Source organism: Loxodonta africana, chromosome 5 (assembly GCF_030014295.1).
Source record: "Loxodonta africana isolate mLoxAfr1 chromosome 5, mLoxAfr1.hap2, whole genome shotgun sequence".
Classification (NCBI taxonomy): Eukaryota; Metazoa; Chordata; class Mammalia; order Proboscidea; family Elephantidae; genus Loxodonta; species Loxodonta africana.
In genome coordinates this window covers 77,612,797-77,684,885 of record NC_087346.1, presented here as the reverse complement: position 1 = coordinate 77,684,885, position 72,089 = coordinate 77,612,797, and the positions used below count along the sequence as shown (strand labels likewise).

General features: G+C 42.3%; 1 protein-coding gene across 1 annotated transcript; it reads left to right on the top strand.

The window, feature by feature from the left end:
• The first annotated feature begins 24,226 nt into the window (after positions 1 to 24,226).
• SHROOM3 (shroom family member 3) lies at positions 24,227 to 68,331 on the top strand. The gene is made up of 8 exons (XM_064285685.1): positions 24,227 to 25,163; positions 31,645 to 34,876; positions 41,732 to 41,808; positions 45,937 to 46,842; positions 47,924 to 48,433; positions 51,633 to 51,783; positions 64,941 to 65,213; positions 67,078 to 68,331. The coding sequence occupies exons 1-8, from the start codon at positions 25,105 to 25,107 to the stop codon at positions 67,444 to 67,446; spliced, it is 5,577 nt and encodes a 1,858-aa protein (XP_064141755.1). The 5' UTR covers positions 24,227 to 25,104; the 3' UTR covers positions 67,447 to 68,331.
• The last annotated feature ends 3,758 nt before the right edge of the window (positions 68,332 to 72,089 follow it).

The following is a 72,089-nucleotide window of genomic DNA, read 5'->3' as shown; positions in this document are numbered from 1 at the left end:
GCCTCCTTTTTAACAAGAGTCCACTGGGCTGTGGAAGCTGATCTAGTTTCAGTGCCAGAGTGCTCAATGTCAGAAAATAGCAGCTAAGAAGTTACTGCACTAGCCTGGGAGAAAAATGATCATGACCTAAAGGAAGGTGGTGGTGATGGGACAAGAAATGAGACAGATTAGAGATAAATTTAGGAGGCAGAATCAATAACAGATGAGGGTGAGGTAAGGGAGAGGAAAAGTTAAAGAGTGACGAATCAGTTTCTGCTGGGGGGATACTGGGGTATACTTGTAGGGTCTTTAGCCAGGGCAGGAAAGGCTGGAGGAGCAGAGACTGAGGAAGAGCAGGGGTTAAGAGTGTGAGCGTTGGAATCCCACAGAACTGGGGTTGAGCTTGAAACAATTGAAATATTTTACAAAGCAGTCCCTGAAATTTGAATGAAACAGATGAACACAGCTGTATATCCAGCAGGAGCCATAGCTACAAAGAGATTGTCTTTAAAAACCAGCTAGGGTTGTCCTCATCACATGGTCAAAGCTGGCTAACAGCACAATGTCTGTATGAAGGGACAAAGGGAGGGAGCGGATGGGCAAGCAATTTCCTTTTTAAAAGTCCTGACCTAGATGGCATATAAATCACTCTTGCTCATATCCTGTTGGCTGGAAGTTTACTCTATTTATACTCTTACACTCTAAGAATTTTATGTGTATGTGTCTTGCCTCCACAACAATATTGTAAGTGCCTATAACAGTCCACCTTATAGCTCTACAGAGGTCTCTCTCTGTAACCAAAGTGTTACCGATAGGGGAATGAACTTGGAAATCAGAGAGGTTCTCATCCCAATTATATTAAGATTGCAAATCCTGCTTGTTTTTTTCTTTTTATTTTGAAATAATTGTAGCCTCATAGGAAAGTTGCAAAAATAGTACAGCAATTTCCTGTACGCAATTTAGCCAGCTTTCCCTAATGCTAATCTATGTTATAACCCTAGCACAAATATCAGAACTAAGAAATTAGCATTAATATAATGCTACTAACTACAGGCTATAGCCTATAAACTAAAGACTTCGTTCCGTTTTCACCAATTTTTTCACTAACGCCCTTTTTCTGTTCCAGGATCCAGTCCAGGATCTTACATTGCATTTAATTTTCATGTCTCATTGGTCTCCTCCGATCTGTGATAGTTTCTCAGCCTTTCCTTGCCTTTTTTTGACCTTGACGCTTTTGAATACTGGTCAGTTATCTTGTAGAATATCTTTCAATTTGGAATTGCCTGGTGTTTTCTCATGATTAGACTGAGGTTGTGTATTTTTGGCAAGAATACACAGAGGTGATGTGTCCTTCCAGGTGTATCACATCAGGGGTTATATGATGTTGATGTATCTTGTTACTGGTGATGTTAACCTTGATCTACTTGGCTTGGGCGAAGTCTGCCAGGTTTCTCCACTATAAGGTTACTATTTGCTAAATAAATATATTAGGGTAGGTAACTTGGAGGCTTTGCAAATATCCTGTTTTTCTTCAAACTTTCTCCTACTAATTTTAGCATCCATCAGTGGATATTGCCTGCAGCAGTTATTATCGTGATATTCTAAAGATTATTTTGTGTTCATTCTTTCTACACTTATTAATTGGAATTTTTCTGTAATGAAGAGCTATCCCACTGGCCCCATTTATTTACTTGCTCAATTATATCAGTAAGGACTCCTTGGTATTTATTTTATTCTATGGATTATAATCTAATACTATTGTTGCTTATTTTGTTGCTTAAATTGTTCCAGCTTTGACCATTGGGAGCTTTTTTAAGCAAGCTCTAAGTACTGTTTTGAAATATGGAAAAGATCGAGGTGCTGATGGTCGCATTCTCCCATACAGAAAAGACCATGATGTGCTTATAACCTTCCTAGGAGTCTTTCAAGTGTTGAGAAGGGAGGTTAGTAGTGGACATTGAGCAAAACCAATCCCTGACATGTTACGGAAGCCTATACATTGATTTAGGAATTGGCAAGTGCTGGAGCCCTGGGTGGCATAGTGGTTAAGAGCTACGGCTGCTAACCAAAATGTCAGCAATTCGAATCCATCATTCACTCTTTGGAAACCCTATGGGGCTGTTCTACTCTGTCCTGTAGTGTCGATATAAGTTGGAGTTGAGTCGACGGCAGTGGGTTGGGTTGGGTTTGGTTTGGTTTTGGTTAAGTATAGAGAATAGCCAGGAAGGTTTTTCTCACTTATTTATAAGAAAAGAAAATAGAGAACAAAAGGAGAAACCTCCTTTTCCCAGGTGAATACAGGGACCAAGAAGCCCTGTTGGCACAGTGGTTGAGCTTTTGGCTGCTAACCATCCAGCGAGTCTGTGGGAGAAAGGCCATAAAGATTACAGCCAAGAAAACCCTATGAGGCAGTTCTACTCTGTCACACATGGGTCACTATGAGTCAGAGTTGACTCAACAACACCCAACAACAACATACAGGGACCAGCCAACCAAGTTAGAGAGAGCAGCTTTTCATGGCCCAAGGGTTAATATTCTCAAAGATCCAATCCCATTTTTCTTTTCCTGCTTAGAGCCCTGAATTCTCTCTTATCTGTCAACAGGAATTTTTATGTTCTAACTTATCTTGGCAGAAACTTCCCCCTAAAATCTATCAAGCCTTGGGCTAGGGTAGTTCAGTGAGTTGGTAAAGGAGACAGAATGTTCTAGCTTGAAACTGAAAATTTTCCAAACCAGTGCGTTCTTGCGTAAATTTCTTACCCCTTTCCCATCTTCCGCCACCAGTCACCACCGTCACTACAATAACTATTTGATCTAATTACCAAGCATTCACCCAAACATGGTGCTATGTCATGATAGGTTATCTTCACCCATACATATGATACGTAAGTCAAAACGAATGGGAAATAGAAGCTCATGGTTTGACTTATAATTCATCCTCATCAGAGCAGCAAGGTTAGTTCAGCTGGCACTCTGCCTTCCCTTGTGGCAGTGAGTTCTGTGCCTCTGATGCTGAATTGTTCTCAGGACGCTGTACCTTGAGAAGCCTCTAGGTTTACGTCCTTGTTAGACATTGAGCTGGAACTGCTGCTTCAATAGGCCACTGGTCCCTACTTAACTGAGACAAAATCATCACCGCCCACAAATAAAGCAAACGAGATACAACCAGTTAATTGTTTTATTTCCTCATTTGGGGTTAGATCCATGCCTCCCATACTGTGAAAAGCTTAAAACAATTAAAACACACTTTTTAAAATTTTTGTTTCATTTTGCCGTACTGCTTCTTTTATGTATTTATGTATTTTTATTGTGGCAAAAATATACAGAACAGAACGTTTGCCAATTCCACAGTTTTTACAGGTATCATTCGGTGATGTTGATTACAGTCTTCATGTTGAGCAAACACTTTCACCATCCTCTTCCTACTTATTCTGCAACCATTGACATAAACTCAGAATTAACTGCACTTTTGCAGATGGTGGCATTTTTACATGTGGAGGAGGGTGTCTGTTTGGCAGAGATCATTCAAAGGAACTTCCTGATTTCAGTTGGATGCATTTTATCAGCAGATGCTTTTCCTTAGTTCCTTCCTTCTCCTGCTCACAAAATAGAAAGTTGGTATTTCTAAGCAGCATGCCATTGTCCAAGATGCTGGTTCTTCTCAGGAAAAGTCATTAAGGATCACCTTCTCTCCTTCCCTCTTCTAGAGCAGGGATTGAATTTTAATTGGCCAATTTGCAGGGATGACTGGGAATGGGAGTCCCTCCCACTTGCACGGAGTTCAGCAAGTTCAGCGCAGTTCAGGCTGTCTAGCTGGAGGCTCAAGGAATTGTTCTGAAGTCTTTACCACCCTGGGAAAAGCAGAAAGAGGAGAAGTAGGGTGAAATGGCTTTTTATCCCACTCCTGAATATGACATCGGACTGGCCAGAGGGTTGCTATCTGGGATGTTTCTGTTTACCACAAGGTAAGCCCAGTGCTATGTGAGATTCAAACTCTTTCATTGTGGGATTCTCACCTGACAAGCCTTGAACAGGTGTCTTTTTATGTCATTTTTTTTGTATCAGTTTATAAAGGAAAATAACCACTTCTTACGGTTAAGCCTGTTACTCTAAATTGTCATGAAAATTCTCATTTGTGTACGTCACATGATTCAGTGTACTACTAGTATTTCTGTTTGGGAGTTTTCAATAATTTTCTCTCATATATGAATATAGTTGTCATATTTCTTATGATGTGTGTGCATATCTGATAGAATGGCGTTTTCTCCCGTTCACATTTGCAAATGCTTTGTGTTGTGTACTTCATGGTTTTGCTTCCTAGGCGATTTCAGCATAACTATCTATTTTTTTTCTATGTTTCTCACAGGGACGGGTTATGTGCCTTATGTATTAGTAGCCAAGTTCCTCTCTCTTTGCAGTGCTGATTTTTGTATAAAGAAACGGAACCTGTGAGGACATTCTCCATTTTAAAGGTCCTGTCCTCTCATTCAACTTTGAGATTACAGTCATTCCTGAAAAGAAATGTTGATTATTGAGATTGCCGACTGTACCTTATTTAACTCCATCACCGTTGAAGGTTTAAATCCATCATGATCTTTTTCCTTATTTACATAATCTGAATTTCGCATTTATCCTTTTGTTATATAATCTTAATTAGAAATTTTCGTTCAGAGTTACGCTTAATGCCAGTGTTTGCTGCTAGGGAGGCTTTTACTGACAAGAAAATTTGAGGTAGAAAAGGATCAGCTAGATGCCTGACAGTAATGGTAACCTTCTAGATCTCCAGCTGACTATTTTATTATTACTGGCATTTGTTTTTATTTTTATACCTTGTAAAAGGTAAAAGGTAAAAAAAGAAACTATGAACTGCCAATTTATATTATAAAATGCACTCATATATAAATAGAAGGAACACAGAGCTGGTTTTTCAAGTTTTATTTGGCATTCTTTCCTTTGGAAGTGAATAAGAGAGAGCATTCTTCTGAACCCTGTTATATTCTCCCTAACAGCATTAGGTTATGTGTGGGTGGTGGGGGTGGTTAAACTCCTCCCTGTTGTAACATTTATTATGGAAATGTTAGTAGGTAGTCACTGAGGAGCTGGAGCTAGCATTCTTAAAGCTTGCTATACTTTCAGCTGCTCTGCCTTAAGACCTTCACCGCCTTTTTCATTCAGGTTCCCATTGTATTTGGAAAATATATTTTAATGAACAATTCTTTTCTGGTATGCTTATTTTAAAAATATAGATCCTTCTTTTGACCATGATTTAAGGTCTCTACCTAAAATTTATGCTTTCTCTTTTGACCATGATTTAAGGTCTCTACCTAAAATTTATGCTTTCTGTCCTTTTCTTTGTTTTCTTGTTGCCTTTAGTTTCTAGATGAAGAGAAAGAGAGTGAAACAGAAGAGAAAAACAACCCAGTGCATCAGACTTACTGCAAAAGAGGACTCAGTTTCTTCAGTGTTGGAATTTTGGCAGGGGAGGGGGTTCGTTTTTGTTTAATGGAGTGATGTTTAGAAAAATCATTACCAAAAGGCAAGGCTTCTGCCTCACAAAAAAAACTCCTTTCTCCACATGTTTTTGATAAATGCAATTTGATTTCTTCTTTGGCGTTTTACAAGAAATAATTAGCTTGATTTTTAAATATCTTAGTTGGTATTGGATTCCTTTAAACCCTCCAAGGACAGTCTTCTGTGGATTTTGTATACTAACAGGAGTGTGTCCAACTATAGTGGTCTAGTACTCTTTATTCCCCTCTCCTCAGCCCTCCAGTTCACTGGGGTAGAAGGGAGGATATCACATACCTTGTGCTGTTCAGCTGCTGTTCCTGCCAACAGGGAAACTCCCTAGGCATCTTCTCCCAAAAAAAAAGCAGGTGGTGTAAATGATTAACTTGGCTCAGCTGTTAACCAAAAGGCTGGTGATTCAAGTCCACCCAGAAGTGCCTTGGAAGAAAGGTCTGGCAATCTACTTCTGAAAAATCAGCTATTGAAAACCCTATGGAGTACAGTTCTACTCCGATACACATGGGGTCACCAGGAGTCAGAATCCACTCAAGGGTAACTGTTTTTTTTAATTCAGGGGCGCATACAATATCTCTAGTTCTCTGCAACTATCTGAACCTTTCTGAGATCGATGAGAGCATGTTTGTGGGTGGAGTGTCTTTGGGTAACTGTGTGTGAAAGAGAACAACAAACCAGCATGGAAGTGAGTTGAAAAACAGAGATTATTTATGGATAATTAGAGTTTATGCTTTTTTATTTATACTGTACTATTCTATTTGAAAGGGGCCCTGGTGGCGCAATAGTTAAAGCCCTCAGCTGCTTCCCAGAAGGTTGACAGTTCAAACCCAACAGCTGCTCCAGGGGAGAAAGATGTGGCAGTCTGCTTCCGTAAAGATTTACAGCCTTGGAAACCCTATAGGGCAGTCCTACTCTGTCCTGTGGGGTCACTATGAGTCAGAATCAACTCTACTGCCGTGTGTTTGGTTTTTTTGGTTTTACTCTATTTAAGGGAGCCCTGGTGAAACAGTGGGCAAGTGCTCAGCTGTTAACCAGAAGGTTGGCAGTTCGAACCCACTAGCTGCTCTATGGGAGAGAGATGTGGCAGCTTGCTTCTATAAAGGTTACAGGCTTGGAAACCTTATGGAGCAGTTCTCCTCTGAAGAAGGGTTACTGTGAGTCAGAATCAACTCAATGGCAATGGGTTTTTTTTTTTTTATTCTACTGCAGTTGTGTTTGAAAGTCAATAAAGAGCAAAGATGAATGTGGTTATAGACTATATATGTTACAGTGTTTATGTCAAATTCTGCCATGATTTCTATGAGAGCACTGAATATGGGAAGAAGGGTTGCAGATTCTAATTTCTCTCTATGTGCCAGAGTTAGGGATAGGATGGAAGGGGGAATATTCACCCACCGATGACGGAGTGGGGAGCCCTGGTGGTATAGTGGTTAAGAGCTTGGGGTGCTAACCAAAAAGTTAGTAGTTTGAATCCACCAGCCACTCCTTGGAAACCCGATGGGGCAGTTCTACTCTGTCCTATAGGGTTGCTATGAGTTGGAATCGACTCAGCAGCAGCGGGTTTGGTTTTCAGTTTTGATGACTGAGTGAAAAACACCCACCTCCATTATAGTCTCTCTCCTTTGTAGTAATGTATTTATATACTCTTCAATTTAAAAAGTGTTTTGAAATGGAGAGTGGGGAGGAGATGCAACTTGCAGTTAGGGGAATTTTGGAATAGGTGTTGGATAATGGGGCAAAGTACCTTAAAAGAAACGGTGTTTATAAAAATCTTCTATGCAAATTTCAAGCGTTAGAGTCTTACATCCGTATGTTAGCAGACTTCACTCTTACTTATAATTCAGTTATCGAAGCCAAAAGTCCCCAGGGCATATTATCAGGATGTGACATTTAAAAAGAACTGCTCTTTCCAGAAAGGACTGTGTGTTACTATGGGTTTATATTACCAAATGCATACCTTTCTACACACTGAACCACTTTTTAAAGACACAGAATTTTTTCCCCCTTTTTTAATTGTGCTTTAAGTGAAAGTTTACAAAATTCAAGTCAGTTTCTCATACAAAAAATTACACACATATTGTTTTGTGACCCTAGTTGCTCTCTCCCTATAATGTAACAGCATACTCCTCCTCTCCACCCTGTATTTCCCGTGTCCATTCAATCCAGCTCCTGTCCCCCTCTGCCTTCTCATCTTGCCTCCGGACAGGAGCTACCCACATAGTCTCAGGTATCTACCTGAACTAAGAAGCACATTCCTCACCAGTCTCATAGTCCAGTCTAATCGTTGTGTGAAGACTTGGCTTCAGGAATGGTTTTAGTTTTAGGTTAACAGAGAGTCCGGGGACCATGTCTTCTGGGGTCCCTCCAATCTCAGACCATTAAGTCTGGTCTTTTTACTAGAATTTGAGCTCTCCACCCCACTTTTCTCCTGCTCCATCAGGGATTCTCTGTCATATTCCCTGTCAGGATAGTCATAGGTGGTAACTGGGCGCCATCTAGTTCTTCTGGTCTCAGCCTGATGGAGTTTCTGGTTTATGTGGTCTTTTCTTTCTCTTGGGCTCATATTTTCCTTGTGTTTTTGGTGTTCTTCATTCTCCTTTGCTCCAGGTATTTTCAGACCAACTGATATATCTTAGGTGGGCACTTGCTAGCTGTTAAGACCCCAGATTCCACTCACCAAAGTGGGATGCAGAACATTTTATTAATATACTTTTTATGCCAGTTGACCTAAAAAAGACACAGAATATTACTGAGGCTACTTTAAAAGCCTTGGAAAAGTTTGCCTTTTAGGTTTTTTTTTTTTTTAACCAAAAAAGCAGGGTGTTAATGAGTATTCCTCCAATCCTGATTGCCCATTCTTCTTCGTATAATCCAGCTTCTTGGATTATTTGTTCAGCATACAGATTGAATAACTATGGTGAAAGGATACAACCATCACGCACACCATTCTTGCTTTTAAACCACACAGCATCTCCGTGTTCTGTTTGAATGACTGCTTCCTGATGTATGTACAGGCTCTCATGAGCACAATTAAGTGTTCTGGAATTCCCATTCTTCGCAATGTTATCCATAATTTGTTATGATCTACACAGTCGAATGCCTTTGCATAGTCAATAAAACACAGGTAAACATCTTTCTGGTGTCTCTGCTTTCAGCCAGGATCCATCTGACATCAGCAATGATGTTCCTCATTCCATGACCTCTTCTGAATCTGGCTTTAATTTCTGGCAGCTCCTTATTGATGCACTGCAGCAACTACTTTCGAATGATCTTCAGCAAAATTTTACTTGTGTGTGCTGTTAAATGATATTGTTTGGTAATTTCCGCATTTGGTTGGATCACCTTTCTTTGGAATGGGCACAGATAATGGATCTCTTCTCATCGGTCGGCCAGGTAGCTGTCTTCTAAATTTCTTGACATAGATGAATAAGTGCTTCCAGCGCTGCATCCGTTTGTTGAAACATCTCAGTTGGTGTCCCATCAATATCCTGGAGCTGTGTTTTTCTTCAGTGCAGCTTGGACTGCTTATTTCAGTACCATTGGTTCTTGATCATGTGCCACCTCCTGAAATGGTTGGATGTCAACCAGTTCTTTTTGGTACAGTGACTGTGTATTCCTTCTATCTTCTTTTGATACTTCCTGTGTCGTTTAAAATTTTCCCTGTAGAATCCTTCAGTATTGCAACTTGAGGCTTGAATTTTTTTTCTTCAGTTCTTTTAGCTTGAGAAATGCTGAGCATGTTCCTTTCTTTTGGTTTTCTAACTCCACGTCTTCGCATATTTCATTATAATACTTTACTTTGTCGTCCTGAGCTGCCCTTTGAACTCTTCCATACAGCTCTTTTACTTCATTTTTTCCTTTCACTTTAGCTACTGTGCATTCAAGAGCAACTTTCAAAGTCTCCTCTGACATACATTTTGGTTTCTCTTTCTTTCCTGTCTTTTTAATGACTTCTTGTTTTCTTTGTGTATGATGTTCTTGATGTCATTCCACAACTTGTCTGGTTTTCAGTCATTAGCGTTCAGTGTGTCAAATCTATCGTTGAGATAGATGGTCTCTCAACTCAGGCAGAATACACTCAAGGTCATACTTCGGCTTTCAGTGGACTCATTCTAATTTTCTTCAGCTTTAAGTTGAACTTGGATGTGAGCAATTGATGGTCTGTTCCACAGTTGGCCCTTGGCCTTGTTCTGACTGATGATATTGACCTTTTTCATCATCTCTTCTCACAGATGTAGTTGATCTGATTCCTGTGTATTCCGTCTGGCAAGGTCCACATGTACAGTCGCCGTTTATGTTGTTGAAAAAGGTATTTGCAATGACGAAGTCATTGGTCTTGCAAAATTCTATCATGCGATCTCTGGCATCATTTCTATCACCAAAGACCGTGTTTTCCAACTACTGTTCCTTCTCCTTTGTTTACAACTTTTACATTCCAACCGTCAGTAATTATCAGTGCATCTTAATTGCATGTTTGATCAGTTCTAGATTGCAGAAGTTAGAAAAAATGTTCAATTTCCTCATCTTTGGCATTAGTAGTTGGTACATAAACTTGAATAATAGTTGGATTAACTGGTGTTCCTTGTAGGCATGTGGATGTTATCCTATCACTGACAGCACTGTATTTCAGGATAGATCTTGAAATGTTCTTCTGGGCAATGAATGCAACACCATTCAAAAGAATACCTGAAGTAAATATGGGGAAAATACTAAGATTTGAAAAACGTTGATGATGAGTTCATGTTTTTTATTTTAATCTGAATACATTTATATATGTTTGAATAATACCGTAATTTTAAAAATAGATGAGAAAAATTCTGATGCATACTGCAACATGAATGAACCTTGAAAACATGCTAAGTGAAATAAACCAGAAACAAAAGGACAAATATTGTATTATCCCACTAATATAAAATATCCAGAATAGGCAAGAATGTAGAGACAGCACCCCTCACTGGAACTAGGGAGAAGGGGAAACGGGGAGTTACTGCTTAATGAGTACAGAGTTTCTATTTGGGGTGATGAAAAGGTTTTGGGAAAAGATAGTGATGTTTGTTGCCAAAAAAAAAAAAAAAAAGATGATAAAGAAAAACAGGGAATAAAATAGAAACAACACACAAAACCTTGAGAAACAACACTTTCATCCCTTGCTGAGCACATAACGTTTAATAAGTATATCATGAAGACCCTCAACTCATTTCCTTGAAATGTTAATTCAAATAGGCCTAATTTGCACAGTACACTGATATATTGTTTTTTCCTTTTCCTTTTTTAGTTTCATGACAATTCAGGTTAGGCTAGAACCTTGTAATGATGGACTTCTCGTATGGTTTTGTGCACGCACGTGAGTAATGGAGGGGTAGATGGATTAGTAAGTGAATGAGGAAACTAGAAACTAGAAAACCTAGGGGTCTTGGTAGCAGCACTGAAAGTGACCCACTCCACACCGACCTGCCTCTCACTTGCCACCCCTCCTCAGGGAGGCAAATACCTGCCATGATCAGTGTCACCAGGGCCTTAAAACGCTGGGAACTAAGAGCTAGCTGCCTTGCTCTGCTACCCATTTCCTGCATGTGTGTGTTTGTGCTTGATTTCCTGGAGAATGGGACAGATGGATGCAGACCAACCCAGCATGGGCGACATCTAAGCCATGTCCAAGATTGGCCAAAGTAAAGGCACTCCTGGCCTCCCAGCAGGATAGGAATTTGAGCAGTGGTTCCAATCCTTTAGCTCTGGGCTCCTGGTCTATGCCTTTTTTTCCTTGTTGCTTTTTAAAATTTTGTAACTATTTTAAGAAATCCATTTTTTCAGACCAACCCTTTTATTAAACTTTGACTTGTTCTTCCTGATTTTTTTTTTTTAAGTTAAAACAAGCAAAACACTGGGTCTTATTTTCCCTCTCTTGATCTATGAGCGTCTCCACCCCCGCAAACCCCCCCACCCCCCCACCCCCCACCCCATACTCCTGTCTGCCTTTGCAGTTGATAATTTCACCCTTTTTCTTGACTGGAAGTATCTGTGTCCAGTGTCTGGGAAATGGTGTTTTATCTGTGTCTCAGAATGAGAAACTGACCGTCATTCCACCAGGTGCTGGAAGCTGGTTAGCCTTGAGGCATGGCCTTCTAGGGCCACAGTTTAGGGATATGTATTTAATTTCAGGGTCCTCAGAAACCCCTCTCTTGGCTGTCATGGACAACTTCTTTCTTGGGCTTGGCGCCAGACCTGGACTGTTTCCTCAGAGGTGGGAGCCCACTCCTCTGGCGAGAATGCCTGCTGAGTCTGGGAGCAAGCTGGGGCTTTTCCTCTGGCTAGACCTGGGCTACCTTGAGGCTTGAAGACTTCTGGCTTTCCTGTGACATGAACCATGGTGGCCTTGCCTCTACCAGCTCTTAAGAAGCCTACTCCCTCTGCTCAGCCCAATCCCCATTTGGCCTACCTCTTCTGGGCCACAGCCCGCTTAGGAATCAACTGTGGGCTCAGGAGGAGGCTGTGAGTCAGGCCAGAGCTTACTCCAAGCCTGAGAAGAAAGTCCTATTACTGGTGGAGGCTCTTCTTCCAAATCCTGGAGCCAGCCCTGCTAGCCAAAGGATCATCTTTGCCCTTTGGTAACCATTGGTTTCTTTCTCTGAAATGTCTTGTAATAGGTGATAATGTTGTTGACTCAAATTTCCATGAAAAAGAAAAACAAAAAAAGAAACTACCTCTTAAGTGCCATCCTGGTTGATTCCTTTCTAAGCAACCTTGTGGAAAAGAATACTGTAGCTCCTTCTCTGTTCACATGTTCCTACCGGGAAAGAAACCTCGCCTGCCCTGGGGTGGTGTTGTTTTTGTCTGTTACCATCCCAGGCCTGCTATAGGGGCTTGTGGCTGCATTGTAGTGTCTGGGCTGTGTCTGGGGAGTCCTTCCCTCATGCCTGGCTAGGGAATAGCTACCACCTTGTAGAGGCTTCCATTTCTATCCTGCTTTCTGAGGCATAGGGAGCATCGCTCCCACAAATACCAGCTTCAGGGGCTCTGTTGGCACATGCACCCATGAGCCTGCCCCTGGCTACTCCAGACCCACCTCCACCCACAGTCTTGTGCAGGAATCAGTAAACCAGATGTGTCTGAGCCCTTGTCCCCAAAGGGCAGCCCCCCGGCTACCAGCCAGCGTGGCTCTATAAACCCTGCATGACCAAGTGATGGTTGGGGGCTCTGCAGGCTACCCAGGGTCTCTGCTACCTTCCATCCTGCCAGCTGGTGAGGAACAGCCCTGTTCTGTGAATTGACTACATGTGGAAATGTAACCAATTAGTGTGAAATGCATGTTTAGCAAGTGTTAGGTACTGTATTTGAACCATAATGTGGATCCTCCTACAAAAAAGATAATAAACTAATGAATATGTAAGTTCACAAATTCTGCATTAACTTTTATTTAACCTAGCCCTTGAGCTTTGCAGTCTGAGCAATTTAAAGGAGACATTTGTTCAGTACTAAACCAAAAACCAAACCCATTGCCTTAGAGTCGATTCCGACTCATAGCAACCCTATAGGACAGAGTAGAACTGCCCCATAGGGTTTCCATGGAGGGACTGGTGGATTCCCGCTGCTCACCTTTTGGTTAGCAGCCGAGCTCTTAACCACTGCACCACCAGAGCTCCTTGTTACAATAGTACTCAACCAAATTCCCCTTGCTTTTTTTTTTTTTCTCTTTTCTTAATGGCATTATATAGGTAATAAACCATCGGCCATTCTGACAATCTTCACATGTACAGTTCAGTGACATTAAATATGTTCATCATGTTGAATTTCACTTATATTTGATGATAACTTTTATTCATTGGTGTTGACAGTCTGAGTACAATTGTCTATTCTTATACATTTGACTCATGGCTAATTGATAACTGGCATGGTTTTATAAAGCTAGTGTACCCAGAAAAGCCCATGCAAAAGTCTCAGTCATGACAGAATCAACAACAACAAAATTAACTCTAGCTCTTAAAAGTTTTCATTTTCAAAGTTGTGGTTGTCACCTTCACCATCTATCCAAAGCCTACCAATCTCTCAAGGTCATCTAGAGTCCCAACTCTGCTGCCAAGCCCTTTGGCTCACTTTAAAAACATGAGCTTTTTGGTGCTTATATGGCAAATGCCTCCAAAACCTAGGAGGCCCGATATGATCTGATGACTGCTCATACCATCTGCCCTTCACTCATGAGGCACCAGCCACGCTCCCTTCTGCTCCTTGAACACCTCATCCTGCCTAAAGATCTTTATTTAGTGTTCCTTTTTGGTACAAAATACTCTTCTTTTAGCTTTTTCTTGAAATGGTTGATTCTTTCTCATCATTCAGGTCTGTTTGAATGTCATCTTCTCAAAGAGTCTTTGCTGACCACTCTACCTAAAGCAGGGCCCTCAGTCACTCTCTCACACTACCCTGTTTTAGTTCCTTCAGGACCCTTGTGGTATAGTATACAGAGGTATCTTTGTTTAGTGCTTACTTGTGTAATGTCTGTCTCCCTGCTCTGCCTGTCCCACCTTCAGTGTAACCCTCTTATAGCTCAGAAATGAAGAGCACAGGCTCTAGAGACAGATGCCTGAGTTTACATATATCAGATCTGCCACCCACTAGTTTTGTGACTATGGACTAATTGCCTAGTTTCTCTCATTTTACTCATTTTCCTTAGGGATCATATTTGGTGGTGCAAGTGGTTTGCCCTCAACTGCTAACATAAGTTTGCCATTTGAACCCAGCTAGCAGTATCGTGGGTGGGAAGCCCTGGTGGTGTAGTGGTTAAGTGCTACGGCTGCTAACCAAAGGTTCTGCAGTTCAAATCCGCCAGGCACTCCTTGGAAACTATGGGGCAGTTCTACTCTGTCCTATAGGGTCGCTATGAGTCGGAATCGACTCGACAGCACTGGGTTTGGTTTTTTTTTTTTTTTTTAGCAGTATCATAGAAGAAAAGGCTCGGCAATCTGCTTCCATTAAGATTACAGCCAATGGATGAACCCCAAAACTATTACCCTATTTAAACTACAAGGTTTAAAGATATAATCTTTAAACCTTAAACCAAAAATGTTCACTGAAGTCTTCTTAAAACCAAACAATAGTTTAGCTTAAGGAGTAAAGAATCTCTGCCTTGAGCATTATGCTCTTCTAAGATCTTCTATATGGGATCAGATTCACAACAAAGCAACTCAAAAGATAGGAAACTTAAGGGGGAGTGAATTTATGTTAATGGGGAGGAACAACTCAGAAAAGAAGGGTGAGAATTGTTGCACAACTCAAAGAATGTAATCAATGTTACTGAATTGTACGTGTAGAAACTGTTAAATCAACGTATGTTCTACTGTGTATATTCTCAGCAACAAAATTGTTAAAAAAAAAAGATTATAGCCAAGAAAACCCTATGGAGCAGTTCTGCTCGGTAACACATGGGGTCACCGTGAGTCGGAATCAACTCAGTGGCAACCAACAACAACATCATAAAGGTAGTATAAAGGTTGATGAGAAAATTTATATCAATGCCTGGAATGGTGCTTGGCATCATTAGGTACTCAAATATGTATATGTGTGTGTGTATATATATATACACAGACACACGTACATATACATATATATGGAAACCCTGGTGGTGTAGCGGTTAAGTGCTACAGCTGCTAAACAAGAGGTTGGTAGTTCGAATCTACCAGGCGCTCCTTGGAAACTCTATCAGGCAGCTCTACTCTGTCCTATAGGGTCGCTGTGAGTCAGAATCGACTTGACGGCGGTGGGTTTGGTTTTTGTGGTTTTATATATATATTTTTTCCCCTGGAGGAAATGAATAATACTCTACTTCTGTTTATTACTTTACCTTGCATCTAAGCCTCCCCAACAAGATTATTAACTCCAGTCCATCTCTCATCTCCCCTAGCTCCAACGATAGTTTAGTAAGGTTGAAGGCACATAGTAGATGATCAGCAAATATTGCTTGAAATACCTGAATTGCTTATTATAGATTTTCTCAGAAACATGCTTTGCATTCCTGCATTTGTGTTAGGGCAAATCATCTCAGAAGGACATTGTGTCACTTGCTAGTTCCAGTTTCATCGGCCTACTCATCCCACACAGCTAAGCTTCCTTGTTTGTGGTTAAGAATGCAACAAAAGGGCTTTGTTTGAATTACACCCACGCACAAAACTTAGTTAGCTCAGCTTTAAATCACCTTCTGACTCTTATTGATATGATGTAATGTGCTTTAGGAAAATATTTCCTTATCTTCTTAAAGATCAAAGTGATCCCATAATGCAAAAGCAGGCTGTGCTCTTCAGGAATGCTTCTTAAATTATTTGCATCATTGAAAAGGTCAATAAACAGCTGTTTGACTTTGGTTATTTTAAAATACAGTGAGATATATTTTTCAAAATGAGGAGCTATTTTAGAAATAATTTTAAAAATAGGTAATACATGTACATAGTACAAAATTAAAAAGTTACAAAAGGAAATATAGTGAAAAATAAGTTCTCCACCCCAGAAGTAGTCCCTGTTTCTAGTTTCCTCCAGAATATTCTTAACATTAATAAACATACATGTGATTATGTTTTCCCCCACACACTGTCACATATTGTACACAGTTATGCATCCTATTATTGTCACTTAGTATATTTTAGAGATATTTCCGCATCAATATGTATAAAGCTGCCCATTCTTATTAACAACCACACATTGTCGTAGTTGGACCCCGTTGAGTCGATTCCGACTCGTAGCGGCCCCATGTGACAGACTAGGACTGCCTCATAGGGTTTTCTTGGCTGTAATTTTTAAGGAAGCAAATTGCCAGGTTTTTTCTTAGAGAGCCACTGGTTGTTTGAACTGCCAACCTTTGGTCAGCACCTAGCTCTTAATTGTCGCACCACCAAACCATTGCCTATGAGTCGATTCTGACTCATAGCGACTCTATAAAAAAACACCAAATCCAGTGCCGTCGAGTCGATTCCGACTCATAGCGACCCTATAGGACAGAGTAGAACTGCCCCGTAGAGTTTCCAAGGAGCTCCTGGCGGGTTTGAACTGCTGACCCTTTAGGACAGTAGAACTGCCCCATAGGGTTTCCAAAGAGTGGCTGGTGGATTTGAACTGCCAGACTCTTAACCACAGCCAAACTCTTAACCACTACACTACCAGGGCTCCACAGTAGCCACATAGTGTTCCATTATTTGGATGTACTACAGCTGACTTAACTAGTCTGCTACTGAGGGACATTTAGATTGTTTTACAATCTTCTGATAGATAGTTATTATTATTATTTTTTGATTTTGCTAGATGTTGCCAAACTGTTCTTCATTCACCTTGTATGGATTTACACTCCCAGTGTGATATGAGAATTAGTGGGTTATTTTTGGTCATCTTTCTTATTTTTTCCCTCTTTTCATCACTTAATCCCTATACGTACAGCATGGAAGAATCTCACAAAAATAGAGAGTTAACCTTTGAAGGCTTCTCCCAACATATGTTCTGTGCCCAAAAGAAAGTTGGTCTTTTTTTTATAAGGCCTTTTAATTTGTTTGTTTGTTTCAAAATCACTCTGTTGTTCTTAAACTAGTAGACCTATGATGACACCTGATACCCCAAACAAGGCAAGGAATTAGTTGTCTCTCCAATCTCCAATGCAAAAGCTCCCCAAGTTGGGTTTCCTATCCTGGTACTGCAAGTCTTGGGCTTACTTTCAAATATACTTATTTTTCATTTTGTAACCCCAGAATGTAAGCTTCTTGAGGGCAGAGACCATATCCTAGCCATTAATTCTCTTAAATATCCTTTGTGATTCAGTAGTAGAATTCTTGCCTTTCGTGTGTGAGATCTGGGTTTGGTTCTGGCCAGCACGCTTCATGAGCAGCCACCATCCATCTGCAATGACAGATAAAAGCCCTTCATCTTGAGAGTGATTCTCCACAAGATCCTAGAAAAGGTAATAATAGGAAATTGTTAATATTATACTTAATACACTCTGAACGTGGGGAGAGTGGTGGTTAGTGGTAGAATTCTCTCCTTTCATTCAGGAGACCAGGTTCAGTTACCTGCCAGTACACCTCATGTGCAGCCACCACTCTTCCTTCAGTGGAGGCTTACATGTTGCTATAATGCTGAACAGGTTTCAGAGGAGCTTCCAGACTAAGGTGGACTGGGAAGAAAGGCCTGGCCATCTACTTTTGAAAATCAGCCAGTGAAAACTCTGATCACACATGGTCACACATGATCCCCAACCAACCATGGGGATGGCACAGGACTGGGTGGCATTTTGTTTTGTTGTTCCTGAGGTCACCATGAGTCAAGGGCCGGCTCCGTGGCAGGTAACAGCAACAGTCCTCATTTACCACTTCCCTTGAGCCCTCAACTCACTACATCAACCTCACTTTTACCTCCTCCTCTTGCAGGCTTCGTAATGAAAATAGAGGACTTTGGGAGTTGTTCAATTTTCATCCCACCCACGCTTCTCATTGACATTTTACCTCCTTTCTTCTCATCTCAGTGGAATTACTTTTATTCCTTCCTAAATTATACCTTCTACCTAAGCTGTGGAATCCTACGAGGAATTGACTTCCTCGTAAATTTTGCATTTCTTTAGGCAGATCTGCAAAAGACCTCTTTAAAGTTGAAAAGCAAAGATATCACCTTGAAGACTAAGGTGCACCTGACCCAAGCCATTTTGTTTTCAGTCACCTCATATGCATGTGAAAGCTGGACTATAAATAAGGAAGATCGAAGAAAAATTGACACCTTTGAATTGTGGTGTTGGTGAAGAGTATTGAATATACCGTGGACTGCCAAAAGAACAAACAAATCTGTCTTGGAAGAAGTACAGCCAGAATGCTCTTTAGAAGCAAGGATAGCCAGACTACGTCCCACATACTTTGGACACTTATCAGGAGGGATCAGTCCCTGGAGAAGGACAACATGCTTGGTAAAGTAGAGGGTCAGTGAAAAAGAGGAAAACCCTCAACAAGATAGATTGATACATTGGCTGTAACAGTGGGCTCAAGCATAACAATGATTGTGAGGATGGCGCAGGACCGGCAGTGTTTCATTCTGTTGTGCATAGGGTTGCTATGAGTTGGGCAGCATGAACTTAAGGACTGTCATCCTCTTTCCCTGTATCTTGATCTGTGTGTGTACCTAAGCTTACTGTCTTCATGTAAACTTGACCAAACTTCTCATTGTTTAAAACAAAAGCAGTAAGAACAAGACTTTTTTACTCCCTAGTCCCTTCTAGCCTACTAACTACTACCCTCTTTCTCCTTTTTAGAGTCAAGTTTTTGAAAGAATTATCTGTCCTTAATGTCGCCATTTTATCTCCCATCCACCTCTTACCCCACCATTGTCAGCTTCTACCCTATCATTCCGTTGCCCGGACTTACTAGTTACCAAATCCAGTGGACATGTATCTACTGTCATCAGAATAACCTGTCTGTTGGAATGGTTGGAAGTTTCTTCCTATTTCTTCACCTCCTTAAGATTTTGTGAAACTACCATACTCTCCTAGTTTTTCTCCTGCTTCTCTGGAAGCTCCTTGGGCTTTTCCCAGAGTCCTCCTCTCTTAAATTGTGATAGCTCTCAGAGACCCTTCCTTAATTAAGACTTTGTCTCCCTGTGTATTCTCCCAGAGCAGCTCACCTTCTCTCAAAGGTCATGTGTTTTCTGACTCCCACATTTCTATCTCCAGCCCACACTTCAGTCCTCCAGACGCTCCTGCCCACGTATACTTCCTCTGAAAATCCCACAGGCACCTGACATTTGCAATGCTCCAGAATGAGCCATTAACTTCCTACTCTATTTCCTTACCCACCCCTCCACCCCCCTGGCCCTTAACTCCATCTAATAGTTCTTAGTACAAGTTAAGAATACTACCATTCTAGTTCAAGCTGGAAATGCGAAGGCCATCCTTCCTCCTTGACTCTTCTCTCTTCTTTACCAGCTACATCCAAGTGGTCCCTAATCCTGGGGATTGTGCCTCCTCAGTGGCTCTAAGATCTGTCATCTTTTCAACTTCCCTGCCATACTGCCTTAGTGCCAGGCCCCCCTCATCTCTTATACTGGCCAATACAAGAGCCTCCAATCTTGTCTCAAATCTATTCTCCTGGCTGCTATTGGCAGTATCTTCCTGAAACTCAGGGACGTAGCACTCCCTGGCTAAGGTTCTTTGGTGGCTTCCAGTTTCACAGAATACTGTCCAAACTCTTTAGCGTTGCACACCATGAGGCCTTTTGAGATGTGGCCCCTGCTACCTCTTGACTTTCATCTAACTGCTTTTCCCTATACTCATCATCTCCAGCAACTTGGAGTTGGTCGTACCATGTTCTTGCTCATTTTTTTGTCATGCTATTCCTCTGCCTGCTTGTCTTTCCATTTCCCATCCCCTTCCCTCTGGAGGAAGTTTTCATGATTTAGTTAAAAGTGAAGTCTTTCTGATTTACCCCGGTGGTGTTAGTGACTCCCTCCTCTGTGTTCCCCTCGTACAGATCTCTATTGTGGAACCCATCACGTATTTTAGCAGTTTACTTGACTGTCTCTTCTACTATACTGTGAATTACCTGGGGCTAGTGATCGTATCTCATTCCTCTTTGTATTCTCAGTGCGAGCGTAGTGGCCGGCATGTAAAAAGTCTTTATAAATGTCCCGTGAATGAATAGGAAGGAAACCAAAGAGAAGTCTGGATAAGCTTACATTTAAAATGAAGTCTTGCAATTGTTTTCGAAGCACAAAGAGGAATTTTCTTTACTTAACTTGGATGAAACAACGCTTTTTTCTTTTGATTCATTGTTCTGTGCACCCAACCCAGTGCCGTCAAGTGTTCTGTGCACAGCCTCCTTTTATACTTCAAAGTCTGATTCAGAATTTTCAACAAGGTGTCTGATCATTCATGTGGAGGTGTGTCAACTGATATAAGTCCTGTAGCTATATTATACTTCAGGGAACCTCCTATGTCCTTTGGGATTTCAGACTAGAGGACTTCTCTGGAGCCCCTGAAGTTATTGTTAAATATCATCTCACACCTTATCTCCAGGACAGAAAGAGGAACCTCTTTTTATAGAGTCTATGAAATTTATGAGGGCCTGTCCATTTCCCAGTCCCTGGGTGGCACAACCACTTAAATGCTTGGCTACTAACCAAAAGGTTGGTGGTTTGAACACACCAGAGGCACCTCATAAGAAAGGTCGGTGATCTGCTTCTGAAAGGTCACAGCTGTGAAAACCCTATAGAATACAGTTCTGCTTTGCAACTTGGGTTCACAGTGAGTTGGAATCGGTGCAAAGGCAACTGGTTTGGCTTGGTCCGTTTCTCTCAAGCAGGAAAAGCGTCTCAGCACTAGTCTTTAGCTAGGTATGGTCAAATACCATTGGGGGCTGAAGCTCCTAAAAAGCCATCCTCAGCTTTCCAGTGGTGCTGGGCTAAGTTCACTCTTCACTGGCATCCATCAGCTCCTCAGAGCTAATGCCTAGACTCAGGGCTAACATCCTACTATTGAGAAAAGGTCATACCAAATCCCCTTACTCTGTAGCAAAATGCGGGGGCAGGGAGATGTACAGTTCTTTCTCCGTATGTATTTTGGGTCCATAATGATATGTATATGAAATGTCTCCGGGTGCTTCTTGCAAAAGAGACTTTGTTTTTCCATTAAGGTCTGGTCTTTCAGTGTTTGATGAACCAGTAACGTTTATTAAGTAGCTGAAGTCATATGTAACTGGATTTGAACTGTGACTCTGGGACTTAACCAGCTATGAGATTTGGGGCTTGGGATCCTAGGAAGAATTTTTTTTTTCTCTTTTTGGTGAAAAAATACACAATTAAGTGTTCTGGAATTTCCATTCTTTGCAATGTTGTGCATAATTTGTTATGATCCACACAGTTGAATGAAACAAAACATACACCCATTCAACAATTCCTTCATGTATAATTCAGTAGCATTGGTTACATTCTTCACATTGTATGACCATTCTTGCCATCTGTTCCCAAATTATTTCACAACCATTAACTCACTGCCCCCTGAACTTTTCACCTATGCTTTAGAGTTACTGTTGTCAGTTTGATCTCCTATAGATAATTCTTTAAAATACCCAAATGATTTCAGGGGATAGTTTTGGCTCAAGGTTTAAAGATTATTCAGGGCAATAGATTCAGGGATTCTTCCAATATCAATGTGTACAGGAAACTGGATTCCATAAGAATTTCAAATTCTGTTCCACATTTTCCCCCTTTTGATCAGGATCCAGCTATTAAATCCTTGATCAAAATATTTAGTAACTGTAGCTGGGTGGCATCCAGTTCTTCTGGTCTCATGGCAAAGGAGGCAGCAGTTCATGGAGGTAGTTAGACCTGCAGTCCGCTTCCTCCAGTGATTCCTAGGAAGAACTTCGAATCAGTGGAGGGAAGCAGGTGATAAAGCAGGAATATAAGACAGCGAAGAATTGATGTTCAAGGCGGGTAGCCTAGCTTTGTGGAACTGGTTAAAGAGGCAGTAACTTACTTTCTGGGGAGCTGGGTATCTGAGGTCAGAGTGCACCCAGCAGCAAGAGTGTCTGTTAAGATGCTAAACCCTTAACCTAAGGCCCTCTAATTTCTTCTGAGAAAAGAGTTGATTCAACTTGGGGCGGGCATATGGGACCTGTTATGAGGGTTAGAGAGCCATAGGGGCAAAGAACCAAGCAAGCTGTAGTACTATTCATGGGCTGTAATCATGAGACTTGGAGCTGGGTCATCAGTGGTAAAGAAAATAATCTATATGAGTGTGCTTTGTAAATTTAAAAGGTTGAAATATATATTAGCTTCTGTTGTTGATCTCTTGATATTATGTCTACTTCCTCTCTCAAGCCCAAGGCTGTGCTATTACTTCCTTTAGTTCTTCGTTTCCAGGTGGGTGAGATCTATTCCTCCTTAGCCCTGTGCTTATCCTCTGACTTCAGGTCACAGCCACTGCCCTGCCCCACCAGCCTGGCCAGGGCCCTCCTGGACTATGACCACAGTAAGTTTCAGACCAGCTTCTCCATAATTATTGACTCTCAATACCTGAGGAGCTCAGAGCTGGGTGACTCCTCATCATCAATAATTCCTGTCCCTTTCCCTCTCCTGGCATTCACTCAGCATCTAGCATCTTTCTCTCCTTTTCTGTCCTTCCTTTTAGATACCTCTAATGGGCTTGTCTCCCTAGCCACTCTACTCTTTAGCAATTTATTAATAATAAATAAATGACAATAATAATAAACATTTATTGAATTCTTACTATGTACCGGCTACACCATGTCATTTTTAATCTCCCAAAAGCCCTATGAACAGGCTCTGTCGTAACTTGTCCTTTACAGATAAGGGAACTCAGGTGATTCAGAAACAAGCTAACCTAAAATCCCAAAACTTAAATACCAGTGGTATCAGGATTAGAACTCAGGTTTGTCTGACCTCAGAGCTGACACCCTTGGCCATATTCCACCTTCTCTTTATCCCCAGCGTTTTACCAAAAGAGATCTTAATGTTACTCACTTTCTCCGACCTATCTAGCAACCTAGGCATTGGTTCGCTGGCCTGTAGGTCCCTTCAATAAGTATTTATTGTCTGACTTCTAAAAATCTGCACGTACTTACTTCTCCTTGCTTCACACAAGACCATTTTCCTATCAACATCACCTCTCTTCCAAAAAAAAAAACCCAAACCCACTGCCACCGAGTCGATTTAGTCGAAATCTATGTATTTGTTGGAAATCATCCTCTGTCTTTGGAAGCCATTCAGTGTCTCTCCTATGCATTGTTTAAAGTTATTTCAGATTAAAATGAAGTTAATCCAGCCTTTTTTATTAATCTCTTCATTTCTTGGAGCCTTGGTGGAGCAGTGGCTAAGAGCTCAGCTGCTAACCGAAAGGTCAGCAATTTGAATCCACCAGCCGCTCCTTGGAAACCCTATGGAGCCATCCTACTCTGTCCCATAGGGTGGCTGTGAGCCAGAATTGACTCGATTGTAACTGGTTTGGTATTTTGGGTTTTTTCTTCATATCTTAAATGAGCAGACGAAAGCTTTAGGAGGAGAAATGACTTACACAGGGTCATACATCAAGCCAATAACAGTCAGGGCAAGAACCCAGGTCTCCTGACACCTGGTCTAGTATTACTCTGCTATACTAACACTCTGAAAATTTTATTGACATTCCAAACCAAAACCTGTTGCCATCGAGTCAATTCCAACTCTTAGCAACCCCATAAGACAGAGTAGAACTGCCCCACAGGGTTTCCAAGGAGTGGCTTGTGGATTCGAACTCCCAACCTTTTGGTTAGCAGCTGAACGCTTAGCCACTGTGCCACTAGGACTCCTTATTGACATTAGAGGGATGGTTTTTCATCTATAGTACAAAAGCTAATTTATTTCTTCATAGAGAAGGGATAAGCGTATGTTTAGCCACAGAACAAAGTACAATGAGTTGGAATAACTTAACGGCATTTATCTTCACCATACCAAAACGGATTCCTGGATCCCACAAAAGTGCTTCCAAACTGCAGAAAAATTCCCCTATAATCTTAACAGTTCAAGAATTTCCAGCATGAAATGCCTCATAGTTCACCTCACTCTTTTGCCAGAAATAAAGCACAGCAACTGTCCCCTGTCTGTGACCTTCTATAGTAGTGTGATCCTTCTATCAGATTTGTCTTCAGTATTGCAGTCTGCAGGCACACTCACTCTTTCCCTTTGCCTTTGTCAATTCTTTGTGTTGTAAGGGCAGGATGTTTAAAGTTGAAGTCTTGACTTGCAAAATGAGAAAACTATTTTGGGAAAGCGTCCTGTTTTCTAGACTGTGTAGCTTAGAACAGTGTTAACACTGAGGTAGCTGCTAATTTTTATGCCTCTTTTACCAAGAAATTAAAATAATATTATCATTTATTCAGCATCAGGGTATAACAGAGGATTTCAAAATCCCCTGAAAACTTTTTACCATGTATCTACACGAAGTCCCTTCAGAGGTGGGAAGGGATCATTGCTCCCATTTTTACATATGGATTAACAGAGGCGAAGAAAGATCAAAGCAACTTCCTATGCTTTAAATTAATAAAGTATAAAATGTTGACATTTAGGAAATCTAGGGGAAGGTTGGAGTCCTGATTGCACAGTGGTTAAGAGCTCAATTGCTAACCAAAAGTTCAGCAGTTTGAATTCACCACCTGTCCCTTGGAAACCCTATGGGGCAGTTCTGCCTGTCCTGTAGGGTCGCTATGAGTCAGAATTGACTTGATGGCAACGGGGCTTTTTTTTAGGTGAAGGTTACATGGGAATTCTCTATTAATTTTGCAACATTTTTTATGTAAGTTTGAAATTATTTCAAGATAAAAGGTAAAATAAAAATATTAACAAAGCAGAGAAAAGCGACGGTTAGTAAGACAGAAATCCAATAAAACCTACTCTCCAGCATTTACTTGATTGCTTTTCAATCTCTGAGGATACACTGGTTTCTGCTTCCAGATCCATAAATCACATCATTGAAGAGAGGTAGCTGTGAATGCTGCTAACGTCAGGGGGTTTCCTCTCCTGTGTCTCCCCAGGCGCAGTGAACCTGCAGGCCGACCTCACTCTTGGCATTCAACCAAATTAGGGGAGAACCAACTCGATGCCAGCATGATGCAAATATCCCAGGGCACGATTGGCACTCCTTGGCACCAAAGCTACCATTCCAGGTAAGTGGTTCCAGATGAGACTGGGGAGTTTGTTTCTTTCAAGTATCGTGTTCCCAGAAAAAACGCTATCTTCTCTGTTTTGAGAATGTTTTCTTTTGTAATAGTTTCTTAAATGATTTTTTAAATCTCTCTACCCTGCTATCTTCCTCATCCTCTTAAAGCTCCTAACGTGTACAAGTCATCTTCATATCCAGCATGAAGGGAGGCCAGAATTATTTTGAGCCCTGGCTGGTTATTTAAGATATTTGTGGGGTCCATCCATACTTTAAAAAATCACTGGATTGTATACTTTTAAGTGGTGAGTTTTAATGGTATTGAAATACATCTCAATTAAAAAAAAAAAAGGGGGGGTGGGATATAGCCAAAGCAGTGCTTAGAGAGAAATTTATAGCATTAAATGCTTAAATTAAAAAAAGAAGAAAGATTTAAAAGTCAGCAATCTAAGCCAGGGATTGGCAAACTTTCCTGTAAAGGGCCAGATAGTAAATAGCCTTTATGAGTCATATAGTTTCTAATACAACTATTAAGCTCTGCTGTTGTAGCAGGAAAACAGCCGTAGATGGTACGTAACCATATGAGCATGCCTGTGTTCCCATAAAACTTTATTTACAAAAAGAGATAGTAGATCAGATTTGGTCCTTGGGCTATGGTTTACCCTGCTTTAAACTTTTCTTCCAGCAGCCCCGTTGAACTCCATTGGAAAAAATCAATCAAAATGAGATTAAAAAAGTAATAATCAAGTCATTATTTTTTAATCGTAGTAAATATGTATGTAGCAGAACATCTGAGATTTCAGCAGTCTTCTCACGTGCAATGCAGTGACATTAATTATGTTCATCACGTTGTTCAAGTGTCACCCTTATCCGTTCCCACATTTTCCCATTACCCGTAAGAGAAGCTCAGTGTTCCTTCTTTCCCCCTCCTTCCCTCCTGCCCCTGGTATCCGCTAATAAACTTTGGTCTCTATACACTTGCCTATTCTAGATACTTCATGTAAGTGGGATCATACAGTGTTTATCCTTTTGTGACAGATTTACTTCATTGAGCATAATGTTTTCAGGGTTTGTCATGTTGTAGCATATATCAGGAATGACCAAGTTGTTTTTATCACAGAGACAGGGACTCTGCCCTTTTCAACCAGAGACTCTACTGCTGGGAAACATTACTTCCCAACTGAGTCAAGGACTTGGCAGGCAAGGCTCAATTACACAAAGCAACTCATTGGCCCAGGTTAGAGTTCTCTTGATGCTAAGGTGCTGGCCATCAAACCCTGCTGTCCTCTGTTTGGCAGTTTTAGTAATGTCATCTTCCCAGAGAGTTCTTCTGTCTGGCAGCACAGGTCCCTAGCAAGACACAGTGGTTACAATAAAGAGCATAAGCATGTGTGAGGAGAGGACACAGACATGGCACCAGACTCAGGACAGACTTCGGACTAAGGAATAGCTACATTCATCACCACTGTCACTTCCTTCACAGCCAACCACCTCCCCAGAATGAATATGCAAACAAGACTTGAGCAGCAGGAAGGCCTGGCTCTATGGAGAACTGAATGGAGTTCATGGTCCAAGCCTTTAATTACTCTCTGACAGCCCTTAGCCAAGGAGTTCAGCAGGGGATTTCTGAAGGCTGAAAGTTGTTTTCTTAGTGGGAGAGTGTGTGGTTCAAGAAAGAATTTAGTTAGTATCCTACTCTAAGCCTCATTATATCCAAACAGCCCCTTTTTCATAAAAATCCACTTAGGAAGTCCAAGAGGCCCAAAACTGACATCCCACCCTCCCACCCTCCACGAGATATATTAAAGAGAGAGCCAAGTCAGGACTCCCTTAGACTGACTTCAGACTTGGAATCCACAAAGACTGGAATCCATTCTTTTATCCCAGGGAGCCAGGCTCCCCCACCTGCCCCTTTAATGGCAAGGAGGTGGGAGAGTTCAAGAGAATGCAGGTTGCTTCAAGCCACCACATACCAAAGAGGATGCAAATGCTGATATGTGTGGAGGGGGGCTTCTGAAAGAATTACTTAGCTAACACGAGGTGGCAACGCATTTGGCAAGGCCAGAACTCACTCGGAAACCCTGGTGCCATAGTGGTTAAGAGCTACAGCTGCTAACCAAAAGGTCGGCAGTTCGAGTCTACCAGGTGCTCCTTGGAAACTCTATGGGGCAGTTCTACTCTGTCCTTTAGGGCTGCTATGAGTCGGAATTGACTCGCAACGGGTTTGGTTTTTGCTTTAGAACTCACTCAGTCATGTTTGATCAAGTTAAGGACCAAACCTGAGACCCCTCACTGATGGACAATGGTTCACAGAATTGAAGAGGATGAACCTCTCCCAGCACATTAGGGTAGGCTTCAGACCACAGAAGAGATGATTTCCCTGTTACCCTCCTTCCTACAAACACTTCTCTCTCTTGCCCCTCCCAATGACCCTGCAAGAACTTACTCTCACATCTGACCACCTGTTCTCAGAGGGTATGTAGTTTAGCAGTGCCCCCCCCCCCCAACACTCAGGCACAGTGCTTTTGCTTTATGGGTATGGAGCTGTTGGGGGCTTTTAGAAGGTAACAGTTATATGGGTTGTAAAGAGCCTAACAATTGGAAGGAAGGACAGCTTAGTAGTAAGGCCTTGGGCTTTTAATTCAGACATAGGTTTAAATCTCAACTCCACCACCTACAGTGTGAACTTGAGCAAATCATTTGGCCTTGATTTCCTCATCTGTAAAATGAAATTAATAATACACGTCTCATTGGATTGTTGCGAGGGTTAAATAAGATAATGTATGTAAAACCAAGCAGTTCCTGGTAGATAGTAACCATTCAGTAAATGACAGGTAATTATAACTATCAGGCTGAAGACTTAGCAGAGGCACAGTGAAACCTGGTAAAGAGCTTCAAGGTTAATGGCATAAACCACCACACACTTATAAAATGCAAGTTTGTAACAACAGAGTACCTCTGAACAGTGAGTGGGTCCTTTGGTGCCTCCTAGCCCTGGTGGCACAGTGGTTAAGAGCTCTGCTGCTAACCAGCAGGTTGGCAGTTCAAATCTACCAGCTGCTCCCTGGAAACCCTATGGGGGCAGTTCTGCTGTGTCCTGTAGGGTCCCTATGAGTTGGAATCAACTCGGTGGCAACAGTTTGGTTTTGTTTTTGGTTGAATGGATGGATGGATGGATGGATGGATAGATATTATCGAGCTGACTCCAACTCATGTCAGCCTTATTACAACAGAATGAAATGTTGCCGAGTTCTGTCACCCTCATGATCACTGGCATGTTCAAGTCTATCATTGCAGCTATTGTGCCCATCCATCGCATCCATGTTTTCCCTTGCCCTCACTGGCTCTCTATGTCACCAAATGCGAGGTCCTCCTCCAGCAATTGATTCTTCCTGATGATACGTCCAAAGCAAGCAAGGTGGACGGTGTTCTGTTGCAATCCATAGAGTTTTCATTGGCAAATTTTTAGAAGTAGATCAGCAGGTCTTTCTTCCTATTCTGTCTTAGGAAGCCCTGCTGGTGTTTGAAATACCGGTGGCATAGCTTCCAGCATCACAGCAACATGCAAGCCACCACAGTACAACAAACTGACAGATGGTGGCTAAAACCTTCTTAAGAGGCCCTAAATCTGAAGCCATGCTGTCAAAAAAAAAAAAAAAGGCCACCCTCAGGCAGAAATAAGACTACTGCAATTGGTGCTTAGAATAACTGCTTACGGTAACTATGGTGAGCTCCAGGAGGCCTCAGGGCAATGGTGGAGTTGGCTCCAGAAATAAATATACTGAAGACCACCTTCACCTCCTATTTCCTCCTCCACACCTAAACTCCACAAGCATTTAAGCAGATGGATCTGCCCTTACACTGTGCCCCCTACCTCTGCCCCTGTAATTCCAGCTTCAAAAGAGCTCCTCTTGACAAAAATCAGCACAAAAGCACTGTGTGGGGTGCAAAGGGAAAAAGGAAAGTTCCTGTTATCCCAAATGCTACAGAAGTGTGTATCTTCTTCCCAGCACAAATTATCCCGTTACCCATCCAGCCCATGCCTCAGCTTGCAGCTCTGTCAGAGGGCTTCGCCCCACCATGAGTCAGGCTCATGTCTGATTTTGCTCCTAGGGTCTGATTTTGGCAGCTGCAGATGGAGGGGCACTCCAGGTGTGTTTCTGAGGAGCACGGTGGCATCTAGTGGTCTGGTGTGCCAAATCAATTGTTGGCATCCCTCTGCCAGCCTTAGTTTAGTTCCAGAAACCAATCTCAGTTCTAAATTTATGAATCTGTTTCTTATTAAGAAGCAGGAGAATGAGGTAACTGGAGGATAGCGGAAGGGCAGGAGCAAAGAGGTCAGGAGAGACAAGTGCAGAAACACTGGAGGTGTGTGATTTTAACTGTCTGCGAGCTGGGCTGGATTCGGAATTCCTCTGAAATTTTATTTCAGCTGCTTTCCATCAGACCCTTTTCACTATCTTTTTGCTTCCTACAGTAATCTCAGACAGTGGTCCCAAACTATTAAAATATTTAAGAAGAGAACTTGAAAGTCATGTGGTCCAGCCCTCGGACAAGAGTTTGAAGTAACAGTATGAAATACTAGAGTACCAGTACTTATTCATTGATTCATTCATTCAACGAATACATATTGAGTACTCACTGTAGGCCAGACAGCTTCTAGGTATTGGGGATATAGTGGTGAACAAGACATAAAAAGACCCCACCCTATAACAGTTGTGTGTTTCCCAAAGTGTGTTCTGTGGAATAACGATCCATTAGATGATCCTTGGAAAAAAGTTTCTAGGGTCAAATAAGTTTAGAAAACTTATTTTAGGTTGTCACATGAACAATATTAAAGACTCAGAAGTCTGCAGTAAATAAAACTTTAATTTATTTAGCCCAGTATTTCCCAAACATATTTGATCATTTGAAGGAATTAATGTTCTAGAGTACACTTAGAGAAATATTGTATTACACCTGTTTTGTGCTCTTTACTGTTTTAAGTATTAAAAAATGCTTTTAAACACTAAGTAACAATAGCATAATATTACAAGCATACACGTATCTATCACAGAATTACCATTTGGTTATATTTGCTTCAGGTCTTATTTATATTTTACTAATAAACATTAAAGATACAATTGAAGCCTCTTTCATATAACCAGAGGGATATGATGTAATATCAAGCAGTGGTAAGTGCTATGAAGAAAATAAAGTAGAGTAAGAGATAAGGAGTAAGGAAAGATGAGGTGTTACTTAGATAGTGAGTTCCAGGAAGCCCTCTCTGAAGCAGAGACTTGAATAAAGGAAAGGAGTGAGCCAGGTGAAGAGTGTTCCAGGTGGTACAAAGGCCCTGAGACTCTGAGATGGGAGTATATTTCGTGTGCTTGAGTTACAGTAAGGAGGCACTACAGTGCAGTGATCAAGAAGGAGCGTGGTAGAAAATGAGGTGGTAGAAGTGGCCATTGATAAGAGCTTTAGCACATCCAAAATGCATTCATCTTGACAGGAAGGCTATCCCTGTGGGTTAGAGGATGAAGACCTTCATTCAAGTTCTTTGAACCCACCATTAAAAGTGCCATCTTGGAAGCAGGGATGTAAAGGCAATCAAAATATTTCTAGAAAGTGGCAGAAGAGCTTGTTCCTAGAGGGTAATGTTAGGGTCCATATTCCCCAGTCAGCTTGGGAAAGGGAATTCCAAAGGGACAGAGCCCTCCTGCACAAGAGGGGACAGCCCCTTGCAAAGTCCTCCTGAATGTACCAGGAAGTCATGCATAGGTGATGGAGTCTCAGCACCTAAGAGCCTCTTGTGATTAGGACTTCTTATAAAGCTTTCCTCTCTCCCTCTTGCTTTTCCTCATCAGTCTTTTCTGCCTTTGTCTGATTTCTTTCTCTGTATTTCTCTCACTCAGCTTTGTGTTTAGCTTTCTCACCGCAAACAAATTGTCTCTAATACAGTTGAGATTCCAGGAAGATTGCCAGGGTGTAGCCTCCAATTCCATAAAAAGGAAAGATATTAACTAAAAACATATACATATGCACACAGAGTGTCTCTCACCCCCTCACATGCCTTTTCTTACTAAGCTTTTCCCCTTCTTCCCTCAAACAGCCCTAACAAACACAAAATTTTATCTCAATCACTCTTCCTCCTCTTCTCTTCTTTCCTCCCCCATCTCTGTCATCTCTTGGCATAGGCATAATGTCATTTCCAGCACAGAGCAAATCACATCAGTGCACTGCCCCATGGCTTCCTCTGTGTTCCCTTTTCCTCTCCTTGCAAGATCGGGTGATTAATAAGAGGCACATAGGTTACAGTGTTGGACAGTTACTCCTGGTGATGACACACAGGGTGGCTGAGCAAGGCCCAAATATGGTCCTTTTTACCCACCCTTCAAAAAACTAAACATCTTGCATAAGAGTACATTTATAAGCTGGGTTCTGTGTCTGTAAGCCTACTAAATGATAACTGCTCAGGGTGTTGACTGGTTTCTCTCACTTTTTTCCAGCTCCTCTACAAGTGACCTCTCCAACTATGACCATATGTATCTAAGGCGGAGCCCTGACCAGTGCAGCTCCGAGGGGAGCATGGACAGCCTGGAGCCCAGTACGGGATACCCACCCTGCCATCTTCTTTCCCCTGCCAAGTCAACCAGCAGCATTGACCAGCTCAGCCACCTCCATAACAAGAGAGACTCTGCTTACAGCTCCTTCTCCACCAGTTCTAGTATCCTAGAGTATCCGCCTCCTGGCATCCCTGGTCGGGAACGTTCAGGCTCCATGGATACTTCCGCTCGAGGTGGCCTCCTGGAAGGGATGAGGCAGGCAGACATTCGCTATGTCAAGACAGTCTATGATACTCGGAGGGGAGTCTCAGAAGAGTATGAGGTAAACTCTTCAGCCCTGCTTCTTCAAGGTAGGGAGGCCCGAGCATCAGCAGAAGGTCAGAGCTATGATAAATGGCATAATGTTCCACGGGGCAAGGGAGTGCCACTTCCATCCTGGAACCAGCAGTGCCCCAGTTCCTTGGAGACTGCCGCTGACAACCCACCTCCTAAGGTGGGTGTACCCCTTCCCCCAGTTCGGAGCGACAGTTATGCAGCCATCCGGCACCGTGATCGGCCCAACTCCTGGTCTAGCCTTGATCAGAAACGGTTCTGCCGGCCTCAGGCAAACTCATCAGGTTCCCTTAAGTCTCCATTCATAGAGGAACAGCTACATACTGTACTAGAGAAGAGTCCAGAGAGCAGCCCCCCAGTGAAGCCCAGGCGTAATTATACCCAGAAGGCACAACCAGGCCAACCTCTGCTCCCAACTGGCATCTACCCTGTACCTTCTGTGGAACCACACTTTGCCCAGGTGCCCCAGCCTTCCAGGAACAGTAATGGTATGCTGTACCCTGCACTGGCCAAGGAGAGTGGATATACAGCCCCTCAGGCAGCTTGTGATAAGATGGCTACCTTTGATGAGAATGGGAACCAAAATGGCTCTAGCAGGCCTGGGTTTGCCTTCTTCCAGCCCCTAGAACATGACTCACTGTCCCCAGTGGAGAGGAAACCAGAAACTACAGCCAAGTTGGTACCCTACAAAGTCCATTTCCCATCAGTGCCTGAAAATGAGGAGGATACCTCCCCGAGAAGACATCTCACATCTTCCCAAGGCAACAGCCCACATTCCAACGAGAGAAAGAACACCCACAGCAACAAACCATATTCTAATCACCACAGCCTTAAACCCCCTCAGGCTCTGGCCTGGCAAGTGGAAGACAGGTCTTCCAGGCCCTCAGAGCCCTGGGAGGCAGATTTCCAGGAAGACCACAATGCCAACTTCCAGAGGAGGCAGGAGAGAGAAGGCCTAGGCCAGAGCCTGTCAAGAAACTTTGGCAAGACCAAGTCAGACTTCTCATCTCTCCAGAACATTCCAGAAAGTCTAAGAAGGCAAAGCAGCCTAGAGCTAGGAGGAGGATCTCAGGAAGGCTACCCAGATGGCAAAACAGCCACTATAGTCAACACCAAGGCTGAGGACCCTGGAAGGAAAGTCAGTCCTGACCACAGGAACCATCTGGACAGGCCAGTTTCCTATCCAAGACCAGAGGGGAGAAATAGCGTTTCAGCCTCTTTCCACAGTTCAGACCCAAGGTACGAAGAGCCCTCCTCCCCACCACACCAGCAGGCATCCTGTCTGGGCCGAAGGAGGCTCAGCTTAGGCATCGCCTCAGCTCTGCAGGGCTTTCAGCATGGGAAGCCCCACAGCTCCGTGCTGGAGAAGATTTCCAAAATTGAGCAGCGAGAGCAAGGGACCCAGAAATCCTCAAGTGCAGGCTGCTCCAGTTATGGCCATACCTATAGGCCCAATAGGACGGCCTCAACTTCCAGTATTTCTGGGAACGAATTTGAGGAGGCAAGAGCCAATATCTGTTTTTCTGAATCCACTGAGCCTCTAAGCAATGGGGAGCAGCACTTCAAAAAGGGAGAGCCCAAGTTGGAAGAGGTTTCCAGGCAGCCGTGTGGGCAACAGCCAAGGAGGGGTGCAGATGGCAATCGAGGTCCCCCACTCCGAGGAGGTGAGCCCCCTACACGGGAGGCTCGCCTCCTCCGCAGCCAAAGCACCTTTCAGCTCTTCACCGAGGCCGAGAATGTGGCTTTGTGGCCAGATAACAGGCCTGCCACTCCTGAGTCGCCCCTGTTGGACGCTCCCTTCAGCCGCGCCTACCGGAACAGCATCAAGGACGCACAGTCCCGCGTCCTGGGGGCCACCTCCTTTCGTCGGAAGGACCTCGAACTGGGGGCGCCCGGGGGATCCAGGCCCTGGAGGCCCCGGCCCGCCTCGGCCCATGTGGGGTTGCGGAGTCCCGAGGCATCAGTGGTGGCCTCCCCGTCCCCACACACGCCCCGTGAGCGGCACAGCGTGACCCCGGCGGAGGGTGAACCGGCCCAGCCAGCACCCCCCACTGCTCGGAGAGGGGCACGTCGGCGCCTGACCCCCGAGCAGAAGAAGCGTTCCTACTCCGAGCCGGAAAAGATGAACGAGGTGGGGGTCTCTGAGGAGGCCGAGCCAGTGCCCATGGGTTCGCAGAGGAAGGGGGTGCGTTTTCCGGAAACCACCGTGGCCGACCGCCGCCGGATCTTCGAGCGCGACGGGAAGGCGTGCTCGACGCTCAGCCTGTCAGGCCCGGAGCTGAAGCAGTTCCAGCAGAGCGCCCTGGCCGACTACATTCAGCGCAAGACCGGCAGGCGGCCCTCGTCCGGCTTCCAGGAGCCGGGAGCTCTGCGGGAGCGCGCCCAGAGCGCCTATCTCCAGGCCGGCCCCGCGGCGCCCGAAGGCCCCGGCCTCGCTGCGGCCTCCAGCTTTAGCTCACTGAGGGAGCCGAGCCTGCAGCCCCGCAGGGAGGCCTCCCTCCTGCTGGCCACGGCCCCCATAGCTGGGGGGGACCCCCCGCGGGCCCCTCGGGATCGCAGCAGTTCTTTTGGCTGCGGCCGCCGCCTCTGGGAACATCGGCTCGGTGACCACCAGGCCTTAAGGGAGCCGGTCAAGGCTGAGCTGCTTGGTGGAGCCAACTGCGGGCCTCGGGGCCCCCAGAGGGTGGACAGGACCCCTGGGGAGCCATCCTCCTGGGGAACCCCAGCCGGGAGGACCGGGAAGTCCAAGTCAGCCGAGGACCTGCTGGAGCGCTCAGACGTCCTGGCCGTCCCTGTCCACGTGCGGTCTAGGTCATCTCCCACTGCAGACAAAAAGCACCAGGTATGTGCAGTTGCCCTCTGGGTCCTGGCCCCTACTGCCCCTTAAGCCTTGGAAGCTTTAGTGCCACACCCCTTCCCTTTTCCTGGCCAGCCCAGCTCCCTCAGTTTTCCTTTTAGATTCAGAAAAGTAGCGTTTTGTTTTCCTGAGATGATTTCTTTCTCAGTGTCCCTACTTGGTATCCTTACAAATGTCTTTTTTTTTTTTTTTTCTTTGTTTTAAGCCTCGTTTTAGAAAGTCATCTACCTCTTGATGCAAGAATGCATGGTTAGGAAAAGTTAGGAATTATCTCTTTGTTTGGTTTTTGGTTTTTTAGTTCATGGAATAGAGACCATGTCTCAGTACTTTAAAGATTTTAACTTTGCACACTATAAGTTTCTGTTGGACTTTTGCATTTATAAAACAGCTAGAATGATTAATGTTGATAGTTATTGATTATTGAGTTCCTGCTGTATGCCACATCCTCAGCTAAGGACGCTTTACATTTATTTACCTCATTTAATCCTCACAACAGAGGATTAAATCCTGTGCAGTAGAGTGTTATCCATTCCAAGCCCATTTCTCTCTGACTCCCACCTGAGCTCTTTCTGTGCACTATCCTGGTACAGTAGGAAAATCAGACTTTCAAATTCTCACCTAAAAGAATTTTCTAATAAAGGATCCAAACTATACAAAGATTATGAAGTGCTTTACATTGGAAAGTATAGGCAGAGCTAGGAATAGAAACTGAACATCCTAACTTCCAAGAATCTATTAATTTCTGTGTATAAATCTTAATTCCTTCCTCAAACTCCACTTCTGCTGTACATCAGTGGCCTGCCTGATGGTCCACTTCCCACGTGAGGTATCAGGAATTCATGTATGTGTTGGGACAGGGGAGAATACGCCTGCATTGCCCCTTTTCTAATTCTGCTATTTCCCCAACAGAAAATTCAACCATTCACCAAGCATTTACAGAGCAGAGGTTGTATAAAAAGCAGTGTTAGTAGTTGAAGGAAACGCAGAGAAAGAAAATAAGACTCGTGTCTTTCTGGGGTTCACAATTGAACAGGGAGTATAAATTTATATATAAATACCTCTTAATGTGCCTGGTGGTGATAAATAATATGCTAAAAAAAAACCATTGCTATCGAGTCAATTCCGACTCGTAACAACCCAATGGGACAAAGTTGAACTGGCCCACAGGGTTTCCAAGGCTGTAATTTTTTAAGAAAGCAGACTGCCACTTTGTCCAGAGGAGCAGCTGGTGGCTTCGAACCACCAACCTTTCAGTTAGCAGTGATTAATTCTAACTGGGGGGATCTGAGAGAGCTTCTCTTGAAGTAGATGGGATATGAACCAGGCTATAAAAGATGGGCAGGGTGTTGACCAGGGGATTGATTGGGGGATGTGGAAGGAGAGTCATTAGTCAGAGGAAAAAGCTTAAAATCAAGCAAAATTCATCAGTCACTGGCTGTGCACGCGTGACACACACACACACACACACACACACACACACACAGCCGTCTGAGAAAATACTACGCCTGTCCAAAGATTATCTGGTCAGTGTTGTCCAAAAATATTTTTTGTCCAGCATAAACCCACAAAAATTTATAGAGGCAGTCCTCCCTAAACCTTCAATAACCAATTCCTCCTCACAGAAGAAGAGATCTCATTTCCCATTCCTTGCCACTAAAACACTTTTCAATCCATGTATGTAGTGTATAATTTCAGCTAGTTTGATGGGCTTCATTGACTTATTGCATAGGTATCGAACCATTTTCTACATTGCTTCCTTTGTGTTCTAAAGAAAATAGAAATGTTTGCATGAAAACCAAATCACCTCCTGTTTATCCCCCACTAGATGTCATTATTGTCTGGTGCGGAATTGGTTGGATGGCCATGCGTGTTATTTTGCTAGCGCACAAAAATATTTCTCAAGCTGCTAAATTGGGAAATAGAGCTAAAACATAGGTGTGGTAGAGAAGTAAAAAGATTTCTTTGAATATCCATTGAATACTTTATATCATTTGAACAACTTTTTAGGAAGACAAGTGAATACAGAACAGTATTTAAGCACCCTCTTCAATAAAATAAAAGGAGTATCATATTTAGATATTACTTAATTTGGAGAATATGAAGCCAGAAGGGGAAAAATATTTCAAAAGAAATACTTTTTCTGTGGTGCTTTGCTCCAACAAATTCTGAAAATAGATTATACCCTCCAGATTGTAATTGTGCCAGGATTGTTATTCTTGAGCGTCTCCCCTTCTCCAGCCCAGCAACTAGATATTGCCTGACTAGAGAGACCTGGCCTGTGACAAGGTCTGCTCCTCACAGCCTTTTCGTAGACCCATCATCTACCTTGTTTGTAGAACTAGTTCAAAACAAAACTTGTCTCTCACAGAACTATTGTTATTATTTCAAGATATTATATTCTGGTTTTTAACTTGAATAAATTCCAAAAACTTTACCATCATCAGTAGGCTTTTGTGAAGGTGTTAATAAAGGAGTTTTCTCATCCTAGCTTTAGAGAACTCCTGAAAATCAAGTGATCTTGTAGAGGCCATCTGTCTGAGCTAAAACAAAAAAACAGAATCTGTATCTCTGGTGCTGGCATAATTCATGGCATCTCCAACAAATGCTGCTTGCTCCTGCCAGCCACATGCTAAAAGAGCAGATTTTACAAGCTTTTCACAGGATTTGGCCCCTTTTCGAATGTTTGTTAGTAAGGACAGTTTCAGTCTTCATGGAAATCAACTCCTCTGTGTATAAAAAATGTATCATTCACAGGCTTGGATTAATGACTGCAGAAAGCCGTCATTCCGAGCCACTTGTAGCCTCAGAACTGATAAAATAATCAGGAGGACTGAGGCTCTCCATAGCCAGTTTTGAGTGCCTACAAAAATGAATTAGAAATCCATTTGAAAAATCTAAATATGTTATTTAAATGTAAATAATAAAACCAGTTGCCACTGAGTCGGCTCTGACACACGGCAACCCCATGTGTGTCAGAAGAGAACTGTGCTGCGTAGAGTTTTTCAATGGCTAATTTTTTGGAAGTAGATCACCAGCCAGCTCTCCCAAGGCACCTCTGGATGGACTCAAACCTCCAGCCTTTCGGTTAGCAGCCAAGTGTGTTAACGGTTTGCATCACCAAATGTAAATAATAGTAACCAATAAATGTGAATTTATTGAGATTACAGAGAGATCCTCTCTGAAACGTGCAGCCACCGTTTCTGCTCTTTTAATTCTTCCTCATTGGAATGGGGTAATTGCAGAACAAATGGGTATTAGTGGTGGAGCTTAAGGACACATCCAACTCTTGCCAGTTTGCCCTCTACTATCTAAAATGAGTGGGCCCTGCAGTGTTGCAGGAAGTATCCAAACATTTCTGCCTTGGAAATGGAAATTTATACCTATTCATTGTGTTGATCTAAAATCTAGAAGAGCTATAAAAAAGAAACTCTTTGGAGAAAAAAGATTCCTGGTGGGATTTTTTTCCCCCCCAGAAGCTGAGTTGGAAGCTTCTCTGGTTCTCAGTGTATTTCAGGAACTTGCATTCATCATTTGATGGTATGACAGACATCATTTAATTGCTGAGGAAATTGCTTAATGCATGGAACCACGAAGTTGGGTATAGGCACCCATTCGGGTTTGGGCATAAATAACGTAATCAACTTTCCACAAAATGTGAAGTTATAAATAGCTAATAATAAAATAAAATTTTAATATTTGCTAGTCATTGTACTGTTTTATTAGTATAAAATTAATCTTCACAACTATGCAAAGAAGTAAACTTATATATCTCATATAAGTGCTATGGCTGCTAACCGAAAGTTGGCAGTTCGAATCCACCAGCTGCTCCTTGGAAACCCTATGGGACAGTTCTGCTCCCTCTGATGGGGTTACTATGAGTCGGAATCTACTCAACGGCAACGGGTTTGGTTTTTGGTTTTTTATTACACGTGGGAGAACTGAGGCATAGAGAGGGTAAGAAATACGCCCAGGATAGTAAGGAAAGCAGTTTTGACCCCATACTGTTTGACTTCAGAGTTTTTTGAGTCACTGCACCTTGCTGGGGCCCTAGTGGCACAGTGGCTAAGAGCTTGGTAGCTGCTAACTGAAAGGTCGGCAGTTCAAAGCCACCAGTCGCTCTTTGGAAGCCCTGTGGGGCAGTTCTCTGTCTATAGAGTTGCTATGAGTCAGAACCACTCAATGGCGATGGGTTTGAGTTTGTTTAATAACCTGGTACCTCGTTGAATAAGAAGAGCTGAGGGGGAGTAGGGGAGGGGTGACGGAGGCAAGGGTGAAACCTCTTCCATCTGAAAATATCGCGAGCCAACAAGTTGCTTTAATTTAACTTTATCGATTACTATTGTTTTCACTAAACTAACATTTTAAGATTTTTCTGAAATGAATTTCTAGTTCATTTTTAGTAGATAATCAGTAGTGTAGATACTACTCTAATTCATTTAGTAGACATAGAAACTAATATTCCATAGTACTATTGTCTTCAGAAACCCTGGTGGCATAGTGGTTAATTGCTACAGCTGCTAACCAAAAGATTGACAGTTCAATTCCACCGGCGCTCCTTGGAAACGCTATGGGGGCAGTTCTACTCTGTCTTGTAGCGTCACTATGAGTCAGAGTCGACTCGATGGGTTTCTGGTTTTTTTTTCAGTATTGTCTTCATATTTCATTGGTCACAGAGATAGCAGGATAACTCAGAACCTGAGTAAAGATTAGGATTCAGCAGACTTTAGGATTACAGTATTAAGTATGCTGTGCTTAATGAAGAATAAGGACTGATATAATTTTAAGTCAGTCTTGAGATAATTAACCAAAGTAAATAAGATGTCTGTTGGTATAATTCTATACTTGGTATTTCTCCCCTAATCACTGCTTTTTCATAAATTGTCACAATAAGTACTTTATATTTCTTACTAATTTATAGAAAATCAAGTCTTCTTTGATAGTGCCCAAATCAAAGCAAATAAATGAAATAGGAACTTATCCTCCTTGGGCTACTAGATTAGAAACGCATTTTCACAGAAGGATAATCTTCTGTCCAAATGGTATTTTGATTGACAGGAGATTGAGTTCTCTCAGTTACCTATAAAATAAACTGTCTAACTTCATTTTATGTACACTCACATGAATAGCAATTGAAGTTTGGTATTCTAGGGGCCAAATCACGTAAACCAAAAGAAAAACAAACCCATTGCCGTCGATTCGATTCCGACTCCTAGTGACCCTATAGGACAGAGTAGAACTACCACATAGGATTTCCAAGGTGGATTTGAACTGCTGACCTTTATGGTTAGCAGCTATAGCTCCTAACCACTACACCACCAGGGTTTCCAATAAAATAGGAAAATACATTTAAACTTAACTGGTTTTGAGGCTCAGGTGGGGCCTGGAGGCTTTTCCAATTAATTACTGTATTGGCAAAGACACACATTCATGTCAGCAAAGAGTGGGATGGGAAAAGACTTTCAAGGAATCTTAAGGTTTCATGAAGAGCAAGAATTCCCGTTGCCTAACAACAATATTTGAGCAAATGGAGACACATGGAATTCTTTTTTTTTTTTTTTCTTTTCGAAGCATTCAAGTCTAATTGCATTCAGCCAGCCTCCACTCAACCTGTTACGACTCTGTGGAAAGATATTGGGCTTTGAATCCTAGCTTCTCCACTATTTAACTGTGGGCAAGATAGATACTTAACCTCTTTGAGCTTCATTTACTTTCTACCTCCCCTTCCCCACCCCACCCCAGTAGTTATAAAGATTAAATTACAAAAGAAATATAAAATGCTAATACAATTCCAGGTACATAATTTGTGGATTGTAAATTACTTAGCACAGTGTCTGGCGCATAGTCAGTCTTTTTTTTTTTTATAATTACCAAATAACTTTTTTCTTTGCCAGCCTATCTTTGGCTCTTTTTGTTGTTTATTAGTACCTTTACCACTGACTGGGCAAAAAAATGAGAAAAGGAGTGAAAAGCATGCTAGCCTTTTGGGCAGGGTACATGGTGAAATAAAATACTAAGATTAAGGATTATATATTGGGCGTAAGCTTTTGGGCTCTGGTGGCACAGTGATTAAGAGCTCGACTGCTAACCAAAACATCAATTCAAATCCACCAGCTGCTGCATGGAACCCTATGGGGCAGTTTTAGTCTGCCCTGTAGGATCTCTATGAGTCAGAATTGACTCAATGGCAACAGGTAATTGCAAACCATTTCATATCTTCTCTAATTACAATTTAGACCATTTGAGATTTTTGCTAAATTCAGCGTACTCTCCTTTTGCTGTTATCTCCTGTATTTCCCAATTGCCATTTCAAAAGCTTGGCCCTTTGAGTTCATTGTCATCATCGTATTTCAAGTATAATGTTTGTTTTGAACTCTGGAGATAGTCATTATCTGACATCTCTTAGGAAGCCTTGCTTGGAGAGGCACCTGGTGAGGCAGACCAGGGTTCAAATCTTGACTCTGCCATTTGTTGTGCAGTGAGGTTAATAGTATTTCCTGGGGCTTTACGAATTAAATGAGAAGGTATGGAAAAGTACCGCCATGGTGCCTGGCAATAGTAGGTGTTCACTAAATGCTCCTCCTTTCTGCCTTTCTTTCCTTGGTAAATTTAAATGCCCGTTTGTTGGTGGGGGAGCCCTGGTGGTACAGTGGTTAAAGCTCTCAGCTGCTAACCAAAAGGCTGGCAGTTTGAACCCACCAGCCACTCTATGGGAGAAAGATGTGGCAGTCTGCTTCATAAGGATTTACAGCCTAGGAAACCCTATGGGGTAGTTTGATTTGACAGCAGTGGGTTTGGGTTTGGTTTGTTGGTAGTAATGATGTCCCTTTCTTGTGTTTCAAGGATATGCTTTTAGGGGACAGCAGTAGCTTTGGTATTCTTGTGAAGGATCCACGCTCCTTGGCTGGCCCTGGATCTAGGTATGGGTACGTATTTATGAAGCGCTCTGCTTTATGAACATGGCTAAAGTTAAACTGTTTCTGTACTTCTGTACATGAAATGTGGTATTATAACGTTGCATAGTGTTGTGTGCTGCCTTTTTCAGTTCGTAGTCTGTGGGGAACTTTTTATTTCGTATTTTTAAATGACTTTTTCTAAGAATGGTATTTATTCAGAATAGATTCTAAATGTGTGCTACTGGAGGAAATGGGTGAACTTCTACAGAGTGTTGACATCAGAGTAAGTAACGGAGATGCTCTTCTCAAACACATCTGTGGCTCTCACACAAGCAGCCTCTCTAGGGTGGCTGGTCTCTTCCAGTTCTGTGCCCGAAGGATTAAAGTGGTTAAAGTGCTAGAGAAAGAAAGAGCGTGCCATAAACAGCTTCACGGAGGAAGACAAGCTCACAGGAAGTATCTGAAGTGAAAAATAAAGTTCAAAATCATAATGTCTAGACACTTAAGTATAGAAAGTAGCAGGAAAGTCATTAAAAAAAAAAATTTACCATCAAAATCATTTATCCTAGGTGGAAAATTATAATGGACAACTTTCTGGAATTGGAAATTTCGAACTGTTCACGTGGATCTTAATAAGTAGAAATTTCCAAAGAGTGTCACCAGAACCACATGCCTGCAGCATTATATTATACATATTATCATATTGTACCCTTATTAACTACTATAATCTCGTTATTAATGATAACACATGCCTTTTCAAGCTAGTTCCTTTAAGTTTTCTTATGTTTACTCCAGGTATTGTTTCTCTGTATTTATTCACCTTCACAGTAACTCAAACTAACACTGTCACTTAGGTGCTGTCCATGTGGTCAGGAAGTGGGTGTTAGGTTACCTAATTTACTGCCAAGAGCAGCCTTCACGGTTATTCTTGATGCCTCAGCCATGATTAATTTCATCCCCCTGCTACTGCTGCAGCTGTACCTAATGTGAAGGAAGTATTCAAGGTGAGGCTGAGGAATTTGGTTAGCTTTGGGTGCTTTAACTAAAAGCTGGAGACAACAGGGCTTTGAACCAGCTCCTTCAGGTTTGAACCCTGTTGAGAATCTACATATCTAACAAGTTCCCAGGGGTAATGCTGCTGGTTAGAGACCAATTCTGAGAACCACTAGTAGCTGTAGTGATTCTCAAAATTTATTATACACAGTAGCTTTGGTCTTCCTGTGAAGGATCCATGTTCCTTGGCTGGGCCTGGATCACCTGGGGATCTTGTTAAAATGTATATTGATTCAGTGTATCTGGGGTGGAAATGCAAATTCTCAGCAGGGGTTTGAACCAGAAGGAACTGGTTCAAAGCACTGAGAGACTAGGAAAAAATAACAGTGAGATATAGCACTGCTAAAAGAGGACTGGTCTGAGGCCGAGGGTCAGATTAGAATACCTGGATACATGTCAGCAGACTTTGTGCGAGCCTCTCTGACACGTTATAAAATGGACTGGAACAAAATCTTTTTTACCCTATTCTTTGTGCCTAAAACAACACAAAGTAATCACCATGGAGAAGCATTCTCAACCAAAGTAAGCATTTAAGTACTACTTTCAAAAATAGACAATTTTAGTATGGTTCCTGTAAACTAAGAAACTAAACTGAGAATATCAAACATAACCTAAAAACATCTTGTCTTAGTTAGCTAGTGCTGTTATAACAGAAATACCACAAGTGGGTGTTTTAACAAACAGAAGCTTATTTTTTCACAGTTCAGAGGCTAGAAGTCCAAATTTGGGGTACCAGTTCTAGAAGTCTTTTTCTCTCTGTCTGCTCTAGGAGAAGGTGCTTGTCTGCTTTCGTCTTCTGTTCCTCAGCTCCTTGGTGATCTTCATGTGGCATGGCATCTGTCTTCCCCCAGCTGTGTGCTTCCTTGCTTAATCTGCTCCCTTTATGTCTCAAAAGAGATTGATTGACTCAAGACACACCTAACACTAATACATATATTTTGGGGGAACACAATTCAATCCATAATACGTTTCATAAAAGTTTATTGAGCTGGATCTTTAAAGGGATAACTGTATATTATTTTATTGTATGTTTTAGTGATACCAGTTCTTTTTAAAAAGCCTCAGGATATATGTATAATAAATAAAATGAATATACCTGAATTAGTCGGAAAAACATCAGATTCCAGTTTATTCCATGTCCCCTAAGCAGCGGAGTGCCAAACTGTTTGCACCACCCAGGCACATCCTGTTAAAGGATGCTGAGTTTTAAAGTGTTCATACCCTATAGTCTGAAGAGCAGAAGGGCAGAAGAGACATCCTTTATTCACAAACATTTATTGAGAGGGTGCCAGGTGCTGGGGATACCAAAAGGAATGAGACCTGGAAGTAAAGACTCTCTGGCCTCTATCCTCTGATGTTTACATTTGGGAGGCCACTAAGAAGAGCATTGAGGGGGTCCTGGTAAAGAAACAGTCTCTGAATGAAAAGCATCTTTGATGGGAGGGGAGGATGTTGCATCTGAGAGAGCTAGGGCCCTTTTTTCAACCATCTGCATTTATAATAAAGAACAAATGAAGATCTGAGAGGAGCTAATTTGGTTTTTTGCTGTCTCCTTTCCTGGCGCTCTGATGACTGTGGCAGGCTCTGCTGTTTGCTCTGACTCGGGACTGAGTCACAGTTCCCTTTGAGGAGCCAGACCTGTGAAATGAAAGGTGCCATCTGCTCTCCAGTTTGGCTTACACAGCCAATCAGGGAACTACAGATAAGGAATTTATAAATGAAGGTGGCTCTGCTGGAGGTTTTTATCCTCACATAACCGCTTGCATAGCAGGCAGGCAGTGCCACAGCCTTGTTTTGTTTGCCTTGTTCTTCTTTTTTGCTTTTGGAACACAATAACAAAAATATTGAAAGCTGTTGGGTTTTTCCTTGAAGCCTAGAGGACGTAGTTTAAATCACGATGGAACTATATTTGCTCGCTATAGTCCATCTCTTTCTCCAGAGGTAACTGTTTATTAGCTCCTTAGGCAAGATCTTTGCTTTCCTTTTTACTTTTCCTTTTAAGAAATAAAAACACTAGGAGGCTGAGAGAAATTGTAAATAAAACCTTCAAGTTCTGCAGCTCATGACATGCTTTCCAATCAGACCTTCCCCTGGGCATCACACTGGGAGAGGAATGAGGTAGCATTGTTTTTATCCAGAGCAAGTTAGCCAGGAGCTCTTTCTCAAAGAAGTCCTAAAAGGAGCTGAAAAGATGTATCTACTTGTTTCCTTTTGTACCCTGAAGTCTGTCCTCAAAAGAAGGGCCCTGGGTGGTACAAATGGTTTGCCATCAATTACTAACCTAAAGTTGGCGGTTCTAACCCGTCCAGTGGCACCGTGTTAGAACGGCCTGGTGGTCTGCTTCCATGAAGATTACAGCCAAGAAAACCTATGGAGCAATTCTGCTGTATAACACGTAGCGTCAGTGTGGGTCAGAATTGACTCAACAGCAATGGGTCTGGTCTGGTCTTCAGAAGCTGCCTTATGAGGGTGATGTGTGTGGGAGGCAAGAGTGGTAAGAGAGGGTTAATAAAAGGCGGTACTTTGTGAACCCAGGTTTTCCATGTGACACTTCGCTGTAGGAGCTTCTGCCAGTCTAATACAGTCAGGTGTCACTTAACATCCACAATACATTCTGTGAAATAGGACGTTATGCGAAAACCATATTACACACAGGCAGTCCCCAGATTACAAACGAGTTCCATTCCTACTTCTACCTTTAAGTCAGATTTGTATGTCAGAACAGTTAGGTACGGTTGGTACCTAACGTCAGTCAAATGTTTGTATATAGTGTAACTTTCTATGCATAAAAAACATTAAAGAAACACTTCCAGATACACTGTAATATCTATAACATAATAATACAGTCATAATAATGCTTTGATTTGAGTGGCAAAGTAGCACGCCATTGTATGTACCTTGAATTTTAACATGAGAGGCTTCATGGCGGTTGGGACCACAGACATATATGTGGTTGGGTGTTGCCTGAAGGGATGTTATGCAGCGTATGACTGTATTTTGTTTAAACCTGGAGGGGGGGTCATCCTGCTTCCCACTAAATACACTTATCATCCATATAATGGTCCTTCGGCTGACTCTCACACTTGTATCCTGCCCCAGGTCACTCAGTTGTTCCGAAAGAGGGCATGAAGAGGGGCCGTCATTCATACACCATCCTAGCCCTCGTTGGAGTGGTGGAGGCTGCAGAGCAATTGGTGGCCCCTCAGTTCCCAGCGAATGTCCTGGAACCCTGGATCCTCAGAGACTAGCCAGCAGGACACCTTGCCCCAGGCCATTGCCAGCAGGAATGCCAGGCCATCTCACAGACACCAGGATGGGACCACTGACCCCAGTCAGCTCTTCTGTGCCTTGCACCGTGCCCTCCATCTACTGCTCACAGGCCGCGGCCGACCAACTGGCTGGGAAGGACAGTCAGGCAGGGCGACGGCCTCTTTCCCCCTGCACCCCTGCAATAACCCCCAGAAGCAACGGTCCCAGCCTGACCCAGCCTCCAAGTCCCAGATGCCCTGAATCCAGCAGCGCAGAGAATGGTATAGAGGAGGGGATGAGGAAGTTGTCAGTGCCTCAGAGGCCTCCTCCCCTTCGAGTGAAATGGGCCTACGTAGTCCGAGAGAACAGCCTTCCTGAGGAATCCTTGTCGCGGGAGCTTGTAAACCTGAAGCACTATAAAAAACAGCAGAGTGTTCCAAGTTCAAGCAGCACTTCTGACACAGACATGCCTGTCGGGGCCCCAAGCAGTCCAGGGAGGATCTCCCTCCGAATATCTGAGTCAGCCCTGCAGGCCTCCCCACCACCTCGGGAGGATTATGACGATGAAGTGTTTGTGAAGGACTTGAAGCCCATTGTCACTTCCAGCCCCACATTTGAAGCTCTTCCCCCACCCCCACCTCCTCCAATGAGCCTGGAATCCCCGGTGAATAGCTTGGATGACTTTCCTCCACCCCCTCCCCAAGCTGTGTTTGAGACACAGCTGGACAGCGAAGCTTATGGGGATCCCCACACCAGGTGAGTGAGCGGACGCTGGGTAGGGCAGCCTCCAGCAGGAGCAGAAGGGTTTCCCTCACTCATGTAACAGGAGGTGTTCAAGCTCCAGGCTTCCCAGATCCTTATTTTGAGCCCAGGAGAGCCTGTACAAGCCTAGCTCATGAAACTGGCCAGACTATTTCCCTTATTTATCTTCGGTGGTAGTCATACTAGTGGTCTTTCGGTACTAAAGAGTGAGAGTAATGAACATGAAAGCCAAACTCCAAAGAGGCACATTTCATTTCTTAGGGATATGAGACGCTCAAGGAGTCCAAATAAATAGCATCCCTCTTCCTCACCCAAGTTCTGAATCAGTTAAGAAAAAAGAAGGCATTTGGAAGACAAAAATACCACTCTTTTACTGATAGAGCTGATAGTGGAGAATGTAGCTTATATCTGAGTGTAAGTGAGCTTCCCTATACTGAACCTCAACATTAAAGGGGTTTACCTCCTTAGTCACAGGATGGGCTGTGGAAGCTGCACCTGGGAAATATACAGCCTGGAGGCTGCCTCACTCTTAAAAGAAAGCAAAGAGGCTGGGCATCAAATGGTCAGCTTCTCTTTCCAAAATCACCCAATGTCCATAAAATGAATAGAGCTCAAGGTTAGCAATGTTTAGGGAAAATCTTGAAGCCAGAAGAATGGGGAAGAAGCATTTCCCAACACGTACTCCCTAGGGCAAGTGATTTGTCACACCAAAAAAAAAAAAAAGAAACATTGCCTGACATCACCTTTGTGTTAGCTTCATCTAAACACTGCAAGAGTGACTATCGCTGTCCTCTGTTCGCCTAGACATTTCAGAAAGCTGAAGAATTTGACAGCAACATTCACCAAAACTGAATTCCTACTGAATCCAGCCCTCCTAGAAGTTACATAGCCTTCCTGTGACTACCTACTAGCTCAGGAGAAGACCCTTTAGGACCTTATGGTTCTTTGGGAATAATAACCTCAGAGATACCTCGCACCTAATGTGGGAAGCTTCTCCCTCAGTCTTCTTCCACCCTCTCATCTTTATCCTTCTGTTGACTCTTTTCTTACTACTCATGTTTTTTTATATCCCCAGCTCCTCTAGCAAATTTTCCAAGGTGTTGACTGTAAGAGAAAGACCAGTGCCTGGTGCAGCCCATTTGGTGGATAGTCAGATCCTGACTTCTAGACCCCAAGCTTCTATCAAGGCTTCAGAGGCCAACGAGGCCAACCCGGCCTCCATCATGGGTGACCAGCTCCAGCTGGCTGGGTCTCTTGGCAAGCAGCCAAGTCCGGGGCAGCCACCTCTCATCCAGACCCAAAGCCTCATCTGCGATCCAGTTAGTGGAACTCAGGGTTTAGAAAAGAAAGTCAGTGCTGGTCCCCAGAAGACCTCTGAGGACATCAGAACAGAGGCTCTAGCCAAGGAAATTGTCCACCAAGACAAATCTCTGGCAGACATTTTGGATCCAGACTCCAGAATGATGACAACTATGGACCTGATGGAAGGTTTGTTTCCCCGAGATGTTAACTTGATGAAGGAAAATGGCATAAAGAGGAAAGCTGTGGAGAGAGCTATCAGCTGCCCAGGATGCGAAGACAAGAGGTAAGTCCTGATAACACCTAGATTCCTGATAATGTCCCCAAAGAGACTTAAAGTTGAGTTCCTTCCATGAGGACAGTGTAAGCCTAGGACTCCTTCCAGATGTTTCTGGACTTCCACAGATCCTAACCCAGGAGTGACGTTACGTCTCAACCTTAGGGGAATGACTTTAAGCTGGGAAGTAGGATATGGGACAGACTGACCCTCTGAGTTACCAGGCACTTGACAACAACAAAAATAATAGCAGTAGTAATAATAATTCCCATAAATACCTGTTCATGTTTTGTGTATCAAGCATTGTATTAATTTCTTTATATAAACACTATCTCATTTAATCTTCACAAGAACCTCCTGGGGTAACTGCCAATATTATCTCCATTTAAAAGTAAGGAAACTGAAGCACAGAGAAATGAAGGACCATGCCCAATCAACATGTAACATGCCTGGATGTGAACTCAGCCTCACTGACGCTGTGCCTGCTCTCTTGATAATTACACATTGCTACCTCCCCTCACTCCCCCAGCTCAGCAAACATGGAATTGTCCACCCTATCAAAGATTTACCCTTGCATAGAGCCCTACAGGGGTGCTTAGAAAGGAGTAAGAGCAAGTGGTGAGCATGCTAGGCTTCCCCATGGCTGAGTTTCAACATGGGCTTTGTAGAAAAAATGAGAGTCCAAAGAAATAGATTTACTTACTACACTGACATTCAAATTTGAGGAGTTAAGGTGGGTGTTTGCTCAAACCTGAAAGTCGAGAATGGCTTTATCAGCCCATGAGCCTCTGTTCTAAAGTTCCCTGAGCAGTGGGTGTTCACTGTTAGGGAGCACACATCCCAGCACCCAGCCACAGGCGAGTGAAAGAACCGCGAGCAGCCTGTTTCTCATTCTTCTGATTTCTTCTGGGTTACTGCAATGTTCTCTTGCATGTTTGATCTCCTTAAAAGACTACTGTGGGAAAGATTTAGAGTGGTTTTATTTTCTTTTTAATCTTCAGTGAAAACTGTATGGATTGACAAACTGGAACTCAGCAGTTAGTGACTTCCAGACTAAATAAAAACAGGGCATTTCACCCAAATGTAGGCTTACACTTTAGAAATTTCCAACTGATCCTAGCTAGATTACTAACAGGAACACCATGCTTTGTTTTGTCTTGGGGGCTTATAGAGTACCTATAAGCTACTTGGTGTGTTATCAGAGGCTCTCCTTGCAGCAAAAGGCCTTAACAGTCACCTTGTCCATCTCTTCTTCTTCCAGTGAAGAAACAGGGGCCAATGAAGGTGAAGTGACTTATCCATGTTCAAATGTTTAGCAGACATTTACTGAGCAACTGTGGTGTGCAAGGCAACTGACGGGGTACCACAGGGTGTGCTAGTCAGTTGTAGTATGGCCAAAGTTAGGGAGTTTTGTTCACTTCATTCTATTCTCTGACCACTAGAGAAGGACTGAAGTCATTTACAAATGAATCCTTAGAGAAGTATTTCCTAGCGTTACTGAGAGCATACGTCGCAGCCCATTTAGAAGAGAAAGGCTCATGTAGCTTTTGCAGCACCAAGACCTTCCTGAGGAATTCCCAAAAGGATGACATGCGCCATCTTCTGGCACACGTGAGCAGTGTCTTGCTGTGCCTGAGATTGTCAGCAAGTAACCATCGTGGGATTTAGTTAAGTAAATGCCTGAGAAGCCCATTTTCAATGTAATGAATATATCTGAAAGAAAAAAAAACATATATATATATATTTACGTACATACGCACCAGAAAACTTTTTCTTTTTCAATCAACTGCATCAAAAGAAAATCTCACTGAGCTTATGTTAAAGGTGATAGAAAAATTTGGAAAGGGATACTGGGGATGGTTGCACAGCACGATGAATGTAATTAACGTCACTAAATTGTGTGTGTAAAAAATGTCGAAATGGCAAATGTTTTATTATATGTAAACTGTTGTTATTGTGTGCCATCAAGTCAGTTCTGACTCATAATGACCCTATAGGTCAGATTAGAACTGCCCCATAGGGTTTCCTAGGCTAAAATCTTTATAGGCAGGTCGCCAGGTCTTCTCTCCCACAAAACTGCTGGTAGATTTAAACTGCTGAACTTTGGGTTAGGAGCTGAATCCTTTAACCATTGCACCCCCAGGGCTCCTTGTATATAAACTAGCCATGATAAGAATAAATCAGTGTTTATTTTGCTTAGGGTAGCCCTCATCAAGCAGGAAAAGAGTAAAGATGACTTTTTTGTAGTTCTTTATACCACGGAGCCCTGGTGGCACAGTGATTAAAAAGCTTGTCCGCTCCTCGGAAACCCCATGGGGCAGTTCTACTCTGTCCTACAGGGTCACTGTGAGTTAGAATCAACTCGATGGCAATGAGTTTGAGTTTTTTTGGTTTTATACCATAGTAAAATGATGAGCTAAAACCCAACCAATGTTATATAATATCACAATACAGAATAATTGAAATACCTCTCCAAGAGTACATAACTTACACTCGTAGAATTATTTTTTCAGTGCATAGGATCTGCACTGGAGTCTGAAAGGCTGCTTGATTACCATAGAACAGCGAGCACTAGATGTCAGATTTCTGAATTCCTAGTTTATTCTCCAGCATTGAAATCCCCCTGCTGTATAATCAGTGAGTAGATTTTCTGTTTTGTCTTAATTCAGTTTGAACAGCAAGCTCCAACTTTCCCAGGCTAATATGGGGTATCAGGCTTACTCAAGAAGAAAATTTCCTAAGTGTGTAAGCAACAGTACAGTAGACATCAGAAAGATTATGGGTAACCATGGAAGAGCGGGAAATGATTAACCTAAAACTGGAGACTTGTGTAGCACCATGAAAATCCTTTTACATTGATAAAATCATGGCTCCCCATTGCCTTTCTCTAAATAGAAGATCAGCATCGTTCTTCCATTTATCACAAAAGGAGCAACATGCAGAGGCAACTGGCAGGTTCACAGTCCTGACTCCCACTCAGTCTTCATGCTGCTTTTGGTGGTTTTCCATCCCAAATTTGCCTGGCTTCAAGGACCCTATACCTAGTAATCACTCATTAGTAAATACATTAGTTAATTCATCCTAATTTTTGGGAAAGAAATTTAATGGAATTTTTTTTACACATTTTTGAATAGGCAGACATCTGCAGTATAATAAAGCTCCTGATATGTGCTATGTGTGACTATACTTTTTGTTCTTTATGGTCCAGGAGTGAAGAAAAGGAAGCAGTGGGCATGTTGGTGAACTGTCCTGCTTACTACAGTGTGTCTGCCCCCAAGGCTGAGCTTCTGAACAAAATCAAAGATATGCCAGAAGAGGTGAATGAGGAAGAGGAGCAGGCAGATGTCAATGAAAAGAAGGTAAGCAAAGAATGGGGGTCTCTTTGTTCTACTTTTCCAGAAATATAGTCAAGGCCCGAAGAGGAGCAGGCAGATGTCAATGAAAAGAAGGTAAGCAAAGAATGGGGGTCTCTTTGTTCTACTTTTCCAGAAATATAGTCAAGGCCCTTGTAATTAGAATAGTTACTGTACCTTTAAGGCAGGAGAGGAAGGGGCCCACTGCATCACCAGCCCAAAACAAAAACTAAACCCATTGCCATCTAGTCAGTTCCAACTGATCATGACTCTGTAGGACAGAGTAGAACTGCCCCACAGGGTTTCCAAGGAGCACCTGGTGGATTCGAGCCGCCTTTTGGTTAGCAGCCAAACTCTTAACCACTATACCACCAGCTGTATCACCAGACCTAGCCAAAACCATTATACTTTGGATTTGCATGGCACTTTGAACAATTTCCTCACAGCTCTCCTATCTGTAGGCAGGGCAGGTGAGCTGCTGTCATTTTCATTTATAATGATGAAAGTGAAGCTTAGAGAGACTGTTACTTCCTAAAAGTCTTATAGTTGGGACTAGAACCCAGGTCCACCCAGCACTGGGATCCTGACACTGTTCTCTGTAGCTGAACAGCCAATGCCAAGGGTCTGTATGATTCTCAGTTCATGTTTCATGGTCAGAAGGAAAACCAGAAAATCTAGAAACTTAGTTTAAGGAAACAGCAGTTATCAAAAGGTACTTCTGAATGGAAGTGATATTAACCTTTAAGTTCTCCAATCCTCTTTGCAGTAGCCCAGTGAATAGCTTGAAAATGCAATGCTGGAATTTAGTTTTTTAGCATTTGATACTCCTATAGAAATTTTAAATGTTCAACATTTAGAAAATGACCGTGACACTACTGCTGTCTCCCACATGCCATAGAGATCTAAGCCCAGCTGTGTCTGCAGGGGAGAAAGCTCTTGCCATGCCATTTTCCGTACAGGGCTGCCTTCCACTGTGCTTACAGCTCTTCACAAACCCAGGCGTGCACGCCGAAAAAGGGCCCTTCGTTAAAGCTTGGCTCTTGTTGAGCCTGGAATACAAGTCATTTTAGGTGGTACTGAATCGAGATGAAACTTTCTTGTGTGATTGTATTTCATTTATTCTGCAATATGACTTCTAAGTCCTCTTGTTTAACTGTTGGGATGAGGCCACAACGTATAGAACCTAAGAGTAGGGCGTAATGGGGCAGGAGAGACTTTAGAGTTTTTAGGAGCACCTGTCTAAGTGGTGTTCTTTTCCCTCCTGCTGTTCCAGCTCTGTGTGCTCAAAGGGCATGGCTGACATGCTGATGTAGCTGCCATAGTAACACACTCACTTCTGGCCAAAAGTTATCACATTTAAACACCTGCTTCACACCACGTCTCCTGACATATCCCTACCCCAGCAGTGCTGAGCGCCCACATTGAGTCCTTTGATTACAAGTAAGACCACCTTGCTCCATAGGGTTTTCACTGGCTGGTTTTTCAGAAGTAAGTCGCCAGGCCTTTCTTCTGAGGTGACTTTGGGTAAACGTGAACCTCCAACCTTTCAGTTAGTAGCCAAATGCGTTAACCATTCACATCACCCGGGGCCCCCCCATCCCGAAGAGAGGGCTGTATAAATACCATCACAGGTACCAGGTTGCCGTGACATCTTTAACTAAATACTTTATACAGAGTTTTTTGTTGTCATTGTTTTATTTTTTACATGTAGCTTTACAGTAGCAGTGTGGCACATGACTTAGTACATTTTATTCGCTGTCTTAATTTTATTTTTTAAGTGCTTTTCCTTCATTATCACCCTCTTACTCTGAGGATTATATGGTGAAAAATATTTTTAGCCTGAGAATTGAAGAAATAGAGGTTTAGTAATTAATCTTCACTGTAAATAACATTAGGTATTTTCGAACAGTTTATCGAACAGTTGTTATGTTCTAGGTGTTGGCTACGTTTTTTACATACTACTGTAGTATTTTCTTTATTTCACAGAAAACCCCTCTGAGGACTTAAGTAATTTGCCTGGAATCATACAGCTAGTAGGAGATAAAGTCAGAATTTAAATTTACAACTGTCTGATTCCAGAGCCTGTTGAAAATTGCTTCCGGGTCAGCTGCCATGAAACTTTGCTGCCCTGGGAACTGAGCTAAAATCGAGGTCCTCTCGGTATAACTAACCAGAGCCAGAGTTTGAAATTAATATCCTTAATCTCAAACCAAAACTATTAAGAGTAGCAGTGTCAGTGATTTGGGGCCTGAGAAGTCTCCAGCCATGTGCCGTGCCTTTTTACATAGTAACAGGCTTCAGAAAGCAGAAGTACACTCAGGGGCAGGTGAGAAAGGGCACTGCAGAGAGGACATGCTAGACACAGAGGAAGCAAATGGACAGGGTCACGTAACCCAGGCCTAACACACAGCATGTACTCATTAATGTTTGTTGAATTAAATTATAAAACTCCCAAGTCGAATTTTGCTATTTAACTAAAGAATAATACCAAGAGTGCTGCCACAGAAAGATTAGAAATCAGGAGGGAAAAAAATCTGGATTTGAATGAAGTTAAGCAAGTAGCTTGATCTTTCTTTGTCCTCAGTTTTCTTTGTAAAATGAAAGTGATGATGATCCCTCACATGCTGGTTTGTGGGGGCAATCAAATTCCCAGTTTACCCTTCCCCTTGAGTCACCTCCAACTCATGGTGACTCCATGTGCGTCAGAGTAGAACTGTGCTTCACTGACTTTTCAATGGCTGATTTTTTTGGAAGTAGATTGCCAGCCCTTTCTTCTGTGACACCTCTGGGTGGATTTTTCAGTTAGCAACTGAGCATGTTAATTGCTTGCACCACCCAAGGATTCTTAAACCAAATTAGCTAATGTAGGTTAAAGTACTTTTCAAAGTGTAAGTTCTAATATAGCACCATTATCATATCTTATCCTTAACTAGGAGCCCTGGTAGCACAGTGGTTAAGAGCTTAGCTGCTAACCAAAATGTCAGCAGTTCGAATCCACCAGCTGCTCGTTGGAAACCCTATGGGGCAGTTCTGCTCTGTCCTGTAGGGTCTCTATGAATCAGAATCGACTCAATGGCAACAGATTTTTTGGTTTTAGTGTCCTTAACTAGGGAGACAGTCAAGGTGATATCACATAAATACGCAGATATTTGTGGCATCTGATATCTTCCGTGATAAGATGTTTGATACGAAGTCACCTTGCTGCTAGCAAGGCTAGATGACTCTTCATTTCCTACAACCCACTGCCATTGAGTCAATTCCGACTCATAGTGACCCCATTGGGTTTCCAAGGCAGTAAATCTTTATGGAAACAGACTGCCACATCTTTCTCCTGAGGAGCCACTGGTGGTTAGTTAGCAGTCAAGTGCTTTAACCGTTGTGCCACCAGACAGCCTCCTTCATGTCCTAAATCAGGGACTTATTAGGGAAAGCAACTCACAGTTATTTTCTCTCTTCACCCTGAAAAATGTAACTCACAGCACCAGGATGGGTACCTATTTGCCCTTTGGGGTTATTTGGCTCTTAAGGGAGGTAGAAAGATGAAAATACGATATTTAGTTAATATGGGCCCCAACAAAAGTGAGAATTTCCTTTGGTTCCTTCTTCCTTCAATTTCGTCTTCTGAGGCTGCAAGGGACCTGAGGGTTGGCAAATCAGTATGTAAGTATAAGATATTAAGAAAACAGAGGTCTGGGATGAAGCTGCGATGATAGGTTTGCCAGAAATAACATTAGCATATGAAGGGGAAAGCTCTTCTAAGAGATAGGTGAATAAATAAAACTAATTTATTTCATAGTTACGATAAGGAATTACTATTAGGCAGAGAATTAATTCAGTTCAATAAGCACTTGTTGAGAACTTGCCTACTCAGTTCCAAACACTGCGCTAGGCCCTGGGAGTACAAACATGAGTAAGACAGCCTCTACCCTCCTGGAGCTCATAGACTAATGAGGGAGATGGGTTATTTTAGTACAACATAATGAATCTTCTGATAAATGCATGCAGTGTGTTAGGAGAGCCCAGAGGAGTAGCACCTAACCCAAGAGGGTGGGGTCAGGGAAGGCTTCCTGGAGGAGCATTGGGTCAGTGAGTCAGGGAAAGAGAAGAAAAGTCATTCAAGACAGAGGGAATAGCATGGGGAAAGACCCAGAGGTACAAAAAAGCATGGGGAGTATGTGTGTGTTGAAGAAAGACACTGCAAGTCATTCGATGTTTTGGAATATAAGTTGAAAACCTCATGCACAATTAAATAAAAGATTACCAAATTTTAAAAATATACAAAGGAGGGTCACAGTCCGTGGGAGATAAGTCTGAAAGGGCCAGAAGGTCATGGAAATCACACAGGGCTTTGTATGAAGTGCTGAAGAATTTAGATCTTGTCATGTGGCAATGGAGAACCCTTCGAGTTTTCTTCTGCTTTTGTTTTTAATAAACTAAGTTTATTCAGGAGCCCCTGCGTGGTGCAAATAGGTTAAGCACTGGGCTATTGTATTTTTACACAAATAACGAGCACCTTCTACATTTGTATGCCAACCTTGCCCTCCCGCCAGAGGTATTTTTATAAGTGCCTGCCATGCCAACTTTTTTAAACACATTGCCGTAAAAAAAAAAAAAAAAAAAAATTAGCATAGTGTGCTTACAAAAATACCTGGGCAAATAAATGTAAACATACTTATAATTTACGTAAAAATACGGTACATGGCAGCTCAAACCCACCCAGAGGTGCCTCAGATGACAGGCCTGGTGATTTGCTTCCAAGAGGTCACAGCTTTGAAAACCCTATGGGAGCAGTTCTACTCTGCAGACGTGAGGTCACAATGAGTCAGAATTAACTCGACAGCAGCTAACAACAGCAACACAGGTTTATTAATGTGTAATAGAATTTTAATTAGTGTAACTCTCTTATATTTACATATCTGCTTTGGAGACATAACACTTAACCGTGAGCTTTAAATAATAATGTCGTTGAAGGTATTTATTAATATGTGCAACATGAAGTTGAAAGTGAAATGCTCTTCCTGGTACATAACAACATTTTCTAATGATAATAAAAAAAAAGACTATTGGTTAGTGTTTATTTCCCAAGATTGTGCCAAGACAGAGTGTAGCCTTACACCAGTTTTTGCAAGGTAATAATTTGTTTGCCTAGTATCTAAAGTTATTAATAATCTAAGATGTATTTCTAGGCATGAAACTCAGTCAATGTAAACTAGAGTCCTGATTCATTAATAAATATTTAAAAATTGAAAATAGCATTTAAAACCCATTCTGCTTTAACATATTTTCTATTTATACACCCTAGATAATGGATTCAAAACTGAAGTATACATAAGAAAATATGGAATACTTTAATAGTCCAAACTTCTGACATGCATAAAAACTAAAGACAGTTTAATAATTAGAGTTTTCAAGTATTTTGGCTAAGTCTTACCATACCAATTAGACAAAAATCTGCTTAAACAGATCACATAATGCCCCTATTCTGAAAGCCAAAAGACTTTGGCTTTGGGGACTTAGAGGGATATTTCAGAAGGCAATATGAATCTGTTGTTCCCTGGAATTAATTGACTTTCCCCAAGAGATCATTACCAACCAGCTTGTTCTCAGCTGCCCATTGCTGTCCTTCTTCCTTCATTTAGAGTAGATCTGCAGATGACAGATTCTCTCAGTTTTCCTTTGTCTGAGACTGTCTTTATTCTGCTGTCATTTCTGAAGGATATGGTTACTGGGTATGGATTTCTAGGTTGACTGTTTCTTTTCTTTCAGCACTTTGAAGATGTCGTTCCACTGTCTTCTTGCCTCCACGGTTTCTGATGAGAAATGCATGGTCATTTAAATATTTGTTACCCTACACGCAATGTGTTGTTTCCTGCAATTGCTTTCAAGATTTTTTCTTTAACCTGTTTGGGTTTTGCTGAGCTTGATTCTGTAAATTCGTGTCTTCAGATTTGAGCAGTTTTCAGCTATTATGTCATCAAATATTTTTTCTGCATCAGTCTTTTCTTCTTTTCCTTTTGGGATGCCACTTACACAAATGTTAGACCTTTTGATGTTGCCCCACAAGTACCTAAAGCTGTGTTTTTTTGTTTTATGTTTGTGTTTGTTTTTTATAATCTCTTTCTCTTCTTCAGATTGATCATTTCTGTTAGCCTATCTTCAAGTTCACTGACTTCTCTCATCTCTATTCTGCCAGTGATTCTTTGTTTAATTTCAAGTATTGTAGTTTTCCATTCCGAAACACCCATTTTGTTTTTTTTTTTATAGTTTCTGTTTCTTGATAAAAACTTTTATCTTTCCATTCATCTTCTAGAGTGTTTACTTTCACCTTATGCATCATGGTTATAATAGTTGCTTTAAAGGACTTGATAATCCCAGCATCTAGGTTATCTCAGGGTTGGCATCTGTTGATTATCTTTTCCCTGGAGAACTAGTCATGTTTGTCTAGTGTGAATGTTGGGTAATTTTGGATTATATCCCAGACATTTTGGATATTATGTTGTGAGACTCTGTGTCTTGTTAAAATGATTCTGAGAATAATGATTTTTGTTTTCTTTTCGTTTTAGAGGCAGTCAACCTGGTTAGGTTCACACAACAGGTCTATCTCATGTCTGGGTGGTGGTTCCAATGTCAGTTCAGTTTTCAGAGCGTTTATTGTGTTGTTTTCGGTCTTTGCCATGCATGTCAGCTTGACGGTGAATCTAAGACTTATGTCAATTCACACACAGAATTAGAGGATCTTGTTTTCCAGCTGTCTCCAGTATTTTCCCATACTCTCTGGCTCCTTGGGGCCCCTTTTCCTGGTCCTCTGACTACAAAGACTGGTTCTCCTGGTGTTTTAACAATCTCTGCCGCTATGTAGTTCTGCATGACTGGGGCCACCCGCAGTGAAAGGCAGAAAAATAACGCACATTCCCCTCACATTCTTTGGACCACAGAGTCTCCTTTTCCCAGTTCCTCTGGCCAGAAACAAGGATTATTTTTCCTTGGACTTTTAGGTGCCCATGCCACCACTGCTGAAGTGTACCTCCACAGCTGGAGCCCCCTTTAGGGGAGAGATAGAGGAGAAAAAGAAGAAGAAGAAAAGAGGGAGGTGGGGTGGGGAACAGGATTTCTCTGATACTTTCCAGCTCACAGAGGCCCTTTTTCTAGTTCTCTGCCCTTACAGATGGGGTTTTTCCAGATCTTTTATTGCCACACTCTCTGTACAGTTCTGCACTGGGGCTATCCTCAGGTCAAAGCTAATAGAGTAAAAAATTTTTTCAATTAAAAAAGGAAACATACCTGTATTACAGGTCGTACTTCAAGTTTTGACTGCCGTCTGCAGTCCACCTATTATTATCCTCTCAGGGCCCTCAAGTAGTTGCTTTTTGTATTTTGTCCAGTGATTTTAGTTGTAGTCAGTAGAAGAGAGAGTCTGTAGTGGGTTTATGCCATCTTGGATCAACATCAGAAGTCCTTGTCACAGGGTTTAATCACAGCTCAGAAAGACATTGCAGATTTGCATTTTAGAAGAATCTTTGGCAGCTGTGTATGGAGTAAGACAGAAGAAAGGGAGAACATTTCGGAGTAGTGCAGCCATCCAGGAAAGGGATGATGTAGGTCTGAGGGCAGTGCGGTAGGAGCATTGAGAAACAGCTAGATTAGAACCAGAGGAAGAAAATGGGCAGAGCCTGGTGACAGATTAGAGGTGGAGGGTGGAAGAGAGGAAGATGTCAAGAATGAGTCCCATGTACCTGGCCCTAGGTGACTGTTACAACTGAGATAGGAAAAAGTAGATCATTTTTTGGAGGGGAGATTAATTTAGAGATCGTAATATTGTTTCTGGCATGTTGTCAAAGAATCCTGATACCCAGAACCAAGAGACCATACAATATAGATATGATACCTTTCTGGTCACAAGCCTTCCCAAGAGGAAATGGTAAGAACTATTCTCAACATAGAATTTACTAGAGAATATTTGAAATGGCAGTCAAGTCCCCATGATCTTTCTGCTTTGATCGGACCACACAACACTGAATGGAGGTTTGATCCAATTGCTGTCATTGGAACAGAAACTGCCCCTGACATCTCTTGGTAAATCAGCTTAATTAAAAAACAAAAAAAACAGTAATGTGCTGCTGCCAACAATAACAAAGCCTGTACACTGGAAATGTTCTTATATGATCCTAGCTTTTAAAAAGCAGAAGCCTGAATTCCACTCAGTTCCTAAACCCCAGCCATTCGGCGAGTAGTCCTGAATTACTCTTGCTCGAGATGAAGACAGTTGGTCAACAGGGGCCAGCAGTGTGTGTGACGTCAGTGGCGACACTGTCAGCACAAGTCATCCGAGCAGAAGGTGAAGCAGTGTTGTCCTGTGTGGGGGAGAAGTTGGGTATTCCCCTAGAAGCATCTACCTAAAATGAGTGGTGTATGTTCTTCAAAGTGCTATCTAATCTTGATAATAACACAAAAACATAATAACTTGAATGTGTGTGATACTTTTATGTTTTCCAGAGTGCTTACATGAGCTTTGCACATTGGGCCTCATAACATTCCTATGAGCTATTTAATGTAGTGATTGAAAGTCTGAACTCTGGAGCCAGACAACCTGGGTTTAATCCTGGCTCTGCCACTTATTAGCTGTCTTAGTTTGGGAAAGTTGATAAAGCCTTATCTGCTTCATTTTTTTTTATCAGTACAATGGAGATATAATAGTACCCATCTTGTAGGGTTGTTAGGATTAGTAACTGAACAGTAAAACACTTAGAATAGTGCCTGATGCTTAATAATTAAAAAAAAAAATAATTAGCCATTATTAATTTTAGGCAGGTCTATTATTATCCCCTTATTATGGATGAGACAACTGAGACACGAAAGATCAGGTGACTTTCCTGGTGGTGGATGTTATGTCAGAGCCTGGTCTCCTGGTTCCTCATCCAGTACTCACCATGGAGCAGTAAGGAAGGGGGAAGCAGCCCAGCAGATGGTGAGGAGGGAGGGAGGTTCTGTTAAACTATGTTTAGAAGAAGAACCTTTATAAATAGCATCTCTCCCCGGGTAAGTTAACAGTTTATGCCAGATGAGAAGTATAAAAATATCAATGGTTTTAAATTAAGTAGTTCCTAAGAGACCAGTGTGTTATTTAAACAACAAAAAACCTCTTCTCCAAAATAAGTCAGTCACAAAAGGACAAATACTGTGTGATCTCACTTACATGAAATAAGCAAATATATAGAAATCAAAGATTATTAGTGGTTACTGTGGGTGGAAGAGGGGGGAAAGAGGCATTCTGGCTTAGGGGGCACTGAGTTTATGTTAATGGTGGTAGAAAATTTGGAAAAGGATAGCAATAAAGGTGGCACAACCTGAAGAATATAATCAGCGTCACTGAATGGTACGTGTGGAAATTGCCAGATTGGTGAAAGTTTTGTTGTATATATTTAAAAAAAAAAAAGTTTCTCACTCTCACAGTGAATTCTGCGGGTAGAAGTTGGTAGTTTTGAAGAGATCTGCCTGCCAAAGAAATGGCTATTTAGTGTAGCCAACTTTCTCTTGTTGCCTTCAGTTACTCAAATCCTTTTAAAACTGCATTTTTTAGTCCAAATGTCCACATTTTAAGGGCTTGGTGGAGTTTTGAAAATTCAGATGCCAGCCAAATATGCAACATTTGGGCCAGGAGTGACTGCTGTGACTGCTCAGTAATACTTGCATTAGCATATATGGCCAAGCTGTGATGTATCACATTACAGCCCAGCAAATAGCTTTTAGAAATCAAAATGCCACAAAATGGGTATTGGTTCTTCCCACAGAAGCTTCCCTAGACATTTTCGTCTCATTCTGTTCTTCTTACATCATGAAGCCTAGAGTACACATCAGGCTCCCGTAATGGATGTGCTTCAGGTTCTGCCCAGCACTGGTGTCTTTGGAAACTAAAACAGGGTCTGGAGAGGAAAGACTGAGTAGATGAGACTGTTGAACCTCATGCCTGGTTGTGGTTCAGCTGTGCCAAATTCTTTTGACTTGTCCCAGCCCATTGAACCAGGCTTATTTCATGGCTGTCCTCCTTTTCAGCACTGCTGACCTGCTCAGGAGCCTGAGAAAGCTGGTGAGCCCAGTTTCAGACAGAAACTCAGGAAGATGAATTCTCCCTTCTCTGCATGTGAGGGCAGACAAACTACTTATCCTTAGTGATTTCTGCTTCCTTGTTGGAAAATTAAGAATTATCACCCCTGTCCCTTACAATACTAGCCTCTGAGAACCTTAATGAGGATTTTTAAGTGATATCAACTGAATTATTAATAAAAGTACTTTGACTTTCTTCCAGGAATGACTACCAGCAATATGAGCTTCAAAAGAAGTCATATTTATAGGAATAATGTTATATCTTTCTACTACTTCATTTTAAAAAAGCGTTTTCTAGAAATTGCACTTCCTAAGACGTGAGGTTACGTTTTAGAAATGGAAGAGTTTAGAATGTATTTGAATAAGCATAAAGTTTTTTCTAAGGTTGGGGTGATAAAAATGTAGTTGCTCAGTTATGTATATCTTGGTATATCTTGGTTTTCCGTAAGAAAGTATTGTCCTGTACCATTTGGAATAGCATGCCTAGGAAATACATCTCACAAGGGTAAAAACTCCTGGGCTTACTTCATGTAGATGAGAATCTCTCATTAAAACCGAACCAAACCCACTGCTGTCAAGTCGATTCTGACTCATAGTGACCCTACGGGACAGAATAGAACCTGCACCATAGGGTTTCCAAGGCACGCCTGGTGGATTCGAACTGCTGACCTTTTGGTGAGCAGCCATAGCTCTTAACCACTACTTCACCAAGGTTTCCAAAACATATGTAATGCTTCATGAACTTGCGTGTCATGAAAAACATAGATGATACATTTGACTTGTCTTAGTCCTGTCCCGCAGGAATGTTGGGAGATGTAATAGCATGCAGTGTTCATTTTCCTGTTGCTTTCCACTCCAGTGTCTTTTGTATTCTTTAATACGAACTGATACCACCTTAAAACATCACCATACCCTGTTGGGCGTTTTGCTAAAGGTACCTAGTACGTTGGAGCCCTGGTGGAGCATTGGTTAAGAGCTCAGCTGCTAATCAAATGGCAGTTTGAATCCACCAGCCACTCCTTGGAAACCTTATGGGGCAGTCCTACTCTGTCCTGTAGGGTTGCTGTGAGTCAGAATCGACTCAACGGCAGCAGGTAGTATGTTAGCTTGGAGGCAGATACCACAGCTGCCAGCCAGAGTTGCTTTCTGGAAAATGATTGCATTTTCCAAGAGAAGATAAGAAAAATAAAACGTTAGACAGTATTCTCTCCCACCTGCATATTTCTGGGCTCAGATTCTTTGGTTGAAGAGTAATATGCTTATACATTACACGTTTTTTTCCTCTACCAAAATTGTCCTTTGCATTGTCTTTGTCTTAACTAAACAGCTTGAGGAAAATCAGTGATTATAACCCATAATGATTGGGGCAGCAAATGTGAATTTTTTAGCCATTCTGTAGCCTCTGGAGCTAGGTGGATGAGAAGACACAAAGTGTTGCCATTAAAGTAGAACTTGGACGTTTCAAGGAATCCACTAACATTGAAATACTCTGATGGTCCAGTTCTGAGATGGGCAGATTGTGAGGGGAAAAAAAAAATTTTCCCTGTGATTGTTTTATTCCTAATGGGCTCTCTGATACTGAACAAATAATACAAGAAGTCATCAGCACCATTCAGTTCTGTTTGTTAGAAATATTTATACTTTTTCCCTTTTATGTGCCTTCCTTTAAAATGATGATAGACTCCAACCAAGAAGTTGCAACCTTTCTGTTACCAAGTTTCCAGTTGAAGCCACACAGCTGGGCCTTAAATATAGATGTGGTTTGCACTGGAACCTGTTTTGGTGGTAAAGAAATAGGGTTTAACCAAAAAAGATTGTCCTTTTTCCATTTGGCTACCTTAAGCTAAGAGGAAAAAAAGGCTATTTACAAAAAACCATGGAGTTTGATTTCTCTTGGAATGAGGAAGTAGCACACACTGAATATAAATAAACAGTCAAACTAGAAACTGCTAAGGGCTTTACCACATTCCTTCAGTTAAACATAATGGATATTTGTGTAATCCTGTTTTGTAGGTATAGAAATTCATGATATAAGTGGCAAGTTGCTCAGCAGCTAGGCGAAGCAATATTCCTTAGGGCTCTGGTAACTGAAGACAGTGGGATGCAGTGGAAAGGCAAGGGGCTGACTTTCCCCTAAAGGTTTTGGTGTCACTATTTCATCATGACTGTACAAGGGTAGCCCCTCAAGTCAGGCTGACCTGAGTTCACCTCAGCCCCACCCTTGGTGCAGATGTGGCTTAGGCCAGCACTTCACCTCACTAATTCTCAGTTTCCTTACCTGTTGTATGAGGATAAAATAGTACTTACTACAAAATTGTTAGGGAGATTAAATGAGATAATTCATGTAGAATTTCCTGCACAGGGTCTGGCATGTGGTAATTGCTCTCTAAACACTAGCTATGATTAATATTCAACTCAGCTCTGTGGGCAGTTCCCTTAATTCTTCTAAAAGCTTGCCCTCTCTATTTGTAAAACAAGAATAATATTTACCCTACCTGCCTACTTATCTATGGCATTGTTGTGAGGATCAGATGAAAGCTTGTCTTGAGAGGACTTTAATAATGAATAGTTAACAAACCCGCTGGGAGGGTAAAGATGTACACAGCATAACACAATTGGAAAACATTACGAGGCAATGTGTAATCAAGTGTCAGGCTATGAGCATTTCATAGGTTCAGAGAAAAGCATTATAGGCATTCAGGGAAAGGAGAGAAGACTGTGACCTAACGTTGGGGGAAGGAGCCCTGGTGGCACAGTGGTTAAAGTGCTTGACTGCTAACCAAAAGGTCAGTGGTTCAAACCCACCAGCTACTCTGCAGGAGAAAGATGAGGCAGTCTGCTTCCATAAAGATTTACAGCCTTGGAAAGCCTATGGGGCAGTTCTCCTCTGTCCTGTAGGGTTGACTCGACAGCAGTGGTAGGTTAACGGTGGCAGGCCCTATGGAGTAGCGGGATCTTCAGCTGAGCTTTGAGGAAAAGACAGGACGTGGTTGGGATAAGTGAATCCTACACTGACAGCTCTAGCTGGCTAATATTTGCTGTGTGTCTCTCTGTCATTACAGGCGGAGCTCATTGGAAGCCTCACCCACAAGCTTGAGACCCTCCAGGAAGCGAAAGGGGGTCTGCTGATGGACATCAAGCTCAATAACGCTTTGGGGGAGGAGGTGGAGGCTTTGATCCGTGAGCTCTGCAAGCCCAATGAGTTTGACAAGTACAAGATGTTCATAGGGGACTTGGACAAAGTGGTGAACCTGCTGCTCTCCCTTTCGGGGCGCCTGGCCCGTGTTGAGAACGTCCTTAGTGGCCTTGGGGAAGATGCCAGTAATGAAGAACGGGTAGGTAGCCTACCAATTCAGTTCAACAACTTTTCCTTCTGGGCCCATGTACATAGAGAGGTGCCATTACACATGATCCCTTCTCTCCAGAGGATTACAATCTCTTTGGGGCAAGGAGAGAAGACACCAAGCATCTAGATAACCAGGAAACAGAGAAGAGCATCTGCCATGCCAGATGTAATGCTGACACTTCAGACTCAGGGAATACTTAGGAAAGAGAAAACACAGGTGCCAGAGTTTCTTTCTTCCCAACCCCCTTTCTCTCCATCCCAGAAGAACAAAGAAAAAGCATGATGGGTATTGATATTTAAAAAAGGGGCGGGGTTGGCAAATCAGCTGGGGATAGAGAGGGTGCAGTCACAGGAGCTCAGGGCTCCAGGGACTCCATATGTGAGGGCCTGCAGGTACTCAAGGGCTTGAAGAAGAGACCCCAAAAAATGGAAACTGACTTCTTTAGAGAGGAAGTATGGAATGTTCCCATTGTCGTTTATGGACGAGAGCAGAGGTTCTAAACTGTTGCCACAAAAGAGTCACCTGGAGGGCTTATTAAAACACAGATTGCTGGGCCCAGCCTACAGAGTTTTTGATCCAGTAGGTGGAGTAGGACCTGAGAACTTGCATTTCTAACAAGTTCCCAGGTAGTGATGCTGCTGCTGGCCCAGAGACCACACTTTGAGAACCACTATATCAGAATAAGTACTCAAGAGACCTTGATGATTGTCCTGTTAAGTCTGCTGTTAGGTGCTGTTGAGTTGACTTCAACACATAACGACGGCATGTGACAGAGTAGAACTGCTACCCCATAGGGTTTCCTAGGCTGTAATCTTTACAGGAACAGATCTCCAGGTCTTTCTTTAAAACCGCCAGCCTTTTGGTTAGCAGCCGAGTACGTAACCATTTCGCCACCAGGGCTCCTCCTTTTAAGTCTACAAACCTAAAATAAAGTCATTACCCCAGCCAGTTTAATTTAACCCCTCTCAAATTAAAGCTGCCAAATGACATTAGAAGTTGGAGAACCATATAAAATGCAACATAAGAATAATGAACTGGATGGAAACAACCTACATAACCATCAACAGATGAATGGGTAAACAAAATGTAGTATATACATACGATGGAGTACTACTCAGCCATAAAGAGAAATGAAGTCTGATACATGCCACAGCACGTATGAACCTAGAAAACATTATGCTATGCAAAATAAGTCAATTACAAAAGGACAGGTACTGTATAATCTCACTTATATGAAATAAACAAATATATAGAAACAAAATTAATGGCTCCATGGGAGTGGGAGGGGGAAAGGGAGAGTTTTTCCTCGGGGGCATTAGGTATATGTTAATGGTGATGGAATCATTTGGAAAAGGATAGTGATGATGGTTGCATAACATGAAGAATGTAGTCACAGTCACTGAATTATACATGTAGAAATTGTTGAATTGGCAAATGTTTTGTTGTGTAATTTTCACACAATCAAAATTTTTTTAGAAAAAACATAAGTATACCAGGGAGGAAAAAAGAATGAACTGATTTTCAAAGGAGTCCCTGGGTGGCACAAATGGCTAAGCGCTCAACAACTAGTCAAGAGGTTGGTGGTTCTAACCCACCCAGAGGCACCTCCAGAAGACAGGCCTGGCAATCTGCTGCCAAAGTGTCACAGCCTGGAAAACCTCACGGGGCCATTGTACTCTGCACACACGAGGTCGCAGAGTCTGAATGGACTTGACAGCAACTAACGACACATTAGAATGACAATTCAAATAGAAACGTAGACATAGTGCAGTCCTGCAAAAGGTTTCTTTGCAGGCCGTTTGGCTTCTTCCTCCCTTTGCCCTTTGCTGATCTGCTCGTTTCGCCCTGGCAGAGCTCTCTCAACGAGAAGAGGAAGGTCCTGGCTGGGCAGCACGAGGATGCCCGGGAGCTCAAGGAGAACCTCGATCGAAGAGAACGGGTGGTGCTGGACATCCTGGCCAATTACCTTTCAGAGGAGCAACTCCAGGACTACCAGCATTTTGTGAAAATGAAGTCAACACTCCTCATTGAGCAGCGAAAGCTGGATGACAGGATCAAACTGGGCCAGGAGCAGGTCAAGTGTCTGCTGGAGAGCCTTCCCTCGGATTTCATTCCCAGGGCAGGGGCCCTGGCATTGCCCCCAAACCTTGCAAGTGAAACTGCTCCTGCTGGAGGATGTACTTTCAGTAGTATTTATCCAGCATTAACCTCTCCACTTTAACCTCCTCTAAAACACCCAACCAAAAGATCGCCTTTTCTTCTCCACACTATTTAATCTGAAAAATATTTCAGTACAAACCATCGTTTAAACTTTATGGGTTATTGGGGTTTTTCTGGATGAAAGGAAACAAATTCTGTCCAGGAAAAAGCCTGTATTTTCTGTCTTTCCCTTCATTATTGATCCTCTGAGAGCTCAAATGCTGCTGGGAACTTACCCCTTTCTGTTATTACTTTGGAGTAGAAAGAACATTAATGAAACTGTGAGAACTGGTGGGAGGGTGTTTGATTGATCATATAATTTTTAATAGGCTAAGGCAGCATAGATCAGTGTGTGCCACCCTCAGGAATATATCCACAATGGCCTTCCTTTCCTGTGGGCAAAGTATCCTCAGGAGAGGGTGCAAGTCCTCATGAACGAAGGGTCTGCAACGTAAAGCCTTAAAAAGACAGACACACACACACCCTGAGAGAAAGAATTGTAAAACCTTGAACATTGTTATTATTTATATTTTTAAAGATGAAAAAAGATCATTTTGTTTGTGTGCTAACCACTTATTTGATTCTGCTTTGTGGTGGACGTAGACAGTTATGTTTGAGCTTTGTATTTTGTGAAAACTTAATGAAAATGAAGAATTCCAAAGACAGTTGTGTCATGTTTGGAGATTTTTTTTTTTTTCCTACACTCTAGAGCTGTCTGTTTTTGTTGTTTTATTTTAACATACAGTCTGCACTTAGATGTGTTCAGCTGAGCATACAGGAATCCCAGTTTCCTTACCACTTTACTCTTACATCAAGCAGGAATACATACAGCTTTCCCAGGAAGCAGCCTTTGTGCACCATGGCTCCCTCCCCTCATGCTCCGTGTCATTATTACTGTAGTCAAGCTAAACCCATTAACAAGAGCAGCAATTCTCCAACCCGCATGACAAGAGGAAGGCCAATTCCTCTTCCACAGGAAGCTGCCTATTTAATAAGTTATCAAGCCGTTGTGGTGATGCTTAAAAAAATTTTGTTTTCCTAAAATGTGAAACCTGTCAACCATACTTAGGAGAAACTCCCTCAACCTCTGAAAACCTTGATTTTGCATTGTCATACTTCAGTAACAATATCTCAGTGAGTGTTTCATACCAAAGTTGTAAAATTATTAAACTGGAAAGATGAGACGGAGGTGGTGGTCAGTGGCCAGACTCGGTTTACAGCCACTAGTGACAGCATTAGCCTCATGCTGTGGGCAGGTGGTACATTCCATCTGTGCTTGATTCGTGGCTGGTGGCTACTCTGTTGATACGGACTTGCAAGTACTATAGCAACCAGTCACTGGGACTGACGTTTATAAGGGGAAAAAATGGTGAGGGTACCAAAAGCCCTTTTGTCTCAGCTCATTTTAATTAGTGAAAACTTTATGTTCTTAAAACCGGTTGCTCTCCAGTCAACTCCGATTCATGGCAACCCCATGTGTGTCAAGACTAGTGCTCCATAGGGTTTTCAGTGGCTGATTTTTCAGAATTAGATCGCCAAGTCTTTCTTCCGAGTTGTCTGGACTCAAACTTTTAACCTTTTGGTTAGCAGCTGAGCACATTAACCATCTGCACCACCCAGGGGACTCCTATGGTCTTATTAAGAACTTAAAAACTATAGTTTTGGTCCACAATATGGATGTCTTTTGGTTAATGTAGAACCAATAGGCCACCCAGAAGTTTCTTGTGAGTAGTCAACCAAAGCTATTGCTTTGTTCTTTGGAGGTTATACCCTGTGTGACTCCATTGATAAAAAAGAATACAGCCCCTGGTTTTCCAGGAAGATTTTCAAAAGCTTATAACACATCTCCCAGGGAGTCAGTGGAGCCAGTAACAATGTTCAGCAGCTACACCACATGGTTATTTTTGGACCTAGACCAACACAGGAGCCTGAAATCAATTCCAGTTGGTAGTTGACTGTGTCCTGCTGATACTGAGATGGTCTTTGTGGTCAGACCAGGTTGAAGCCAGCCGACAAATGTTTACAGCTGCTCTTAGTGATGTTCCTCAGGAATTCTGGGTCTCCCAGTTTGCAACACACTTCAAAATTCTTCTTCCTAAAGGCTTGACTGGGAACTTTTTGCACATTCAGTCTTTTCCAATGATTTTTCTAGTTTATACATGTAAAAGTAAGCGTGACCTCCACAATAGAGTAATTACTGATGCTACTCAGAATGTCACAAGCACCTGAAAGCTTTTAACACTCCTTGGATTGTAGCCGGAAACTGGTGGCGTAGCGGTTAAGTGCTACAGCTGTTAACCAAAAGGCCAGCAGTTTGAATCTGCCAGGCCCTCCTTAGAAACTCTATGGGGCAGTTCTACTCTGTCCTATGGGGCTTCTATGAGTCGGAATTGACTTGATGGCAGTGGGTTTGGTTTGGGTTTAGGATTGTAGCCATTCCTTTGTGACAGTACAGTGTTGTTCTGTTATTATGGGAAGTGAGTGAGACACCAAGTAAGACGTTTAAATCTAATTCTTAGGCAGACATGATATTTATTTTAACAGGGCTTGACCTCTGGGTCTTGAAGACAAGATATCATGAGACCAATTTTCAAAGTTTACTTTTAGATGATTTTAGCTGGAAAAGGATCATGTATTCATCCCCTTTCTATTTTGCATTCTTCTGCTATGTTAAAAATCGTCTGCAGTAGGAGCGACCCTTCTTCCTCCCAACGATATCTTTAGCTGAGATCATGAAAACAGCAGTGATGGTGAGCATGGTGTTGGTCAGGATTTCAGGACCCGCATGACGTCACTGAGAATGTCTATTCATAGTCGATGGTTGTCCCTGTGGCTGTGACCATTTCAGAGGTATGCTCCCCGTCAGAAGTCAGATGGGATAGCCTTGGAATTATCCAAGTGCTGATACTCAACAAACCCGGGACGTTCCAGGAAAGGACAATATCTTGCAAAAGGATTAGGGAGTCCTCCACTTCTGGGCCACTTGAGACTTTCCTGGGCATGTTGCTACATGTTGGTTGAGTCAGCCTTTTCTCATGCTGTTTTGTTTCTTGTAGTGTCTACATAACCCCAAAGAATGTGGGGAGGATCCCTTGGTGAAAATATCTGAGTTTCTCCAAGAGACTGTTGAAACCAAACCTTTTTTTCCTTTGCTCCAGGGAAAGATTTTAGGTTTTGTTTTGTACAATTTAGTTTCTAAACTTGAAGATTAGCCAGGTTTGGGTCAGCCTCTAAGAATCAGTGGCTGTCTGTTGAGGTGAGGAGTGGGGACTTAAATGAGGTCCATTGGGGGTGACATAAAGGAGAACCCAGCCTGGAACACTAGTTTTCCTATCATTCCATTGTTAATACCTGATCTGAAATAACTTGAGTTTGAAAAGTTGTTCTTAATCTGCTTTGAGCTCTACCTTTAAGCTTGCATTTTATTCAAGCATCTGTTATTAAGATACTGGTCCTTTTTTTTTTTTCCCTAGATATCAAGAAAAATGTTGGCTTTTTATTCTTACGTGGTGCCAAGTTTATTTCTCTTTAGTTTAATTTTCCATGATCTTGCTGTCTGTATTCTGTTGGAAATTTTTTTTTCTTTTTTTTTTTTAGAACATGAGTTTTACTTGCTTTACTACTAAAAAGAAAAAGGAAGGGCTACAGCTAGACATAACTTTATCCCCAGCAAGGTATAAAGTGGCAAGGCGAATATCGAGGGGCCATTCTACCCAGAAATAGATTATTGTGAACAAAGTGTTATTGCTGCCTTAATCCATGATGCTACATCGATTAAAGTGATAAATGGCCATTTTAATGTCAGAATTTATGTGATCTGCACCGAAGACATTCATCGAGTCTACACTGTGTACATGGATTCCTGGGCGTTATAAAATTGCCAAGGAAGTATCGCCTTTCCTATGGGAGCTCTTTCACACACTAGCTCAATCGTGGTCCAAGAAGCCTGTGTTAAAATCACTTACAAAGTGCTTTTTAAAAATGCCAGTTAATGGGCTTCAACCAGGTAGGCCCAGGAATCAACATTTTAACATGTTCCCCGCTTAAACATTTGACAGCCACTCACAACTCATCTGTACAGTTTCTGTTACAACACTCACAACAATAAGACCGTCATGAATTCACATAATAATAATCCTGGAAGTCCAAAGCCCTGTTAAGTGTACTCCCATTAGCTGTATTATTATGAGTTAATATTGTCCCCACTGCTTTTATGTAACTCCCAAGGTCGTGACATGGATTTTTCCCTCTGCTCACTCTCTTCTAGATGTGTTTTAAATTTAAATAAGCTAAGCACTTACTCAGCCTCAATTGCTCTAATTTTTCCTCAAAGGAATGAACTTATCACACAATGTTATTAATCTGAAGTTCTGCCATGATATTTGCACTAACCTGAAGTTAATCACAACTGACCTTTTCAGTCATGGGGACTTTACTCAGATTTCTGTTGCTTCATCACAATCTCATGCTACATGAGACCTGGGATTTGGCAGTCTAGCTAAGGAAACAAGAGTGCGTTGATTTCTTTTGAGAAGTTGAAAGGAGCTATCACCCACTTTCAAAGCCCTAAAATCAAAATTAGGCAAGAAAAAAAGTTGCAAATGAAGAAACTGGCTCATTTATTCCTACCCTTTTCTATAAGGGGAAGGCAGCTGCATTTCTTGC

Coding starts and splice junctions, on each gene's coding strand:
- SHROOM3 (XM_064285685.1), top strand. CDS start 25,105: ATGATGCAAATATCCCAGGGCACGATTGGCACTCCTTGGCACCAAAGC. Junction 41,809..45,936: donor TTGGCTGGCCCTGGATCTAG/GTATGGGTACGT, acceptor ATCCTGCCCCAG/GTCACTCAGTTGTTCCGAAA. Junction 46,843..47,923: donor TATGGGGATCCCCACACCAG/GTGAGTGAGCGG, acceptor TTATATCCCCAG/CTCCTCTAGCAAATTTTCCA.